Genomic DNA, 66,147 nt, shown 5'->3' on the forward strand with positions numbered 1-66,147 from the left:
TTAGGCCCTTAATAGTTTTTTAAGTGATTAATTCTACTATTTGCCTGTTTGCCTGACTACATTCTATCATGTTTGCAGCTCAGTGCTGCCATTATCTTGAAATAATTTCACTGATTTCTTTTTTAAAATGCAAAAGAGAGAGAGAGAGAGGCAGCATGGAGTGTTATTCCAGCTGTTCAGAACTGGTATACAGAAAAAAAGACATTCCTTGTTCTAAATGTTAGGATCTCACGAAATAATTTTGCTTTCATCTGCAAAAGCCCTATTCTTCAACCTGGAGACCCCTGGGTGTGGGGAACTACAGCCTGCAAACTGTGTTAGTAGAATACAGGTAGTCCTTGACTTATGACCACAATTGAGCCCCAAATTTCTGTTGCTAAGTGAGACATTTGTTAAGTGAGTTATGACCCACTTTATGACCTTTTGTGCCACTGTTGTTAAGTGAATCACTGCAATTCTTAAGTTAGTGACCCGGTTGTTAAGTGAATCTGGCTTCCCCATTGACTTTGCTTGTCAGAGGTTACAAAAACCTCTGACCATTGGACACTGTAACCATCATAAATATGAGTCAGTTGCCAAGCATCTAAATTTTGATCCCATGACCAAGGCGATATTGCAATGACCATAAGCATAAACAACGGTCATAAGTCACTTTTTTCAATGCCATTGTAACTTTGCTCACTAAATTGCTTAACGCACTGAGTCTCCGGAGAAGGGCGGCATATAAATTAAAGCAAAAAAAAAAAAACTGTTGTAAGTCAAGGACTATCTATATTAGAAGTTGTTCTTCCTAATATGCATGCAGGCCCACTCATCAGAGTATTATTTAACCATTTTCAGATAAACACTCATGGAGGTAATAATGCAATATATGAACTGAAGCATCTGCAGCAATCTATATGATTATGGCAACATATTTTTCACCCTCTCAGTATGGCATCAAAAATCACATATAAGGCATGAAACAGAATCCAGGCAGGTGTGGGAAATGAGAAGAAAATGAATTGCAGCAGTTTTGGATTTTTTTACCTTATACCAGGAGATAGTTCCAGTTGTGAGCTGTAGATCCTGGAAAACCTTACAAGGGAGAAAAGCATCTTCATTACAGGTTGCCTCCACTTCTTGTGGGACACCAACTACTGCACGAAGCCCACACCAGACTGAAAAACAAAAGATACCAGGAAAAAAAAGACATTAAAAATGAACAGCTGTAGAATGGTTTTTCAAATGAAGGATGGTTTTTTTTTTCAAATCAAGAAAGACCCTGAAGGTGTGGAGAAAATGAAGAGGCAGAGAGTAATAAAACATTGAAAAGAAAACTATTTACTTTGACTTAGGAAGACAAGCTGATAGCAACGCATTGAGGCCATGAATGCTCAGCAGAAGGGGCGATCTTGATTCTTTTCAGGAGAAGGCAAGAAGTGAAAGAGACGCTGTCTAGCAGCCTGTAAAGATCACAGGAAACACATTATTGGGGATTCCCCCTCCTCCCCAACCCCAAATTAAGGAAGTCTTAAAGGCCACAGGCTGGAGGCAGAAAGTCCCACAGGGTAGCCTTCATCTTCTTTTTAATAATTTAAAAATAACTATAATAAGAGATGTCGTATTATAATAGTCTTATCATAAGGCCCATAAGCCTACTTCGGAAATTATTCCACATTTTTCCCAAATGACCCCTCAAAAACTCAGTAACTCACCCAATCCTTCACTTGGGACGTTTTACAATATTTTTATATGAGGTTATTCTAGAGAAGGGATTTTTTTCCACCCTTCATGGTTTTTTCCCCACACTTCATGCAATATCACTTTCATGGTTGAAATATCATTAGGCAGCAAAAAAAAAAAAAAAAGGAAAAGAAAAGAAAAGAGTATCTCACTCTATTATGGTAATTCCCCTTTCCTGTGAAATTGCAGAGTTGTAGATTCAAAAGGGAGAAAGTACAGGCGGGGGTATGGCAGACACTTATATTGCTCCTATCAGCAGCTAATGAAATTAGCGGTATTTTTTTTCTCCAGAATCATGCAGCTACTCTCCAAATATTTAAATTTATCAATAAAACACTGTAAGGAAAAAGCCTCCATTCAAAAGTAGGAAACAAGAGACTATGCAAAATGAACGATCTGGGGAATGAAATTTATCCATTCTTTTGTAAGCTCCTGTCAGGCACAAGCAAAGAGATTCATATGTGAAAGGTTCAAGTCGACTACTTTATTCTTCCTAGCTATAGTACAAGGATCTCCCCAGATTACTCGCCCATCCTTGGGAACAAACAAATAATGTTCCATGGAATTTAGGGGATGTCAGTCCTAGATCTCTTGCAACTGCACAATGACTGAAGGCTAATTCCCTGCTTGATCACTCCTCCTTGCCCGACTGATAGTTTTCCAACATTTCCTTTACATATTCAATATTTCTATTCCAAAAGACATGGTAAAATTGATGATACTCTATCAACTGCCATGCTATTCAGTTTTATGTTATTTATTTTCTTTTCCTTCTTTTGTGTAGAGCAGTGGCTCTCAACCTGTGGTCCACAGATCCCTCGGGGGGGGGGGGTCTGCGATGTCCATGAAAGCTTGAAGAAATATTGTGATTTAAATCTTGAGTTAAGTCTTGGTGGTTTGGGGCCATGGTCAGGGGCCACAAAAGGTATTTTAATGGGGGTCCATGCTGAAGAAAAGATTAAGAACCACTGTTGTAGAGGATATGGGAGGGGGGGTTGTTTTGTTTTGATTTGATTTGATTTGCTACTTTGGTACATGCAACAGCTGAGGACGGAGCAGTGATTTTTGCTCCTTGTTCCCAAGATTTCAAGTCAGCAAAAGAAATGGCAATCAGGGCTTTCAGAATATAGGTTGCAGAGTAAAACAGATTGTTGAAAGCCTAGTTAAAAGGTAAGAAATGCATGCAAAAGAAAATGGGTTCATGGAATTATAGAATCATAAGGTTGGAAGGAACCTTGAAGGTCTTCTAGATCTCATTCCATCATGGACAAATGGTCATCCAATCTTTTCTTGAAAACCTCCAACAATGAGCACTCACAACTCTGGAAGGTAACCTGTCCCACCACTTAATAGGTCTCAGGGTCAGGAACATTTCTTCTTATTTCCAGGTTAGATCTCCCTCTGAGGAGCTTCCACTCATTGCTTCTTATCCTACTCTCAAGTGCTATAATAATCATCACCTTCTTTACTATGGTAGCCCTTCAACTATAGGAAGATAGCTATCATGTCTCCCCTCGGTCTTCTTTAAGTTAAACATACCTAGTTCCTTTAACTATTCTTCACAGGATTTAGCCTCCAGACCATTCATCGTCTTGGTTGTTCTTCTCTACACTCTTTTTAGGACCTCAGCATCTTTTTTTGTATTGTGGTTGATTAGAACTGGATGGAATATTCCCAAATGTGGACTCACCAGTGTGGGATAAAGCGGTACTATCATCTCCCTTGATCTTGATGCTATCCCTGTCTTGATACAGCTCAAGATTGCCTTGGCTTTAGTTTGGCAGCTACAGCACAGTTCTAATTTATACTTAAGCTATGACCCATCTGTACATCTAGATCCCTATCACAGTCATTACTGTTTTTAACTAGGTACTGCCCATCCTGTACCTATGCATCTGGCATTTTCTGCCTAAGTACAAGACCTCATTTTCCTTGCCACTGAACTGCATCTTATTAGTAATTTGTTCCCCATGTGGGAAAAATTCACATTATAAGTTTCCAGCCAGTGACATAATGTAGGGGAGTCATTAATTTAAGGTGATTGAGGTGACAAATTGTGAAAGAAGAAGCAGAAACTCTGTGGTTTTAAAAAAAGTAGAGTGCAGTGGGAAATTGACATTTGTTTTTTTTAAAAGAGGAAATGAAAACTATAAATTTTATTTAGTTACCAAAATTGGACTTTAGGTATTTTCAAAATTGGACATAATGAACTAGCAATTTTTATGTAAACTAGGAGAGCAGGTTTCTTTGAAATTCTAATGGCACTTCTCATACATTTCACAAAATCTATTGACAACAAGGTTGAGAGCGAGGGAGAGACGCAAAACTCTCTCTGTTTCAGTTAACGTTTAAAATTAGCCAGGAACTTTTAAAATGTGCTGAACACAAACATTATTTAAATTAAAATGTTCTTTCTATTTCCTTAAACCAGCCCTAGGTGGCAACAATACATCATATATGATTGCCCTAATTCAATCTAAGTGTCTTTGAAAAGTTAGAATTGTAAGGAACATTTCATGTAAACATATTTGTGATTTGGGGCCCTGGGACAAGCCACAATTCCAGAAGCTTCTATTAGTTTCAGTAGAGTCGCTTGATAAGCAGTGAAAAGAGATTCATATTTCACATCCCTGTACAATTCCTGTACATTTATCATACAACAAGGTTAAGTCACTGCTCTAAGAGTCTGCATTTCTCAGAGAGCGGGGTGAGTACCTGAGAATTATACCTATGCTCATAAGCTTCGAGGGCTACCCAGTCTAGTGGCCTGGGTTCTTGGTGGGTTTTTATTTATTTATTTTACACTTTTTGTATGTCATCCCAATCATTATAAGCAAAGACAGAAAACATAACAGAAAGAACAGAAAGAATATTTTTATTACATTGATTGATTGATTGACTGATAGACTGATAGATTATTTGATTGTTGGTTGATTGATTGATTGCTTATGTGCCATCAGCATCCACAGAAATAGATTTTTTCCATGACAACCTGTTCCCGACCTAGCCCTTCTGGTCTTCCAAAACTGTAGAGTTAGCCCTTGACTTATACTAGTTCATTTAGTAACCGTTCAAAGTTACAATGGCACTGAAAAAAGTGACTTATGGCCATTTTTCATACTTACGGCTCTGGCAGCATCCCTTTGGTCACATAATCAAAATTCGGGCACTTGGCCACTGACTCATATTTATGACGGTTGCAGTGTCCCAGGGTCATGTGATCACCTTTTGCGACCTTCTGACAAGCAAAGTCAATGGGGAAGCCAGATTCACTTAACAACCGGGTCACTAACTTAACAACTGCAGTGATTCGCTTAACAATTGTGGCAAGAAAGTTTGTAAAATGGGACAAAACTCACTTAACAAACGATTCATTTATCAACAGAAAATTTAGGCTCAATTCTGGTCGTAAATCAAGGACTACCTGTATTCAGTGCTACTGTAACTGACTCTATTCCCCTTGATGGTGGTTGACCTCTTCTTCCCTTTTGGTCTGGTTTTGCTATCATTAAAGCCTCCTCCAGAGAGCTAGGCCTTTGCATAATATGCCCAGAATAATTTGAGCTTGGCAATTTTTACCTTGATTGAAAACTCTGGGTTGATTATTCAAAAATCTCTTCATTTGTTTTTTTGGCTGTTCATGGTATTCTTAACTCTTTTTCCAACACTAAATTTCAAAAGCATTAATACACTTTCTGTCCTGCTTTTTCAAAGTCTAATTTTTGCTTTCATGGAGTATCACAGAGAATAATACCACTGTTAGTATTCTGAATTTTGAAGTACAGACACATCAGAGCATATGAAAATCTTTTTCAAGGCCTTCTTGGGTACACTATCAAATACTAGTCTACAGTGCATTTCCTGACTGCTTGTTCATTTACTATAAATAGTTGATCCTAAAAAAGCAGAAGTTAGCTACCACGTGCATATCTTCATTGTCATTTCTAAGGCAGGTTGTTGTACCCATTGCCATTAGTTTGGTTTTCATTGTATTTAATTGTTATGTCAATCAGTGCAGCACAGTGTTTCTTCCTCCAGTTTTAAAAATACACTCTTCTTCCAGTCTAGTTCCCTTAATATTGTACATATTCAGTATATAGTTGGAATAAATAAAGAGAGAATATACATGTATGACCCCTTTTTTGCCAAGCAAAAGCAAGTCATTTTCTATCCAAATTGCAAAATCTATACACCATATAGTTTTTTTTCATGAAGACAATGAGATTTTCTGCTTTTCACATTTTTCTAAATATATGCCGCAAGTTGATGTGATCAACACAACTGCGGGTATTTCTGTAATCAATCATACACATACTGACTTTTTTTCCTTAGTCTTTGTCTTTGTCTTTGTCAATTATCCAGCATGCAAATTGCAAAACCTATACACCATTTAGGTTTTGCAAGAAGACAATGAGATTTTCTGGCATTCACATTTTTTCTAAATATATGCCACAGCTTGATGTGATCAACACAATTGAAGGACTTTCTGTAATCAATATACACATGCTGACTTCCCTCCCCCACCCAATTATTCTTTGTCTTTGTTTTTCTCAATTATCCAGCATGCAACATCAAAAATCAAAAATAACAATGATGATGATGATGATGGAAAAAATCATGAAATATCGTGACCTGGCCATCAAAATTACGCAATTATGGATGAAACATGTAACAGTGATACCCATTTTCATTGGGGCACTTGGTACAATGTCCAGGAATTTAAATATATATATCAAGAAATTGCATCTTCCTGCAATAACACCAGCGGAACTGCAAAAAACTGTGCTCCTCAGAACATCGTACATTTTAAGAAGATACTTGATTGATATCTGGGATACTGGCAGCAACCTGTATCAACCATCAGCACCACTCAATGATATTTGTGATACATCTTTAAATGTTCAGTTGACTGAGTTTCATGTTTAATGAATAAAAGTTTATAATAATAATGTTTTGTGTTCTGATGTCTTTTCTAATGCCATCTTGAATATCTGGCATCTCTTTTTCCATACAGAGCTCTAATCTGAATTGGATGAATCTTAAGCATTATTTTGCTAGTATGTGAATTTAAGGATATTGTACAATAATTTGCACACTCTGTTAGATCTCCTTTTTGATATTGGAATGAAGAGTGATCTATTCCAGTCTGTTGGCCACAATGTTATTCTCCAAATTAACGGGTTAATTTGCATTAGCTGGTTAGATCTGATTCTGATTTTTCTTCTGTTGCTTGTCATGATTCTGCGGGATTTATACTTCTGTAAATTATGTTTCTTTCATCACTAAAGAGGATCAAATCCATGACCATTTTTGAAAAATATTTTCCCCCTCGAGAACTTCTGAGAAATTATCTGCACAGAAAATTATCTGTCCATAAATCTAGTGGAAATTTGAAAAGTCATTTATGCTCAACTCCGGCTACAAAAACAGCAGACAGAAAGATTCCTTTGTTTGTGAATTCAAAAGATCTATATACACATTTGAGTGAGCATACAATTTTGAATTAGGGTGATAGCTTAACTTTCATTTGACTACATTTTAATACATTTAGGAAATAATTGTATTTTAAGTTATGGTTATTCATTCTTTCTACATACTATGCTGAATGAACTAATCATACATTTACCCAAAGGGCACAATTTAACTAAAGTTAAGCACTTGTCTCATTGATTTCACTGGTAGAGAGTTAATAATATATTTAATTTTCCAACAGAAATCAATGGGACTTAAATATGTTAAACACTCCCTGCTTTATGTCAACATGTCTAGACAGATCAATTTAAATACAATGGATTTTTTTAGCAGCTGTTTCTGTCATAAATCTACTTGTTGCTTAACATATTGCATCACTTTTAAATAAAACATTTGCTGCTTTGGGATTTTAAAACGAGCTTGATAAATTTTTTAAAAATGCCAGAGTGAGAATAGACTTGGTGAAACAGAAGATGTAGCAGTAAGAGATGAGTTAAAGTGTGTAAATTGTATGGAAGTGATTTCAATGCAAATATGTGAGGAATCTAGTGATTTTATGTTTACGTGGATTCTTTATTTTAGTCTAAATTAGTCTTGAGGGGTAATGAAAAAAGGGCTAAAAATCCAGATCTGATTCGATGCTTGCAATGAATTCTGGAAGTTGAAGTCCAGACACGTTGCCTAAATTGAGAAAGATTGCAGTAGACCAATAAATAAACACAGATGTACAGAAACACTCTGGTCACATATTGATTTCCTCCCTCCCATTTAGACTGTTTCCCTTTCTGTTGTTTTACATCTTTTTTCTAAACCAGCTTGTTTCTTTTGTTTGGAGGGCATATGGAACATTCCTTCCTATAATGGCCACATGCTCCAAAGAATGCGTAATCTGCAGTCCACGAGCAGCTTCTGGCAATCGGTCTTCGGTGACTTGAAAAGCTCCTATTTGATAGTCTCGGCCAGTAACTGAGCATAGTGACAGCAGCTAAAATTTATAATGCAGCCTGAGAGTTGTGTTCGAGCTGTTTGTCTGCTTCCCATCCTGATCTGTACAAAACTAAGAGATTATTATTATCAACTTCCTTTCAAGAATAAAGAAGCATGGAAGACGAAAATCAAGCAAACTAGCTCGTGATATATTGCTGAGAGCATTAAATTAAATAACAGAGCAAGGAGACAAGGGAAGAAGACTTAGAAAACTTGTTTCTACTACATACAAAGAGGGCTGGGGGCAGGGTAAAACAAGATTTGTTTAAAAAGAATAAATGAACAGATTGTTTACATTTAGTTTTAGCATTTTAAGATGCACCGAGTTATTAAAAGGGCCCAATGTTCTATAGAATCAGAATGAGGCCTGAATAATTTGATCTAAACCTTATATATCTGTTCTGTGCTAGTAATACTCTGCTGCCTCTAGGTAGATCTTTTGAAATATACATGATTCAGTGATTATATAATGATAGCCACCCACCTGTAGCAACCCTTAGCTGTCAATCAGCAGTCCCTTATCAGCTCCTGGATAGACTGTTAGAATTTCCAAGGCTTCAGATCATAGATGACATCAGTCTCCATTCTCTGGAACAGGAATCCCATATAACGTGACTTCATGCCTCCAATATACATGGGTGGGCACATATCAACCTGGTCTATTCCAGAATTTGAGGAGCTGCCACCAAGAGGAGGGGGTCAACTTATTTTCTAATGTATCAGAGAGCAGAACAAGAAACAATGGAAATTAACCAAGGAAAGAAGCAACCTGGAATTAAGGAGAAACTTCCTAACAGTGAGAACAATTAATCAGTGGAACAGCTTGCCTTCAGAAGTTGTGGGTGCTTCATCACTGGAGGTTTTGAAGAAGAGATTGAACAGCCATTTGTCTGAAGTAATATAGGGTCTCCTGCTTGAGCAGGGGGTTTGACTAGAAGACCACCAAGGTCTCTTCCAGCTTTATTCTCCATTGTCTTTATTTTGGAGAAGATGAGACATGATATGAAAATGGAAGACATTGCCATCAGTCACTTTCATAGTCAGATCATTCATAATGTATATCACAGATCCCTGGATTTCTCTGCATGGGTAACAACTCTTTAGATGGGTCTATCCTAGGCAATTAATTGAGCCAGAAAGATTCCAGAGGGCACTGAGGATTTCTCTGACAATTTGGCAGACTGTTTCATCTCATGCCTGGCAGATCTTTGAAACTCTGTGAAGGCTAGAACTCTGGGTGAGTTTGCTCCTGCAAAGCCTTTTCCAAGTTTCCCCCCCAAAGCAGCTTTTTCGATTTCCTGGGAAGCTGAGGGACATGAAGCACCTACAGGCACTTATAGTAATGGGGGAAAATACCAGAAATAAATGCAACTGCACATTGGTAAGAACCGATGTTTGGTAATTGTGGCAAAGTATCAGCTTTTCTCTCTACTGACTATGCCTACAGATTTCTGCCTGGTAACCTTATATAAAATGTTCTACACCCTTTTAAGAAAGGATAGATGCAACAAAGTTCCTGAAAGCTTCCCAGATGAATTTGCAATTTTCTTAAAAGATAAAGTTGCTTATATCCACCCTAGTTGGATACAACTGTGGCAAGCAAGGAGTCCAGGTTTCAAAAGCGGTAGAACCTCAGGAAATAATTATAGTTCTCTGCAGTGTGAATTTTGTCACCTGCAGATTAGACAATGTACCACCTAGTTCCTTCAGATAGAATATGAATGGCTTTCTTGAGAGGAAACCTAATGCTACTAGGTTCTCTCTTGAAAAGGTCTTACTTGAATCTCCAGTCTTTGACAACTTCTGCTTGTTCTCCAACCTTCTTTTTTCAAGAAGTTTATTCAGAAGGTGATAAAATTCAGCCATAAGGACTATTTGAGTTGAAGGTACCATAGAAAGCCTATGGAGGTAGTCAGGGACTAGATGTGGCAAAATCCATTTGATGGGATTTAATCTAGCTGAGATTAAATCCCATCAAATGGAATTGTTGTTGATTATGAGACTTAAGTCATCCCTGAGAGGTTTAAAAACTCTTATCTGAAGGTAGCCCATGCTTTGATCACAGTTTATTTGTACCACTATATTAATATGTTGTACATGTTTGCCTTTAGAAATGACTTGGAAGCTCCAGGTGGTACAGAACATAGTACTTAGGCTGTTGGCAGGTCAACCTTTCCACTGTAGGATATTACCAACTTTAAAGTCACTGCATTAGGTATCAGTAGGCTTTGGTTCAAATCAAGAACGCTGGTGAATATCTATAAAGCCCCATATAGCATAGCACCAGAATACATCAGGCATCATCTTATCAGAATTAATTGGCACATCTGATTGGATAGTTAGAAAGGGGCTACAAAGAGTCCCTTCTGCATTAGATAAACATGGGATGCGGATCTGATGGCAGGAATTCTCTATAGTACATGGACATTCTAGAAAATATCCCTCCTAGACATATGCTTAGTCCTTTTGCTTCTGCATTTCTCAAAATGGCACAGCCTGTTTTACTCCATTGTATTTTAAGCCTTAATTGGCTGTGGGCACCCATCTTCAGTTGTATGTCTCATTTTTTTAAAAAAAACTGGTTGTTTTTATATCTGCCTTGCTGTTTACTGCCCTAAGTCTCAAGGAATGGTAGCATTCTACAAATATTGCAAAAAATTAATTATGTTGCTAGGCCACCTCTCCTTCCTTCTATCTTTGGATAAAAATATATTGTGTATTACTTGCTCTCAATAACTTCGTTACATCTTTTCCCTATTCAATTTTTCAAATTGTTTAAATAGAAGTGGGCATTAATATTGACTTTTGCCTGACAAGGCTGCATCCGGTTAATTGGCACATAAGAGTCCAGAAACTTCTGGTAAGTAACTTCTGGTAAGAAATTTACTGTAGAAAAGCTAGGAATCTATTAAATAGGAAGTCACTCTGGAAACTGCACAACAGTACACCATAACGAGCCCTATTTATTGTGAAATGAAAATTCATAGTTTGGCGTTTTTTTCTCCTGCCAAAGTATTGTTTGCAGTGAGCTAAACAGCCTTCCATGTTCAGTAAGAGCCCAATTTTTCTGTTTCTTACTCTAACAATAGACAGGCTTTGTTCCTCCTTAGTTTGGATAAGAACTAACTCTATTAGATAAATAGAAGTAGTGCAAAATCAGAAGATATGGAGAGGCCTGGCCCATAGAATCTCCAAGAGTCGGATATGACTGAATGGGTAACATCACTCAGTTATCTATCGTTAGATAAATGCACACCTATAAACAGGCTATGCTTGATTTTTAATAGTTCAGAAAGGGTTTCTGATTTCCAATTTTTTATAATAATAGCAACAGAATTATTGTTCTCTAGCCTAAATTGTAGTGGCAAAAGTGTTTGGAATATACAGATAGAAGCATAGACTATCTTGAATACATCTCAAACTTCAATCTTGATATTACTTTTATAGAACAGTTCACTTGCACTTTGCTCTCACTGATGGATTTCATGACTTGTTTTTTTTTTTTTAAGGTGGAAATCTAGTCACATTAATTCTGGTAAGATGAGATCTGATATATTAGAATTCCCTACTAAGGAATTCTAATTGTAATAATTGTAATAATTGTTGTAATTATTGTCAAAAATTACTAAAAAATTCTGTAGAAATACTTCAGCAAGTATAATAGAATTCTTTATTGGCCAAGTGTGATTGGACACACAAGGAATTTGTCTTCCGTGCATAAGCTCTCAGTGTACATAAAAGCTATAAGGGATAAATCATGATCATAGTCATCATAAAAATACATTCATCATAAATCATAAGATACGATCCACTCTATGAATTTGTTTTAAAATAGATATATTGCTGTTGCATTTTTATATGGCATTGAATGAACACTTTGATTCCACAAATAATAATGGATTTATATGAGTATTAAGTATGTCTGTATTAAAAACAAAAACAAGAGGCTATGGGGATAGTTTATCTCCTTAAGTAAACAAAAATCTCTGCTTATCTAAAGCTGTATCTAGAAATTATGTTATTGGGAACAGTATGAGACTAACACCTAAGTTTGGGAGAACTCAAGTTTTATTAAAGATATGATGTATTGCAAATACTGACTCACACAGCAGAGGAGGTTCTCTGTAAGAATATGCTGGATTACCTCAGGAGTCAGAGTAGCCACAAAAGATTTTCCTGGTGTTGCTCATTTTAGCAGTTCTTGGGATTTATCCAGCTGCCCTATGTAGCACAATTGCTTTGTAACTTTTAGCACAATCTTTAAATACAAACAAGACATTCTCCACTTATCTACATAGCCGCCTGGAGTTTTCCTATCAGTTCTTTTTTCAATTTTCCAGTTGACCCCATTTCTGCATTCCTTTGCTTGCAACTTCATGACCTCAATCTTGCCGAATCTTTAGTAAATGCTCTCATTCCTTCTTCATTCATGCTTCAGGGGGCTTAATACATTTAGAATTTATGGTAATAAGGATCAATAAATTCCTGTAGAATAAACCAGACAGCAACCCAAACACTATTCCCCACTGTAGGGATGAATCAGAAGGCCAGTTTACATCCCCAGAGATGTAGAATATTTTTTCCTTAAATCAATGACTCTTTACTCTTTATTTAATAAATAAATGAAGAGAAGCGTTAGGCTGCAAGTAGGTTGTTTAAACTAAATATTTTAACCGCTGATTGGTGTTATGCCCTTATATGGGCATCCTGGCCGGATTGGCTAGTCCACCGGCGAGAGATTTGAAGATCTGTCATTGGCCGGCTTGCCTGCCGGCTCCCTTTATAAGGCGAGCCCGGCAGCATAGCCGGCTGTTCTGTTTCCCTCTAATAAAGTGCTGAACGGACCACTCGCTGCTCATGTATTCTTCCCCTGCGCCAATCTAACACTGGCGACGAAGGATTTCAAGAACCACAGCGAAGAACCTCGTGGCACGATCGCCACCCAGCCCGACTCAACAGAGCAAGTCACTGAGCTGGAGTCACTTAGAGCTGATAGCACTAGAACCATGGCAGTGCCACAAATCTCGCTGGCACCATTCAACCCCGATCAGGAGAAGTGGAAAGCCTATATGATTAGGTTCCGCCAATTCCTGACCGGCAACGGCTATGAAGACCTGGAGGACAACCGCAAACGAGCCTTGTTCCTGGCACATTGCGGATCGGCAGTCCTGGAGATGGCCATCGACCTCGTGGCACCCCAGGACATCGAGGCCATGGCATGGAGCGACCTCCAAGATGTTCTCCAGGAACACTATGCCCCAACTGGCACACCAATGGCGAACAGATTCACCTTCAGCCAACAGATTCAGCAGGAGGGCGAATCCATAAGGACTTCGTGGCAGCACTACGGAAGTTGGCTGCCAACTGCGAGTTCAACCACGTGGACAACGCCATCCAAGATCGCATCGTCTTTGGGATGCGGGACATCTCCCTGCAGAGAAAGTTGCTGAGCAGGAGAAAGGTCTCGCTAAAAGACGTAATTGAAGAGGCCACAGCCGCAGAACATCAGAGGTGGCAGCGGCAGCGATGCGGAAAGCCAAGGCAGTCCACAGAATTAAGAAAGCTCCCCGGACCTCATCCGAGGAATCCGCCACGGGATCCAAATTGGACGAGGAAATAGCGGTCCATAAGGTCTCCAGACCACCCAGATGCGAGACCACACAAAATGGCGGCCGAGGGGAGAGATGTGCCAGCTGCAACGGCGACCACGTGAGAGCCAGATGCCGGTGGAGAGATGCAACCTGCTGCCATTTCCAGCGAAAAGGCCACATCGCAGAGGCCTGCAGAGCTCCAGAACCATTCCGGGAGAAAGCCAAGCCAGAAAACCGCGATCACCAGAGGACATCCAGACGGTCCTACCAACCAAGGCGCGAGGGAGACGGGTACCCACGAAGCAGAGCGGTCCACCAAACCACCATTGCCCACACCGATGACCACAATGTCACAAAGTTCACCATGACGGTGCATGCGGAAGGGACTCCATGTGCCATGGAAGTAGATTCAGGCTCAATCTCCTCCATTATGGACTGGCAGCAGCTCAAAAAGTTGAAACCGCGAATTTCAAAGAGCCAACTGCAGCCGCTACACGCAAGGCTCTTTGATTTCGGTGAAAACCCCATCGGGGTCCTGGGGAGAGCTTCACTGAGTGTCAGCTACCACGGATTCAAGGGCGACCTACCCATCACCATCATCAAGGACAGCCGCCCAACCCTGCTGGGAGTGGAGTGGTTCGAGCCTCTAGGGCTCTCAATCAGAGGAATTCATCAGATTCGGCAGGATGAACTCGACAAGCTCCTCGGAGAGTTCAAGGATGTCTTCGATGGCAGCTTAGGTAAATTTCTGGGGAAACCCATCTCTTTCAATTTAGACACCTCAATCACTCCAATTCGGCTTAAGCCTCACAGGGTTCCATTTGCACTTCGGCCTAAGGTAGATGCTCAGTTGGATAAGCTGATTGCCCAAGGCATATTGGAACCGATCAATCATGCTGCATGGGAGACCCCCATTGTGACCCCACTGAAGCATGATGGGTCTGTGTGCATCTGCGCCAACTATAAATGCACCATTAACCGGGCATTACAGCAGAGCGCATACCCAGTTCCAGTGGTGCAACATCTGTTGCATTCACTCGGGAGTGGGACCATATTCATGAAACTGGACCTGGCCCAGGCTTACCAGCAACTGCCAGTCGACCAAAAAACTGCGGAGGCTCAGACTATTGTCACCCACTGGGGCACATTTAAATGCAACTGCCTCCAATTTGGAGTCAGCGCAGCCCTTGGCATTTTCCAATCAATGATGGAGCGCCTTCTCCAAGGCATTCCAGGGGTGGTGCCGTACTTTGATGATGTACTAATCTCCGGCACCTCCAGAGCTCAACTCTTGGAACGGCTTAGGCTCACCCTGAAGCGGTTTCAAGAGAAGGGCCTGCGTGTGAGGAGAGACAAGTGCATCATTGGGGTCCAGGAGGTCGAGTTCCTGGGCTATTTAATAGATAGCACTGGCATACACCCCACCAAATCTAAAGTCAAGGCAATTCATGAAGCTCCGGCCCCCAAAAACAAGCCAGAGCTTCAGGCTTTCTTAGGATTGCTAAATTTCTATAGTGTTTTCCTTAAACAGAAAGCCACGATTGCTGAGCCACTCGATCAACTTCTGGGAAAAACGGCCCCTTGGAAGTGGGGCAGAACCGAGGAAACTGCATTCAAGAACATCAAGGGGCTCCTATCCTCGGACAGTGTGCTGATACAATATCATGAAACGCTTCTGCTGGTATTGACCTGTGATGCGTCTCCATATGGGGTCGGGGCTGTCCTCAGCCACCGACTGCCGAACAACACGGAAGACCCCATCACCTTTTTCTCTAAGACTCTGGCGGCAGCTGAGCGCAACTACAGCCAGCTGGATAAGGAAGCCTTGGCCATCATGGCTGGCATCAAGCACTTCCACGAATACCTCTATGGGAGGGCATTTGAAATCGTCATGGACCATAAGCCCCTCCTCGGACTCTTCACAGGCGACAAACAAACACCGACATACATGTCGCCCAGGATAACGCGCTGGGCCATCTTCCTTGCCGGGTATTCATACACCCTCACGGACACACCCGGCAAAGCCATCAGCAATGCGGATGCCCTCAGTAGGTGCCCAACGCAGGAGCCAGTGGAAGACCCCGCACCCACCCTTGGCCTTTTCCACATAGACGGAGACCTGCTGGGCCCAGTATCTTCCAGGTATATAGCAGCCCACACGAAGAAGGAAAAGACCCTCAGGCAAGTCATATCCTGGGTCCTGAGGGGTTGGCCAACAGAAAAGGTGGGTGAGGACTTCAGCCCCTTCTTAAGGAAGCAACAAGAACTTTCAACCATGAAGGGCTGCCTACTCTGGGGCGACAGAGTAGTGATACCACGACCGCTGCAGAAGAGGACCCTGGAGAGTCTTTATATTGGGCACCCGGGCATCGTAAAGATGAAGGCACTGGCCAGAAGCTACATCTGGTGGCCCTCCCTGGACAAGGACATCGAACAATGGGTTTCCAGATGCGCCCCGTGCCAGGAGGTCAGACCAGCACCAGCACAAGCCCAGCCCACAGAATGGGAGACGCCTAGTGCCCCCTGGTCCCGCATCCACATCAACTTTGCGGGGCCTATGGCAGGCAAATACCTCCTCATCATGGTGGATGCCTTCTCCAAGTGGCTGGAGGTCATCCAAATGCCCACCATCACCACCAAGGCAACCATCCGGGCCCTGCGCAGACTCTTCGCCACCCATGGCATTCCAGACGTCCTGGTGTCAGACAATGGACCACAGCTCACCGCCAAGCCGATGGAATCGTTCCTGGCCAAGTTGGGCATCCGCCATGCCCTCATTGCCCCATACAGACCGGCTGGAAATGGACAAGCTGAGAGGATGGTGAGGCTCACCAAGGAAGCTCTCACCAAGATTGTCACTTCGTTGTTTTATTTACCAGCTAAGCTCTCATTTCTGGACTATCAGACTTTCCGTAGCTTGCTAAGAATCCTTATCAGTAAGCTAAACTGCGCATGTCATCCACCCACATTCTTTCACACACTTTCCTTTGTTCTCTTGCCAAGAAAGGTCCAACTGCTGAGAAGCAGCCGGCACAAACTTTATCAAAATGTAACTAATTAGATCAGTAAGATGTTTTATTTTCTTTATAACAAATAAATGAGTTTCCTTAGAAGATATATCTTTGGGTTTTGTTTTCTTAAAGTATGCTTGCAAGGAAAAGTCTCGATCCACTCCTCTTAATCAAGGTGCGATTATCCCAAAGGCAGAATGGGATTAATCAGCGCCCTGACACCTGGTAGCAGAGGATGGTTGATTTATAGCTTTTTCCTTGCTTGCTACTTTGATAAGGCCTCTAGGCTAATTAGACAGATATTTTTTTTGCGACCAAGGAACACTAATTAATTGTCTGCTAAGATGCCGAAACAGAAGAAAAAGGGCAAAATGAAACTCAGAGCCGTGGGAGCCGTGGGAGGAGAAGAAACAGATGAAATGCTCTTACAAAGGGTTCAGAAGGAAGATAAAGGCGAAACACTACGACTGAGGTCAGTAACGCCCCCTTCCAATTATGCAGTTGCCCCAGAGCCTTCTGATTTTGTAACGCTTGGTGCAGAGCCAGATTCTCCACAAACGGCAAAGCCTTTTTACTCCTACGCAGAGAGAGAAACATTTTATTATCCCTCTCAAACCTTCAGGGTCACTCCTAAAGAGCAAGCTATAAGAAACTATCGTGACCAGATAGAAATTTTTGAACAGAAGCTATCCCAGGCAAAAATGGATTTATTTATGCTTGAGCAAGATAAGGGAGAATCTCGTGTCTTCAAAATCTCTAAAAGCGCCATTTTAGCTTCTTCTTCGGAGCCAAAGACAATCCCCCTGGTGGATTTTGTGTCAGGCCAATCAGAACAGAGAACTGTGCACACGTCACATGAAATTCTCACCGATCAGATTACAAATGCCACATCAGCAGAGAGATTATCTGAGCTGCCCGAAACTAAAGGTGCAGCACCATCTGCTGGTGAAAGTAATTTACTAGAGAAAGCTGAAAGGCATCGCAGCCTACATGAACATTTTGAACTATTACAGCAGACTTTAGCAAACATGTCTCTAACTCACTCAGAGATTCAGGCTGCAATGCCACAAGTGTCTCCACAGGCTCAATCTCCAGGACCCCCTGGTGGTGCTGGTGTCCTTTTAGATGGAACACAACCACGCTTAATGCAGCAAAGGCAAATGACTGCGTCTCCAGCAGGTCATGCTAATATTGCAGCTCAAGCACAAATGGCAGCTGGAACACAGCAGATTCCAGTGCAACAGCCTCAACCACAAATGCATGCACATGTGCCTCCAGCTGTACAACCAGGGCCACCTCCTGGTCCACCTCCAGCGCAACAAGTGCCTTTACTTCCACAGCCAGCACCTCAAATGCACATTCCTCAACAGGCACCTTCTGTTGCTCCACTAGCTGGTGAGTCAAAATTAAAGATGTCAGGACAGAATTATAAGGCCTGGGTCAGTGAGATTGGATTGCTACTTCGCAGAGAAGGCACTCACTGTATGATTTTTAATCCCCCTGCTCAGCCATGGTCCCCTGCAATAAGAGATTTAGAAACTAAAGCTTGCACAACATTATTGATGTCCATGGATACTGAACTGCAGGTTACATTTTCGCCTGATGCAACAGCCCAACAAATTTGGGCCCAATTGGAAAATTGCTACAGGCCTGTTTCAATTGAATCTTCATGTTTGCTCATGTCTGAATTCCATGGTTCGAGATTGAAACCTGGTGAACAAATTGGAGGACATTTGACCAAACTGAAAGGACTGAGAAAAGAATTGAGAGAAAGAGGCTATAATATTGATGATATTCAAATGATCAGCATTATTATTAATTCTTTGAACTATGAATGGAAAGATGCCATTACAAAGATTAACCAAGTCCCTATTGCTCAACGCACAGTGGACAATGTATGCAGACTTTTAATTGAAGAAGAAGCACTCATGTTAGCCATGCCACACTTGAGAGGACCACCCGCATCAAGAGCTCCAGCTAGGTGCCCCTTCCGAGGAAGGACCCATGCTCCAAGGATGCCAAGATGCTACATCTGTAATCGTGTGGGACATGCCACCCGGGATTGTCCCCAATGAGTTCCAGCTCCTGTCACATACCAGCCCAAAGGAACAGATTCCAGAGGCAGAGGCAGAGGCGGAAGACAAGGTCGTCATGGTCCCAGACATGATCCACAAGCTCCACTCACCACATTGGCTTTAACCAATGATCCACAACCTCAAGCAGAGTATGACAGACAACTCCTGTGGACTTTGGACAGTGGTGCAGCATTGCATGTTACCTACAGAAAGGAACTTTACACAGAGATGCACGAGCATGAACCTGAACTACGTGAACTTTATTCTTTTTCAAATCATCCTTGTCAGGTCAAAGGAAAAGGAACTGTTTATGTTGAAGAGCTCGATGCATTCATTCCTGATGTTTATTACATACCAACAGCAACTAGTAATTTGCTTAGTCAGAGTCACTTGTCTAGAATGTTAAAGTTTCAGGTTCACCACCTTGAAAATGTAAGTTACATAGTTAAAGATGGAGATATTGTTGCTGAAACCATATTAATTGGTGGTGTTTATTACTTAAAGCCAAAGCCTAAAACGCAAACACAGGCAACTGAGGGAAATGAAGCGCCGGAAAAGACGCCTGGAGAGCGGTTGGAGGGCCAGTCTCGCTGAATCTGATCGAACACTGGTAAGGTCGCATATTAAGACCTACCTAGTGGCGATAAAGACGGCAAAGTTTAATTACTTTTCCGCCTCTATTGCGTCATCAGGGAATCGTCCGGCCACCCTGTTTAGGGTGACCAGCTCCCTGCTCTATCCGGGAGTGCGGGAGGATCCCCTGGAAGGCAGGGCGGAGGGTTTCGGACAATACCTGTATGACAGAATCGCTCAGATCTGGGGGGATTTGGACTCTGACTGGGTAGATCAGGGCAGGGTGACGAGGAATAGTCTTGAGAATGTTATCTGGGAGGAGTTTGATGCTGTGACTCCCGATGATGTGGACAGGATTTTGGGGAGACTTAGTACGGCCACATGTTTACTGGACCCGTGTCCCTCCTGGTTGATACTGGCTTCCCGGGAGGTTACACAAGGCTGGCTCCAGGGTGTTATCAACGCTTCGTTGAGTGAGGGTTACTTCCCCGCTGCCTTGAAAGAGGCGGTGGTGAGGCCTCTCCTCAAGAAGCCGTCCCTGGATCCAGCAATATTGGCCAACTATCGTCCTGTCTCCAACCTTCGCTTCATGGCGAAGGTTGTTGAGAGTGTGGTCGCGCGACAGTTTCCACAATTCCTGGAGGAAACATCTTATCTAGATCCGTTCCAGTCGGGTTTCAGGTCTGGGCACAGCACGGAAACGGCATTGGTCGCGTTGGTTGATGATCTCTGGAGGGCTCGGGACAGGGGTTGCTCCTCTGTTCTGGTCCTGTTAGACCTCTCAGCGGCTTTTGATACTATCGACCATGGTATCATGCTGCACCGGCTGGAAGAGTTGGGGGTGGGAGGCACCGTATTGCGGTGGTTCTCCTCCTTTCTCTCCGACTGGTCGCAGTTTGTGTTGGCAGGGGGGCAGAGGTCAACCTCGAGGCCTCTCGTTTGTGGAGTGCCGCAGGGATCGGTCCTCTCGCCCCTTCTGTTCAACATTTATGTGAAGCCGCTGGGTGAGATCATCCGTGGCTTCGGGGTGAGATACCATCAGTACGCTGATGACACCCAGCTGTACATCTCCACCCCAGGCCACCCCAACGATGCCCTTGAAGTGATGTCTCAGTGCCTGGAGGCTGTGCGGATCTGGATGGGAAGGAACAGGCTCAAGCTCAACCCTTCCAAGACTGAGTGGCTGTGGCTCCCGGCATCCCGATAGTCAGTTGACTCCATCACTGACTATTGGGGGCGAGTCCTTGGCCCCCACAGAAAGGGCTTGCAATCTGGGAGTCCTCCTGGATATGCAGCTGTCCTTGGAGGAACATCTGACGGCTGTAACCAGGGGGACCTTTTATCAGGTTCGCGTGATTCGCCAGTTGCGGCCCTTTCTTGATCGGGATTCCCTGTGCACAGTCACTCACGCCCTCGTCACCTCTCGCCTTGACTACTGCAATGCTCTCTACATGGGGGTCCCCTTGAAGAGCACCCGGAGGCTCCAGCTGGTCCAGAACGCAGCAGCGCGGGTAGTGATGGGAGCAGCATGGCGCTCCCATGTAACACCGCTCCTGCGCGAGCTGCACTGGCTCCCGGTGGTCTTCCGGGTGCGCTTCAAGGTGTTGGTTATCACCTTTAAAGCGCTCCATGGCATAGGGCCTAGCTATCTTTGAGACCGCCTGCTGCTACAGACGACCTCCCAGCGACCCGTGCGCTCCCACAGAGAGGGCCTCCTCAGGGTGCCATCAGCCAAACAATGTAGGCTGGTGACCCCCAGGGGGAGAGCCTTCTCTGTGGGGGCACCTACCCTCTGGAATCAGCTGCCCCCAGAGATAAGAAGAATCCAAGACCTCAGTGCCTTCCGCCGTGCCCTTAAAACCCACTTTTTCCAGCAAGCCGGGCTGGTTTAGGAAGAAATTTTTTAAAATTTTTAAATGTTTAATTGGTTTGTGGTTTTTTAAATTTTGGGCCAAATTTATATAGATTTTAATTGTTTTTAATATTTGTATTTCATGTTTTTAATTCTGGCTGTGCACCGCCCTGAGTCCTCAGGGAGAAGGGCGGTATATAAATTGAAAAATAAAATAAAAATAAATAAAAGTATACAAACTCCAAAACGGGAGAGCACAGGCCCAGAGAGAGATGCTCTAGAGAGAGATCCTGTTGCTGCTCCAAAGGCTCCTAAAGCCAACAAAAAGAAAATTGGGAAACAGGTTGCTCAGAGCAAGCCTGAGGTTCCTCATAAAACTGTTAATGTTGAGAATTCACTAACTGGTAAACTTTTGCATTCTAGGTGTATCCATAAATGGCATAGAAGATTGGGGCATGCCAGTTTCCGTGTTCTTGGGAAGATGCCGGAGTTCGCAAAAGGTTTGGATCTAAAGGAGTGTTAGGTGTTTTTGGATTGTGCTGTCTGCAAAAAGGCCAAATCCAAAGCAGCAGCCATTCCCAAACGCTCTACACGTCTGTCAATACGCATTTTTGATTTGGTTCACACTGACATAGTTGGTCCTTTTCTGCCATCATTTGGTGGTAGAAAATATTTTCTAACAATTGTTGATAATTACTCTAGATATGGATATATATATCCTATGAAAGAAAAATCTGAGACTTTTCAGATCTTTAAAGACTTTGCAGCCCTTGTTTCTACCCAACACCAAGTTCGCATCGCCAGAATCCAGACCGATCGTGGTGCCGAATTCATGTCTCAGCGTTTCCAGGACTGGATGCGTAAGAATGGAATTCTTCATCAGACTTCGACTCCTTACACACCGGCTCACAACGGAGTCGCAGAACAACCACAAGGGGTACTGCAAACCATGATGCGTTGTCTCCTAGAAGACGCCAACTTTGGTATGATATACTGGGGTGAAGCTATAAAATATGCAAATTACATTGTCAACCGTACTTGGAGCAGTGTAATAAATCAGACTCCTTTCTTCATGTTGTATGGCTACAAGCCCGATCTTAAAAACATCCATATTTTTGGTTCATATGCTATGGTGAACATTCCCTTAGCTCAAAGAAGAAAAGGAGGTCCAGCAGCAAAGAGACTGAGATTTGTGGGTATTGATGATAATTCAAAATGGAGCAAATTTATTGATCCTAAACATGTAATTGTGATTTCCCAATCTGCTAATTTTGAGGAAGATGTTGACTGGTCCAGGATTCATTCCAATGATCCTGGAATTTATTTTCCTAGAGATGATACTGCTGATGCCATGCAGATTGATGATCAAGATTCCACCAGTTCTTCTCAACCCGATGTTCCATCTTCAGAAGCTGCGGATGCTGACGCTAGCGACGAATGTGAGGACGAGGACGAAGCAGAAGAAGATTGGACAGTTGTTCCGAGACGTTCCAAGAGGGCCACAAAAGGGATCCCTCCACAACGATATTCTTGGCAACTGACAAAAGCACCCTTGCCTTTGATTTGCAATGTTACACTTCCACCTGATAATTTCACACAAATCAAGCAGCTTCCTGATTCAGAGCAAGACAAATGGTATGAAGCAATGCAGGTTGAAATGGATAGTCTAAAGAAACTCAAAGTGTTTACACCTGCAAAACCTCCAGCAAACAAAAAGGTCATTGGCACTCGATAGGTTTACAGAATCAAAAAGAAGCCAAATGGTGAGTCATTGTACAAGGCCAGACTTGTAGCTCAGGGTTTCGCTCAACGTTATCCTGAGGACTACACAAATACCTACTCACCGACAGTTCGAACAGAGAGTGTAAAAATTGCTTTAGCAACTGCAATTATCCTTGGTTTAGAAGTTTTCCAGTTCGATGTTGACAGCTTATCTACACGCAGACCTAGATGAAGAGATCTACGTGAAAAGTCCTCCAGGATTCCGATAGCAAGAAGGGGATACCTGGTTTCTAAACAAAAGTCTTTATGGTCTGAAACAATCTGGTTTAATGTGGTATTTATATCTTACTGACAAACTAAATTCAATGGGCTTTATTAAGTCCGAAACTGATGAGTGCGTGTTCACAAAAAAATCTAACAATGCATATGAGATAGTTCTTGTTTATGTTGATGATATTGTTTATATTGGTCCAAATAAGCAAATGAGTGAAATTTTTGCCAAAGCTTTGCAGAGATACTTCACATTGAAATCATTGGGTCATATTAGCACTTATTTAGGTGTTCAGATTGAAAAAACACAGAAGGGGTTTAGTCTTTCACAAGAAGATAAAATTGAACAAATTTTGCATCATTGCAACATGAAAGATGCTAACACAACAAAGACACCCATGCAAACAGATTTTCATAACTTGACACAAGAAGCAAGTCCTGAGTTCGAGGATCAAACACTTTATCATTCAGTTATTGGGTCACTGTTGTACATTAGTAGTTGGACCAGACCCGACATTGCACTTAGTGTTAATCTCTTATCTCGACACGTAGGTAAGGCAAAACAGTTTCATTGGACATGCATTAAGAAATTATTGAGATACCTAAAATACACTAAACACATGAAATTATTGTTAAAACCAACACATACTGATTATGCAGAATTATGTTGTTATGCAGATTGGGCAAGTGATAAGAAATCATGTAAAAGTACTTCAAGTTATATGATGTTCTTAAATGGATGTCCTGTTTATTGGCAAGTGCATAAACAGAATTTTGTTTCTTGTTCATCTACTGAAGCTGAATATGCTTGTGTTTCAGATGCATGTAATTCTCTAACTTGGTTTGATGCTTTAGTCACAGATATCTGGACACACCCGATCCGACCGATCACAGTGATGGAAGACAATGAATCGGTGGTTTATATTTCTGAATCACATTTCACAGGTTCTAGGTCCAGACACATTGACATCCGTTATCAAAACATAAAACATTTAGTGAAAAAAGGTTTTGTTAAAATGCAGTATGTATCTACACATGATCAGATTGCAGACATGCTCAACAAACCACTTCCAGCAGCTCAACACGAGTATCTGCGTAAGAAGATGTGCCTTATTTGATGATGTACCTGATATTCGCTCAACTGGCAAAAGAAGGGGATTGTCACTGCGTTCTTTTATTTACCAGCTGAGCTCTCATTTCTGGACTATCAGAGTTTCCGTAGCTTGCCAAGAATCCTTATCAGTAAGCTAAACTGCGCATGTCATCCACCCACATTCTTTCACACACTTTCCTTTGTTCTCTTGCCAAGAAAGGTCCAACTGCTGAGAAGCAGCCGGCACGAACTTTATCAAAATGTAACTAATTAGATCAGTAAGATGTTTTATTTTCTTTATAACAAATAAATGAGTTTCCTTAGAAGATATATCTTCGGGTTTTGTTTTCTTAAATTATGCTTGCAAGGAAAAGTCTCGATCCACTCCTCTTAATCAAGGTGCGATTATCCCAAAGGCAGAATGGGATTAATCAGCGCCCTGACAAAGATGGGCACTGGGGATTGGCAGGAGAGAATCGATAAATTCCTCTTCACACAGCATATCACCCCGCACGCCACCACGCGCAGAAGTCCAGCCGAGCTACTCATGGGGACAAAGCTGAGGACACCATTGGACCGGCTACACCCCCAGTACAACCCCCAAGAACCAGCGAGTTCAACTCAGCCGCCGCGCACCTTCACCGAGGGAGACCCGGTCTACGCTCTCAACTTCCGTGAGCCTCCGAAGTGGCTGAAGGGAGTAATCAGCTGAACAACGGACCCGAGGTCGTACCAAGTGGAGCTGGGAGACAGGCAGATTGTCAAACACCATGTCGACCAGCTCCGGAAAAGGTGGAGGGAAAGCGGCGGAAGCGGCGAAAACCAACCTGTCAAGGTAGACCTACACCACCCAGACGAGGTAGGCCTGTGCCACCCCGAGGTAGGCTTGTGCCACCCCGACGAGGTGGGCCTACAACACCCAGTCCAGGAAGACCTACCATACCCTGATGAGGTAGGCCTACAACACCCAGACGAGGGAGGCCTCCGACACCCCGGCAAGGTCAGACCACTCCACACCGGCAGAGCAGGCCAACTACCACCACCGGAATGCGGGGACCCCCAACAACAACCACAACAGCCACAGCGACAACCGAAACCAAGGACCTGGATGACGGCGGACGCCTTTAGCACCGGAAACCAGCCACCGGCCGAGAGGAAAAGAACCATCAACTTACCGGGTTCCAGGCGTCCAGTCCTGATCAGCGGCAAGTTGCAGCGGCCGAGGCATTGTTCCCCGGGGCCGCCAGGGAGTTCCGAAAACTCAGCCGGAGGTGCTGGGCCAGAGCCCGCACACTCAACGGCCACGTTCCAGATGGTTCCAAGGCGGGAACCGGGAGAGACAAGAGCCTCGTCTGCATGGGTCGACAGCGAGGCAAGAAGTGATCTGCGCAGGTCAGATAGGACGGGGAGGCATCCCACCTACCTGCGCGACTACATCATGTTCGTGGCAACTGGAGAGACGGACTAAGAACTAGTAGGGGAGGGGTGTTATGTCCTTATATGGGCATCCCCGCCGGATTGGCTAGTCCACCGGCGGGAGATTTGAAGATCTGTCATTGGCTGGCTTGCCTGCTGGCTCCCTTTATAAGGCGAGCTGGGCAGCACAGGCTGTTCTGTTTCCCTCTAATAAAGTGCTGCTATTCTTCCCCTGAGCCAATCTAACAATTGAATTTTTCAACGATGATGATTGTAAAGTGTGAAATTTTCCAGGCTTTTGTTCTTCAACGTGGCTTCTAAATACTTCAGTAAAATAGATTGAATTCATAACAATCTGGCTTCTCACATGAGAATTTGTATTGATATAAAAACAGGGGAACAGAAGGGCAACAACCAAAGGGTTGTTTCATCTGGACTCGAATCAAAGAAATGGGTAGCTGGTTTTCACGATGTCCCCTTGGCACTCTTCTAAAAGGTCTCCCACCCTCATCTTTTTCACAGAGGCTGCTTATTCCCGTAGAAGTCAAGCTCGAAATAGATCATCCCTCCGTGCGTTTGACCATCTCCTGGCTGGATCCCTTAAAATAATAACGGCGTGTGTTTGTGTGTGTGTGTGTGTGAGAGAGAGATCAAGAGAGAGAGAGAGAGGAGGCTGCAACGAGAGGGGCAAGCAACCTTTTCTCCCTCCATCCGCCTGACAGGCTCGCCTCAGGTGGAGAGGGGGGGGGAAGCAGAAGCCCGAATACTCGTCAATGAACGGCTGAAAGCGCTCTCCCTCCCCACCCCACCCCACCTCCGCCCCGACGTCGCTGGCGGCGGGAACAGCCAGTTTCTATAGCGACGGCACTGATCCGGGCTGCTCTCCTCCCGGTAGTAACAAAACCAGGGAGCCCCGCCGCTCTGCCCGACATTCCCCGTGGCTGCTGCGGCAGAACTGGGTGAGCGAGCCAGAAGAAAACGCGCCGTCTCCGGCGCAAACCCCCGCCAAGCAAGCAAGCAAGCAAGTAAGGTAGGGCGCGAGGCGCGCCGGGCTGCGCCTTCGCCCGCGTCCCGCTCGCCGGGTTGCAGGGAGAGAAACGGCGCTCTCCGGGCTCCAGCAGCCTCCGAGCTTCTCTCTCCTCTGGCCGCTGACGGTGGTTATGGAGAGGAGGGAGGGAGGAAGGAAGGGCGCGACAGGCGGGTCGATTCGATGGAGCGAAGTGGCGTGAAGTGAGGCGAAAGCAGATAAAGAAAGCCACAGCCTCAGAAGTGAGGAAAGTTTGGCTGCTCCGGTTGCGGCTCAGCAGCAGCCAAAAGTGCGCAGGTCTGCAGGGCTTCGGGAGATTGGGGGTGGTGGGGGGGGAGAGCATTTGGTCGACCCACTGAGGAGATTCCCCTCGTGCTTTGTATTGATGGAAGCGGGTCGAAATCATAGCGGTCGTTTTGATCGATTGTCCAGGTCTGAAATCAGATTCATTAATAAAGGGGAATATTTGTAGGTCAGGGCTGAAGTGAGGGGGGAGGGGTCCCCAGTGTTCTCTGAGCTTGCTTGTTTTCTTGCAGACGTTTCATTACCCAACTAGGTAACAGCATCAGTGCTCGTAAAGAGGGCTGTTTGCTGTAAGCACTCCTTACTAGCACTGATGATGTTATCTAGTTTGGGGTAATAAAACGTCTGCAAGAGCTCAGAGAGGACCCCCTCATCCGATTCATTGACATCTGCCAGATTGTAACTGAATGTATACATTCAGAGCTGAAGCCTTTCTTGATTTCTGGGGAATCCATTTTTACCCTAAGTCTTCTCCCACCCATTGCAATGAAACTGCTGTTTGTGGAGATGTTGCCTCCAGGAATTGTTGAAAAAGATGGAAATGCCCTGTCTTCCACAGTGCACTTGTAGTACTTTACTGTTTGCTGGATGAGGGTCATTTTCTAGCTTGATCGGGGGAACAAGCTCATTTAGTATAAAGAGTATAAAGATAACTTTACAAGGAACTGATGCTTGTATACTTCCATTTGCTCTCTCCATTACATGTAAGAGGCGCAGCATTTATTGGTTCTCTTGAATACATGCTTAATGTAGTTTTGCAGTAAAGGAATAGGTAGGTCCTTTTTAGAATATCTGCCTAATGTTTTGATCATATCAATGGTATATTGTGTTTAATAATGGATTATAATTGGAAAACTGTTCAAACAACATTGGGTATTATTTTTCTGATGGGTCCTCAAGTTAACTTTGAATTTTTAATGTGAAATGTTCTGTTATATTTACATTTAGTTATTATTCTAAGAGCACACTTTTCTTTAATACTGTTTAATAGGCTGACAAACTAAGATGGAAGCACTTTGCTACTTCAAAGTAAAATAGTTTAATTCAGTGACAAAGAGAATAACAAAGGAGTAATTTATAAGCTTGTACATGCTTGCAATACAAATAGTTTGAATTGTATTTAACAAAACTGTTAATGTCAACTGTTAGCTTTGCTACAGTTTATTCCTACGAACAAGTAGCGTTTGGTGGAAACCCAAGAAAATAATGTAACAATTATTCCTTCAGAATAATTGTTCTGATCAGGTATTTTTAATTTATGAGGTACTTCATTAGTTACAATCTTTACAAAAGGAAAAGAATGTTCTGACTTCAAATAATTGCATAAAAATTTTCAAGAATAGCAGATATAAATAAGAAGAGAGGGTAATGAATCAAAAGGATTACAAATTACAAAGATCAATAATTTTTAAAATAAGCAGTTTACTCAGATTTAAGTATGCAAACAGTTTTCTGGCAGAATTTATATCTAACAATAGTTATAGGTAATTTTTTAAAGTATTCAACTATTTCTAGTATAGTACAAAGGTGCTGTTACAGATAAACATTTAATCTGCCACGTTTCTGTTTATTAGAACTCCTAAACCCATTATTCTTTAGCAAGGTAGCATGGCCATGAAAAAATAGATGATAGACAGATAGTCAGGCAACCAAACAGATGATATAGGGGAGAGAGACAGAGAGAGATCAGAGGTAAGGGTGCTGTTGTCAGTAGAATTGCTTCATTTGGGGGCTTGGATTGCAGCCTAAGACATTATGGGCACTTTCAGACATCGCATTTGCATCACTCCAAGATCAATGGTACCCTTGTGATCACATGCCACAGTCTCAGTTAGATGGAAGAACTGATTAACTTCCAGCTTTGCTTGATACAAAAGGAATACAAATAAGTCCTCAACCTACCAAGTTCACTTAGTGACCATTCAAAGTTCCAATGGCAGTTCCTGTCTTTCCTTTTCTCTGTGGCTAAACCATCTAATATCACACACTATTTTTGCACAAGATTAAAGAAACGCAAGTGGGAAATGTCATGGCATCTTACTTTTCATGTCAATCTTTTTTTATTATAATTGTTGAGGGGGAAAAAAGCATAAAGTGAATGAGTGAAGGTGCAGTGATAGGTTCCCCCCCCCACAAGTTTTTTAATTACCTTGTCAGCTGGAGGTAACACTGGTTGGATCACCCAGAATTCTGTGCATTTCTAAGAAGGCAGTGATGATTATGACATTAATGCTTTCATAAATTGATTTTAAGAGTTTGAAAATAGTGGTTCTGTGGGAACGGCCTTTTGCTTCAATGACTGTTGAATTTAAATAGGTGTATGTGACTAGATTATTTCTATGGTAAAGAATTTATATCAGAGATACAAAAATAAATTTAATATTTCAATATCTTTCCATGAAAATAGTAAAAATGAATGCTGAAATATTGAGAACAACAGTGAATTCCCAAATGTTTAGAATAAATGTTGAAATAGTGAAAAAAAAGCAGAATAAAACACTCTTGACAGTACTGGATTTATGCAATGGCATATACACTGTGTCAAATAATATTTTTCATTCACTGCTTCTTTTTGTATTTACTTCTACTGTATTTCCTTCTGTTGGTGTATATTCTTATATAATAATGTGATACCTTTTTATCTGTGAAACTGACAGAAACCTATGTTAGTAGCCTAATACAAAAGTATGATTAGGATTTTTTTCCTTACTGAAAATTACAAATATATTATCTGGCAGCAAGAGGTGACGTATCAGTGTAAAAAAGCCATGGATCTCACAGTGTGTATGGCCCAGATAAGGAAAGCATGGAAAGTTAAAACATATTTAACTTTAAAATCCAAAAGAAAATTCACGCCTTTCCTAAAACATTAATAATCAAGTTTTATTAAAACCCAGATGTGCATTGATAAATTATGTTATTCTCTGCATTTTAATTTAATGTCACACACATAGTAAAACTATGTAATAAAAGTGAACAATCTATGAGTATATACATACTCATATACCAGTGCATAATTGCTATCCTTGCCATATGAAACCTCTGTTGCTTAAAATGTGCTTTTCTTTCTGGGAGGATGGGACATAAAATGTACACTCTAATCTCTTTGAAGGCATAAGCAAAAGAGTCAGTATATTTAGTATCCTCCGAAAGGCCATTCTATATCCTCTTGATCGAACTATACCGACCATTAGGATGAAGTGAGGGAAGCCCAGAAGCCAGGAAGGAAAATACAGTATGAGATTGTGGGCAGAAATAAAATTTAATATTTTACGTGCATACTCTTGAAGATTTGGGTCCCTGCCAAAAAACAACTTCAAGCACATGTAGGCACTTGCCAATGACCCCTAGAGCCTGTGGTTTTACTGTTGCTATGGAACTCTGTTGGGACCTAGTTGTAAGCTTTGCAGGGAAATCTCCTGTGGCCCTCACACACATTCTGAAGTGTATCTACTTCTGCCTATTTATTTAGTTAATCACACAGCGTTAACAAGCTATTGACATACACCTGCATCCTAAGGTGTGCTTTCCCCAATTAGTCCTCAAGTGTTGCTATCTTAAAACATTCAGCTGTTTGGATTTCATCGCTAATCACTTGTTCCTTGCTAAAACACCAGTGGCATGTCCTATTTTGATGATGAGCTCATATTTCAGAACATCACAGAGAAAAGTGGGGGTTTTGCATAGAATTATACCTTCTCGTTCTTTAAATAATGTCATCAGAATATTCTATTTATAGGTAATACATATGAACGTGGAGTAAAGTGGACTCCTCTATGTGCATTCCCTTGTGTAAAGTGGTATATGTGCATAAATATACTTATAGTCAGAAGAAAATACGTAAATATATGATCATAAAATAAAGAGCTAAAGTAGAAAAACTGTTTAATAGTATTTTCACCACCTTGTTTTCCTCCTACATTAGTCACCTCAGTGCTGGATTAATAAGTGTGTTTTATTTCTACTCTGGCAGTGAGAGTTACAAGAGGGACAAGTGCTGGTAGTCTTCTACTTACAACAATTCATTTAGTGACAGTTCAAAATTACAACAGCACTGAAAAAAAGTGACTTACAACTGTTTTTCACAGTTACGACCTTTGCAACATCTCCATTGTCATGTGATCAAAATTCAGAGACTTGGCAACTGGTTCATACTTATGACCATTGCTGTGTCCCAAGGTCACATGATCCCCTTTTGCAATCTTCTGACAAGCAAAGTCAATGGGGAAGCCAGATTCACTTAACAACAACATCAACTGCGGTGATTCACTTAACAATTGTGACAAGAAAGGTCATAAAACGGGACAAAACTCACTTAAATGTCTCAATGAACAACAGAAATTTTGGGCTCAATTGGGGTTGTAAGTCAAGGACTACCTGTATAATGCCAGAATTGGGATTGGCAGGAGAAACCGAGAATCAGTGCACTGGTATCTCTCAGCAACCCGTCCTTTTGTTATATAAAAGAAAATAGAGCAACAAGCAAGAATGAGAATGAGAAAAAATAATAATTTTAATTTAATTTAATTAATTAAATTTATATGCTGCCCCTCTCCCAAGACTCAGGGCGGCTCACAATACATTTAAACAATTATTACAAAAGAGAAGAGCAAGGAAAAGAGAAAGGTATAGGAAGAGAGAATGTGAAAGATGGAAAAGATGGATCATCTATAGAGTAGGTGAGGACTTCCCAATAACATAGATGTCTCAATTGCCATATGATTCAGGTCTGAAAGGTGAGTGAGAGTCTTCCTGGAAAAGCAGAAAAAGGTGAAAAATTCTCCTATCCACTTTGCGGAGGATATTGACTAAACCATAATTTATCAATCCTCATCTTTTCCATTCTCATTCCAAACCCATGGTTAGAAAGAACATCTCTGCTTGATCTTTTATTTATAACCAGCAGAAAATTCACCCATTTTTTTTCTTAACTTGTCTCACATGAATATTATAACGGATCTAGATCCGTTCCAGTCGGGCTTCAGGCCTGGGTACAGCACGGAAACGGCATTGGTCGCATTGGTTGATGATCTCTGGAGGGCTCAGGAAGGGGTTGCTCCTCGGTCCTGGTCCTGTTAAACCTCTCAGCGGCTTTTGATACCATCAACCATGGTATCATGCTGCACCGGTTGGAAGGGTTGGGGGTGGGAGGCACTGTGTTGTGGTGGTTCTCCTTTCTCTCCGACCGGTCGCAGTCTGTGTTGACAGGGGGGCAGAGGTCGACCCCGAGGCCCCTTGTATGTGGGGTGCCACAAGGATCGGTCCTCTCGCCCCTTCTGTTCAACATTTATGTGAAGCCGCTGGGCAAGATCATCCGTGGTTTCAGGGTGAAGTACCACCAGTACGCTGATGACACTCAGCTGTACATCTCCACCCCGGATCACCCCAATGATGCCGTTGAAGTGATGTCCCAGTGCCTGGAGGCCGTGCGGATCTGGATGGGGAGAAACAGACTCAGACTCAACCCATCCAAGACCGAGTGGCTGTGGTTTCTGACGTCCTGATATAGTCGGTGCCATCACTGAGTATTGGGGCGAGTCGTTGGCCCCCACGGATAGGGCTTGCAACTTGGGTGTCCTCCTGGATTCACGGCTGTCTTTAGAAGAGCATTTGACAGCTATGGCCGGGAGGACTTTTTATCAGGTCCGCCTGATTCGCCAGTTGTGCCCCTTTCTGGATCAGGACTCATTACATACGGTCACTCATGCCCTTGTCACCTCACGCCTGGACTACTGTAATACTCTCTACATGGGGCTCCCCTTGTGGAGGACCCGGAGGCTCCAGCTGGTCCAGAATGCAGCCGCGCGGGTGGTTATGGGAGCGATGTGGCGCTCCCATGTGACTCCCCTCCTGTGCGAGCTGCACTGGCTCCCAGTGGTCTTCCGGGTGCGCTTCAAGGTTTTGGTCACCACCTTTAGAGCATTCCATGGCTTAGGACCAGGATATTTACGAGACCACCTTCTGCCACCAGTAGCCTCTCACTGACCAGTACGCTCCCATAGAGAGGGGTTCCTCAGGGTGCTGTCGGCCAAACAGTGTCGACTGGCAGCCCCCAGGGGGAGAGCCTTCTCTGTGGGGGCACCTGCCATCTGGAATGAGCTCCCCCCGGAGATACGGAGGATCCCAGATTTGCGCACTTTCCGCCGCACCCTCAAAACATTTTTATTCCAGCAGGCTGGACTGGCTTGATTCTCCCTTTTAAATTGCTTTTAAGTTTTATACAAATTGGGTGTTTTTAAATTCGTTTTTTTGGGCCAAAATTATTTAATGTACTTTTAATTGGTTTTTAACTTTTGTATGATGTATTTTTATCTTGTGGCTGTTCACCGTCCTGAGTCCTTCGGGAGTAGGGCGGTATATAAATTGAATAAAATAAAATAAAATAAAATAAAATAAGGGCAGCCCCACTTGTTGGTCTTTTTCTAAGAGAGATTAGAGCATGGCTGTCAGGATAGAACAAATGATGAAAGCAGGCTAGCAGGTGTTTGAGCCCTAAGACTACGTATTTAATTGCTCTCCTACAAGTACAAAGAGTGATGAAGATTTTTCCATACATGGTATTTAACTGAGAAAACATTGGTACTACACTGCTGTTTTTTTAGAGCTTTTGCAGATCAGGGCAGCAAAAATCCAGATGACTGGGTGATGAAAGAGAGATAATATAAAAAAACTCTTAACTGTTTAATTCCATCCAGCAACAACTTGGATTTTTGGAGACTAAATAAGGTATCTTTATTGTTTTCCCATAATGTCCTCCTACTTGAGCAGCCAAACCAAATTTCTTTTGGTTTGGCTTTGGTAGGATTCAGTACAAAACTTGTATTTTGCAATTTCTTGCCAAATCTCAACAATTTAAGGTTGACAGGAATGAAGATAATCATACAGCCAGCTTCAAACTACTTTACAGGGGACTGGGGAATGAAAACAGCACCATATAAATGCCCGGAGAATGAAGTTTAGATCCTGTGAAGATGGATAAAAGCTCTGTGGAAAAATCCATTTCAAGTTGCAAAGATTTCTTTGGATGGAATGACTAAATCACTACTGTATGTGAAATGTCCTTGCAATGCTTGGGAGTTGCAGCAATATCTGCAAAAGGGATACATTTATGATAGGCATTCCATATTGGAGCTGCAAAATTGTAAGCAAAAAGTTTAGATAACAAAAAGTTATGGAAACTCTAGCTCTTTACTCCCACCTAGTGGTTGTGATGATTTTTGCTACCTTTTGTCATTTCAAACCCTTGCCATAAGGTAGTCTTTGACTTACCATGCCCAGTTACCAGTGGTGGGTTCCGCCCGGTTCCGCCAAGCCGGTAGCGGTGATATGACTTCACCGAACCAGTTCTGCCCCCCCGCCCCCTACCCCCGCGTTATTCTTACCTTTTATTTGGCCCCACCCCCAATCTATTGCTGCCTCCTGAGTCCCAACTAATGGGCTATAAGGAAAAAAACTTTAAACTCTTGCTGTGGGGCTTCAAAGGGCCGCCCTACAGCTGATCAGTGGTAAAAGGCACTTTGGTGGTAGACCGGTGCCTCCAAAAACAAATGAGTAGACCGGTGCCTGCAAAAATAAATGGGTAGAGCAGTGTTTGCAAAAATAAATGAGCAGACCAGTACAGCTCTGCAAGCAGTTAAAAGCCTGATAGACCAGTACCTCTGCTAAATCCTAAAGAATTGTCACATGACCATCAAGCCACGCCCACAAAATAAGCCACGCCCATAGAACTGGTAGTTTAGAACCCACCCTTGCCAGTTACGGTCATAGGTCAATTGTAAAGTAGACCATCACGTGGCCCACCCAATTTTACAGCCTTTTTTGCAGCGGCTGTTAAGAGAAGCACCATGGTCATTAAGTGAACCCATTGTTTGCTACGCTTCTTTGCCAGAAACTAGAAATAAATGCTGGTTTTCAGCAAAAACATTGTAAATCACAATCATGTGTTTGTGGGACTCTGCAAACAGCCATTAATATGGGCCAGTTGCCAAGTGCCTGGAATGATCATGGGAGGGGTCCAGCCATCAAAACTTTGAAACTGGTTCATAAATACTTTTTTTGAGGGGGGGGAGTCCATTATAACTTTGAATGGTTGCTGAGTGACTGATTGTAAGTCAAGGATGCCCTGTTTTCTGTCCTTTTGCTTGACGCCTCAAGTATGGGACAGATATTTGTGTATGCTTAGGTAATTAGTTGTTAATTAAGAAAGCTGATATTTGTCACAAAATTGTTTGATAGCCCAATCTTTTACTGTATCATTCAGAGCAACAGATTGACAAGTAGAAGTCCAAGCAGCACATTATACTTAGTGCAAGCAAAAAGCTATTTTGCAAGATTCTGTGGAAAACATTTTACAGTACAATAATCCAACTGATCGTGTCTGCAGGTGTTTTGTTTACATGAATATGCAGTGTTATTCTTTTGTAGGCATAGGCTGATCCCTGAAGAGGTTATATATGTTAATACTGTTTCCCTGAAAATAAGCCCTAGCATGTTTTAATGTGTGTGCCTAATATAAGCCCTATCCCCAAAATAAGTCCTTCTTAAGAGTCTGCACAGCCACCTGGCTACACATTCTGTCTGGTTGTTCACCGTGCCGCAGCCACAAGGAAGGCAGGAGGGTGTGGCTGCTCCATGCGTGTTGTGGCCCATCAGCGGCCTGTGCAGCTAGTAGCTGATTCTGACAGCAAGGAGGCTGGTGTGGTGCTGCGCCAGCAGCTTGCACAGCTGACACTCGAATCAGACAATGAGGAGGCTGGAGAAGATGTGGTGCCAGAGGCGGGGATTCAGCCAGGGCCTTCAGAACCTCCAGAAGCTCCTATAAGCGAAGAGGAAGAAGAGGAGAAGCTACTTCTTGATGCACAAGCATGTAGAACTGCCAAAAGGCAGGAGTGGCTCCTCAGGACGGGGTCTCCTCGAGAGTAAGGCTTGGGGCTAATTGGCCACTCCCTTAGCCTATTTAAGGAAGGACGACGACTGAGGCAATTTGCAGGGAACAACTTCGTTCACTCTCCTTCGTCTTGATCTTAGTTCTCTTATCAGCTTCCTGCAAATTGCTTCTGGGCTTTCTGCCAACCATAGTGAGATTACGATTATTTATTCTTTGGATTCTTGTAGGCTATTAAGAAAGTTAATTAACAGTCTTTGTTTGAAAAAGACTGATTTAATCTAGTAAACTAAGGTTTGTACAGACTTTGTGTGTGCTGTGTTCTTTGGGGTCCATAGCTGGGGCTGAACAATGCACATCGCACTGGTTTACCTTAGGGCTCCTGGCGTCTAGGCTATCCACATCCTGACACCTGTCTTGCGGCAGCAGCACCAGCAACCATGTGCAGCAGGAGCCCATGTGGCAGCCAGCCCACTTCTTCTGCTTGCTTGCAGCCGCAATGGAGAAGGAGGCCAAGTGGTGTGCTGGTGTTGGTGCCATGACCGCAAGGTGAGGCAGGTGTCGGGACAAGGATGGCCTGGCTGTGGGGGCCCTGATGTAAGATGGTTCAGGATGAAGGAGGCAGCTCCAACCCCCCATCTTGCCTTGCAGCCGTGGCACCAACACATCACTTGGCTTCATGCTCCGTTGTGGCCGCAAGCAAGCAGAAGAAGTGGGCCAGTGGCCACACAGGGTCCTGCTGGATGTGGCTGCCAGAGCCGCCACTGCAAGGCAGGTGTCGGGGCGTGGGTGACCTGGCTGTGGGGGCCCTGAGGTAAGCCAGTGTGGACAAGCAGAAGAAATTGGCCTCCCATATATAGAAAAAAAACAAAGACAGCCCCCCCCCCAAAAAATAAGTCCTAATGCTTATTTTGGAACCCAAAAGAAAATACAACATGGTCTTATTTTCGGGGAAACACAGGTACTGTAAATCTGCCTTTGAGAGCACCACCATCATTTTTCAATACCTATTTATTAATAGTATAAAAAAACTTATATGTAATTGGCAAATTATTTTTCCCAGCATTGTAATTTCATGTCAAGAAAATCTAGGTTTAAAAAAGTGTCTAACACAGGACCCTTGCCAAAACTAAAGATTTATAAGGTATTCTTGAGGACTTACTGTAATATGCTATGTTTTGTCAGAATATGCATGATTGTTTTGTAAAGCAAGCCTAAATTTAGAAGCAAATTGCCTATATATAGTCTAAATACTATTTGTATACGCAGATAGCATTTAGACTATATATAGGCAATTTGCCTCTAAATTTAGGCTTGCTTTACAAAACAATCACTTATTAAAACAGTTATTGTGCCTGGATGAATGTGAATCACTAAAATACTATTATTAAAAAGCTACTAGAAAAGGATTGCAGATTTCCTAGATATTTCACCTAGTATTTAAAATTATGTTATTCATGCATTTTTTCAGAAAATAAATGATTACGGGTAGTAGACTTTTATATATCCATCATTATAAAAAGGATTTAGAGAGAAGAAATGGGATAAAAGGAGGAAGGGTGTAGAATTTCACAGATAAATCAGTTTAATACAAAATATATGCATTTGGAAGAAATGCAGTTTCAGACTAAAATTTTCACTGGTATCTATCAGTGTATTTAATATTTTGTTATTTTTACTTTTATAATATTTCAATGTGGTATGCTGATATATCAGCATATGTGATATGCTGATATATCATGGTATATGTGCATAAATATACATATAGTCAGAAGAAAATACATAAATATATGATCATAAAATAATGATCTAAAGTAGAAAAACTGCTTAATAGTATTTTCACCACCTTGTTTTCCTCCCTACATTATTCACCTCAGTGCTGGATTAATTAGCAGGAAGAGAATTAATATTTGAATGTATATTCATGGGAGAGAAAGGGATTACAAGAGAGTAAGCAGTACGTATTGGATGCATAACAGATACAGTGCCCTTGCTGACCTTAATAGTTGTTGTGTTGATGACAGGGTGGATAAAAATCAATGATTTTTTTAAAAAAAATCAAAAAAATCAGATTTTTTTTATTTTTATCGAATTTATTTTTTAAAAAAACTTTTGGGGTAAAAATCTATCGTAAGATAGTTTTCTATTTAAGATACATAAATAATTTAGTTTATTCAGCATGAAATGGAGCTTAGTTATGTAGCATGAGGCTGTATATTCTGCAACACTGGGACTATCGGTGAGTCAACAGTGGGTCAAAGGAGTGGCAGAGATGACAGTTGCTCTTTAAAAATTATGATTTAAATCGAGTTGATTTAAATCACGCCTTCTTACTAGTGATTTAAATCATGATTTAAATTGTGATTTAAATCAACTCGATTTAAATCAAATCCACCCTGGTTGATGATAACTCAAATAAGCAGGGGATTGTGGTCCAAGTTGAAGAACTTGCTTTGGATAGGGAAAAGTGTGAATCAGGTATTACACATCAGTCATGCAAGAAGAGCAAGGTATCCAAAAAGAGATTGAATTGTAGGTTGGTGATTCAATTGTAAGGGATGTAAATTTAGGAAATGATACGGAAGTTTTGAAAGAGGTCAGGTGTCTGCCAGGTGCTACTGCCAGCAAAGACAAGAGGCGTATCTTTAAGATAGTCAAGAATGCCAGTAAGAACTGTGATGTTGATGGTATTATAGATCTTGGCGCAAATGATCTGTCCCAAAAAGATGTACTTTCTGTGCAGAATGATTTCCAGAGCTTGGGGTACGAACTTAGTAGTATAGGCTGTAGGCTTACCTTTTCAAAGGTTTTACCAGTATATAAGGAAAAGGCCAGCATATAGCATAGTTTAATGTGTGGCTGAAGGAATGGTGTAAAAGGGAAGACTTTGATTATATTAGTCATGATATCTACACCTGGTCCAATGAAAAACTGTACAAAACAGATGGTTTGCATCCATCAAAGAAAGGGACTGAGTTACTTGGCATTAAATTCACAGATTTTCTAGATAAACATTTAAACTGAACAGCAGGGACAGAGAATTAATTAATACAGAACATTTCTGTCCCCAGCAATCTAAAATTAATAGTGCTGTCAGTGCATGTAGCGAGTGCCATACCATGTGCACTAATCAAACAGGTGGTAAGGCAGTAAGGAACAACACAGGTTATATAGAAAATAAACACAAGGTCAGTCAAAATGGACTCAAATGTCTATATACCAATGCACAGAGTATGAAGAATAAACAGGGTGAATTAGAAATTCAAGTAAATGAGGGCAGATATGATATTGTTGCCATTACGAAAACTTGGTGGGATGAAACCCACAAATGGAACGTACAGCTAGAGGGATTTAAATTATTTAAAAGAAATAGACCAAATAAAAGAGGAGGTAGAGTTGTACTATATATAAGAAATAACTACATCTGTACAGAAATAGAGCACAACTATGATGAAAACTGCCTGGAATGCATTTGGGTCAATGTAAAAGGGAGGGAAATTGACATTGCCATAGGTGTATACTATAGGCCACCCAACCAAACAAAGGAAATAGTTGAACTTTTTGCTAGTCAGTTAACTAAGGTATGTAGGAAGCACACCACAATAGTAATGGGGGATTTTAACTACCCTGACATCAACAACTGCACCAAGTGGAAGATCAAACAGGTTCCTAATAAACATAGCAGACAGCTTTGTTTCCCAAAAAGTAGAGAAGGGAACAAGGAAATCAGCCATATTGGACTTAATTCTCACTAACAGATGAAATGATAGAAGGTGTTGAAGCTACAGGAACCTTGTGGGGGAGTGATCATGCAATTTTGGAATTCAACATTATGCAAGCACAAGCAATAGAACAAAGTCTAACTAGAGTCTTGGACTTTTAGAGAGCTAATTTCAATAAACTTTGAGAGAGCTTGGGAAGGATTCCATGGATGAGAATCCTCAAGGAGAAAAACAACTCAAGAAGCTTGGGAAATTTTGAAAAGTGAGATTATAAAAGGCCAGTCTAGCACAATACCAGTGAAGAAGAAAAATAACAGTTCTCAAAAGAAACCAGCATGGTTGCATAAAGAACTGTCTGACAAATTGAATGACAAAAAGGACAAGTTAAAAAGTGGAAAGGGGGGCACATAACTAAGGCAGAATATCAGCAAATAGCCTGAGCCTGCAAAGATGAAGTGAGGAAAGCTAAGGCTCACAAAAAACAAAGGCTTAAGACAAAAGTAAAAAATAACAAAAAAAGCTTCTTCTGAAATTTTAAAAACAAGAAAAGTCAAGAAAAACAATTGGTCCATTGCTGGGAGAAAGTGACAAGAACGTGGCAAGCAACAGGGAGAAAGCAGAACTACTTAACTCTTTTTTTGCATCTGTCTTTACACAAAAGGAAAAAACAGTCCAACCTATCAAAAACAGCATCACAAAAAACAAGTTAAAATAGGGAAGAAAATGGTAAGTGAGCACCTATCTAACCTTGATGAGTTCAAATCACCAGGACCAGATGGATTATACCCCAAAATTCTGAAGGAACTGGCAGATGTGATTTTAGGACCACTGAACTATATCTTTCAAAAATTCTGGAGCACCGGGGAACTGCCAGAGGACTGGAAAAGAGCTGATGTAGTTCCCATATTCAAAAAAGGAAAAAAAATAGATCCAGGAACTACAGACCCATCAGCCTGATCTCAATACCAGGGAAGATTCTGGAAAAGATAATCAAGTAACGAATCAGCAAACACCTAGAAGCATAATAACCAAATAATAACCAAAAGCCAACATGGGTTTGTCAAAAACAGATCATGCCAGACTAATCTTATTGCATTCTTCGACAAAGTGACAAAACTAGTGGACCAGAGGAATGCTGTTGATATAATTTACTTGAACTTCAGTAAGGCATTTAACAAAGTAGACCATAACCTACTACTTGATAAAATGGAAAAATATGGATTAGGCAGCATCTCCACCAGATGGATTCGTAACCGAGCGACCAACCACACTCAACGTGTAGCCCTCAATGGAACTGCATCTACATGGAGGAAGGCATGCTGTGGGGTAGCCAGGGCTCTATTTTAGGCCCAGTACTCTTCAACATATTCATCAATGATTTGGACGAGGGGATAGATGGGGAACTCATCAAATTTGCAGATGACACCAAGCTAGTAGGAATAGCCAACACTCCAGAAGATAGGCTTAAGATGCAGAAAGATCTTGACAGACTTGAATATTGGGCGCTATCTAACAAAATGAAATTCAATGGTGAAAAAAGCAAGGCTTTACATTTAGGCAAGAAAAACAAAATGCACAGGTACAGTATATGTGGTACCTTGCTCAATAGTGGTGACTGTGAGAGAGATCTTGGAGTCCTAGTGGACAATCACTTAAATATGAGCCAGCAGTATGCTGCAGCCAACACAGTTCTAGGCTGCATAAACGGAGGGATAGAATAAAGGTCACGTGAAGTGTTAATATCACTTTATAATGCCTTGGTAAGGCCACACTTGGAATACTGCATCCAATTTTGGTCGCCACGATGTAAAAAAAGATGTTGAGACTCTAGAAAGAGTGTAAAGAAGAGCAACAAAGATGATTAGGGGACTCGAGGATAAAACATATAAAGAACTGGATGGAACTGGATATGTCGTCTTATGAAAAGAAGGACTAGGGGTGACATGATAGCAGTGTTCCGATATCTCGGGGGTTGCCACAAAGAAGAGGGAGTCAAACTATTCTCCAAAGGGTAGAACAAGAAGCAATGGGTGGAAACTAATCAAGTAGAGAAGCAACTTAGAACTAAGGAGAAATTTCCTGACAGTTGGAACAATTAATCAGTGGAACAGCTTGCCTTCAGAAGTTGTGAATGCTCCAACACTGGAAGTTTTAAAGAAGAGATTAGATAACCATTTGTCTGAAGTGGTATAGGGTTTCCTGCCTAAGCAGGGGGTTGAACTAGAAGTCCTCCATGGTCCCTTCCAACTGCTATTCTATTCTATTCCATTCGAAAGAGGGCAAATTTATTCTTTTTTTCAAAAACAGGAAAAAAGAAGACCAACTAAACTATGGTCTAGTTAGTTTTCATCCAGACTGTCTATAGCAGGCAGAACTTCACAATATATTGTTAAGTGGTTAGCTTGGGAATAACTAGAAAAAAACTTTTGCTTGGCAAAAGCTAGCATGAATTTATCAAGAATAAATCACAATAAACCAACTTGATGAACAGGAACGGAGTGGATGTACTGTACCTTGATTTTCAGCAAAGCATTTGACAAAGTCTCCCCCAAGATCCTAGTAGAGAAAATGACAGAAAGTAGTTCATGAAATGGATACAGAACTGGTAGAACAATTATACTCGACAAGGATCCATCAGTGGCTCCATTGAAGGGAACAGTCAAGTGGCATCCTTCAGGACTCCATTCTAACATGTTCAACATTTTTTTAAAAAAATGGTTACAAGAATTACAGATGAAATAAATAGGGGGAGGGGAATAAGGATCATTATTTTTGAAGATAGGTCAAGATTCAGGAGGACCTATGGATATTGGATAGAAGCCAGCAAGATGAATTTCAAAAGGGACAAATGCAAAGTTTTAGATTTGTATAGGAAAATTCAATGGCATGAATGTAGAACGAAGGATCATACCAAACAGCAATACATGTAAAAAGGAACTGAGTGTTTTTATGAACATGAATCAATGCTTTACTGCAGCTGCGGAGAAAGCAATGAAATTGCATTGAGAAGAACAGGTTCCTCTCTATTCTGTATTGGTCAGACTGCACCTAGAATATTGCATCTATGTGGGAAGATCATTGTCAGATTGTAGCATGTCCAGAAGAAAGTAATGAAGATAGCAGGAGGACTGGAAGGAAAAAATACCCATGAAGGGACAATTGGAGGCATTGATTGTGTTTAGCTTTCAGAAAAGTAAATGACAGGAAGACCTACCATATTATTCGAGCCATTTTTGAGGCTTTTTACAGCCTGTTTTGGGGGCTTTTTTGGCCCGTTTTCGAGGCTTTTTGAGGCTATTTGCAGCCCATTTTTGGGGCTTTTTGCCTGTTTTTGAAGCTTTTTTCAGCCCTTTTTGGGGCCGTTTTCAAGGCTTTTTTTGGCCCTTACTTGAGGCTTTTTTGAGGCCATTTTTTCCGAACATCAGGAAAAAAATTACTGAGCCCATGAACAGTGTACAGAGCCCATGTACCAGAAACCAGTAGATTCTCCTGTGGAGAATATATTCCAGTGTTGAGCAAGTGGCTAGATTAGATGGTTTACAAGATCTTTTCCAATTCTTATTTTCTAATTACATCATTGTTTTTTGACTTTGAGTCAGAATGATATATTCTGTTCTACACTCTGGATTAGAACAGAATAGATCATCATCATGCTGCTTTAAAAAGCATAGTATATATTAATTAAATCAGCACATTTTTTAGTAGCAAAATCTTTCCTTAACCTTTGACAAGGACCTCAATGGAGAAAGTGATGATACAGACTGGGAACATGAAATGTTTGTAGATGGGGTCTTATGGTCTTATTTTTTTCTCTAAGCTTTTTGCATGCAAAAATAAATACAAATTATAAGGTAGAAGCAAATTGGCCATGTGTTTTGATTATGACATATTTTAAAGTCTAATTCTTAGTTCGTTATTTGAGGTTTTTACTATTTTATGCCTGTTGATGATTAATGTAGTTTTAGGTTTTGAATTGTCTATATATTATAACAAAAAAAAACCTTCATAGTTTTAGCATTTTAATAGTTTAGAAACCCAATATTTTAGAAATCTATTTTTTTTTCCTTTTTGAGCCTTCGGGTCATTGTTGACTTGTAGCAACTGCCTAGATTAGTCCCTGCAATTTTTTTGGCAAAGATTTTAGAAATGGTTTGTCATTGCCATTCCTAGGACTGAGAGAGAATGATTGGCCAAAGATTCCCCCAGCTGGCTTTGTTCTTAAGGCATAACTAAAATTCATGGTTTCCAGCTTCTAGCCTTATGGCTAACTACTAAACCAAATTGGCTCTCATTCAACATAGTTAGCAGTGTGATAATTAGATAAGTTAGCCTTTAAGTATTTCAGACTCTCTTCAATTTTTTACCACCTTTAAGAATATTCTATATAAGCTTTTCTCTATATTTATATATTATGTATAATTTGTGGAGAAACTTTTCATCTTCTTAGAAATTCTGTGCTTGTTCATGGAACTATGTGATTTAATACAATTCTTTGAAAACATAAATATTAACCAAATTTGTTGTACACATGATATACAGTGATAATAAAAGCTATTATTATTATAACTTACAAAAAAATATGCTGCTGTGGCACCTTCAACATTTTTTTAAAATTAGATTTATATCTCAACCTTTCTTTAGGACATCAAGCCAAACTTAGATCTTCATTATTATTATTATTATTATTATTATTATTATTATTATTATTATTAATTAATTAATTAATTAAATTTGTATACCGGCCTACTCCCGAAGGACTCAGGGCGGTGAACAGCCAAAAAATAAAATACATATAATACAAATGTTAAAAAACTATTAAAATATAATTAAATAATTTGGCCCAGAAAACAATATTTAAAACACCCCAAATTTATAAGACAAATTTAAAATTTAAAAAATTTAAAAAACAGTTTAAAAAAGAGGTTAGGCTAGGCCGGCCTGCTGGAATAGGAATGTTTTGAGGGCACGGCGGAAAGCGTGCAGGTCTGTAATCCTCCGTATCTCCAGGGGGAGCTCGTTCCAGATGGCAGGTGCTCCCACAGAGAATGCTCTTCCCCTGGGGGCCGCCAGTCAACACTGTTTGACCGATGGCACCCTAAGAAGCCCCTCTCTATGGGAGCGTACTGGTTGGTGAAAGGCTACTGGTGGCAGAAGGCGGTCTCGTAGATACCCCGGTCCTAGGCCATGTTATGTTATGTTATTCCTGCAACAACAAGGAGAAAGTAAGTGACTGATCCATGGTCACAGTCAGCGTATTACATGTATCCATTTAAATATTGATTTATTTTATTAGAGTGAGTGTCTTCAGAAACTTAAGACAACATATGTAGCGCTACTGTATCTCATCTACTTTTTCTCAGAGCAATAATCTATGAAATAGGTTGTTCTTTGGTTCCAGTCCAAAAATATAACCACTTATATCATGCTGGCTCAATTTGTATAATTTTCTTAGCTAAAGTTATGACTGTGTGCATGACAATTGAGCACAGAAAGATAGAAGGATTACATTATTTTTTCAGAAAATCTGCAAACTGGAAAAACGGTTCTTACACAAAATTATTTTAGATTATTGAAATAAAAATTGAAAGGACATTAAAGAAAGATCATTGGTGCTGGAACATTTCATTTAGTTCTGCCAAGAAACTTTGTGCATTTTATTTAGAAATGCTTTTATTTAAAAAATATTATAATCTACATTTTTAATGCATTTAATTCTTAATCATTTGGATATTTTGGTGTCTCCTAAGGAAGCACTGTTACTGAAAATGCCTTCCAATTCTGTTGTTGACTATGTTTAGCAAGCTTTAAATTGCTCTTTTATCATTCTACACAGTTTAAAGTTGCTTCAGCAAGTGAGTCAGCCAATAAATTGGCTAAAAAGTAAAATAGTTACATTTATTTGCTAATTTCTCAATCAGCTATTTTCCAACCCTTCAAATCAGAATTTGAATCAAACCTTGTGTTTTATGTACAGATGTATACTGAGTCATTTATTAATGTACTCTTAGCTTTGTTATGTTATGAGGCTGTAAAACCTTCGACAGGAACATTTTGCAAAATGTATTAACATAAGCAAAATAATTCTTTTTTGAAGCATTAAAGCAACTACATCATTTCAAGTTTTTCTAGATGCACATGGATATACAGTACATCAGTGGTGAAATTCAAATTTTTTTACTACTGGTTCTGTGAGCGTGGTTTGGTGGGCATGGTGTGGCTTGGTGGGCGTGGTTTGGTGGGCGTGGTAGGGGAAAGATACTGCAAAATCTCCATTCCCACCCCACTCCAGGGGAAGGATACTGCAAAATCCTCATTCCCTTCCCACTCCTGGAGAAAGGATATTGCAAATCCATTCCCACCCCACTCTGGGGCCAGCCAGAGGTGGTATTTGGTAGTTCTCCGAACTACTCAAAATTTCCGCTACTGATTCTCCAGAACCTGTCAGAACCTGCTGAATTAAATGTCCTTTCAATTGGTTTGTTCATCTATAATATTTTAGTTTTTTTTTAATTAAATTATAACACTTGGCCAAGAATATAAATTTTTATTGTAAACCAAAACAGTATTTTTTTCATGATACAGCTGTTTCATATCACACTACTGTAGTTTTATAAAATAAGATAATAATCTTGTCTTGTTCACAATACCAATTGCTTCTGTTTCATTGGGAAATAAAAACCTTCACAAGAACAGTGAAGCCTGTGCATGTAGTATAGTATAAAAACTGCACATTTTATAATGTCTTCATATTTGTACATGAATAAATAGTCTATTTGTACTGTGCAGAGTTTCAGTTCTGATTTAGGAAATGTGCAGCCGTTTTAAGATGTTGCAGACATGTTTGTACTTCCAATCCAAAATACTTCGTAACTCTCTACTGTTTCGTTAAAATCTGTGATTTGAGACACTATCTTTAATTCACATAAATTATTTTGTTACAGATAGTAGTTTTGTTATCTAGACTGGATAGTAGTTTGTTTGTTTTTTATTAAGAGAGGGTATCTAATTAATTCAAAATAAATGGCTGCAATTCTAGCATAAGATTTTCTAATATTATAAAGAAAAAAAGGGAACCAAGCTTGCAGTATGGGTCTTCTCTACCTATTTTAACAATAAGTACCTTAATCATGATGCAAAGTTTCATGTATACATTGTCCTTAATATAGATAAATGGAAAGAGATTTTTTAAAAAAGTTTCGAATGTAATTTCTCAGTAAGAGCAGATCAATATAAAATTGTTCTGCGTCTGACCAAAGGGCTACTTAATCCTGCCTTTTCCATAAGGACAATCAGAATTGGGTAAGAGGGCAATAAGCTTATGCAGTTCTACTGGATTCTGTTTACAGAGATACTCAAAAAGGGGAATGTGATTTTGGTGAATCTCTTTCATGGCTCAATGGCTTTTGATAGTAGCATTGATTATGGTATCATTCTGGACCAATACTGTAGGTTTGGGAATTGATAGTAGAGTTGCACAATAGTTCCACTCTACAACGTAGACAGATGGGTATATCTTTGGCTGACAATGCCTCAGCCCGACAGCATTGGATTATAGTGTTCCACAAGATTTCATTCTTTTTTTTTAATCAAGTTTTTATTTATTTTTTTAATATATACATATCATTGTGTGAATGGTGCGATGTTTGAATATCATACATTTCAATACATATAAACATATTCCTAATTATTATAAGCCATTTTCCTTATTCCATATTATTTACTCCTACCTTTTACACAAAATTTTAATTGTCATATAAATATTAACTAGTATGCAATAACATCTTTTAAACCGATGCACAAGATTTCATTCTGTTCCCCGTGCTATCTGTGAGTCAGGAATTATTTGTACCGGGAGCTAGGAGACCTTGTCCCTAAAAGGGACAAATATTGATTATATCTATGTCCCATCTTGCCTTTAGGGGTTCAAGTTGATGTGTATAGTATCCTTCCATTTTTCCCCACAACAATAAACCAGTGAGATTAGTTGGGCTGAGAAAAAATGTTTGGGTTAAGATCATCCAGGATGGACTTGAATTAGCAATAGCAATAGCGCTTAGACTTATATACCGTTTTACAGTGTTTTACAGCCCTCTCTAAGCAGTTTACAGAGTCAGCATATTGCCCCCAACAATCTGGGTCCTCATTTTACTCACCTCGGAAGGATGGAAGACTGAATCAACCTTGAGCCAATGAGGATTGAACCCTTGGCAGTCAGCAGAATTAGCCTGCAATACTGGCGTTTTAATTAGAACATAGAATAATGGAAGGCACCTTGAGGTCATCTAGTCCAACTCCCTGCATGAGCAGGAGAATCTATACCATTTCAGACAGGTGGTTGTCCAGTCTCTTCTTGAAAACCTCCAGTGATGGGACACCCATCACTTCCCTCCCTCCTTGGTGCCAGTCCAACAGCTTGGATTCCCTGGTGCCAGTCCAACACCTTAAGCACAACACTACCTGGGCATTAATACAGTTAACAATAGGAAAAATAACAACAACAACAACAATAGGGAAATTCAGTAGTCCACCATCAGTGTTCCATTTATGTCAGATGCTAGATTAAATGAACCCAAAATGAAATAAGGAAGGAAAAGCCCTTATCTTCAGGCTGAGGAGGAATTTTTGCCACGGGCATCTTGTTTGAGTATGCTGGGGGAGACGCCTGCTTTGGCAGTCTTCCCTCATCCAGTGTGCCATGACCAACCTGTTATATGTTGAAAGGAGCCTTCTTTATTGCTCATTCAGTGCGGCATCTTAGTGCTCCTAAGTAGGCTTCCCCCACCCTGTGAACACTGAGCCTTTTATGCTGTTTATCCACAGCTGCAGCATGCCATTCATTTGTTCATCAGCACTGCAGCAGTTTGAGAATCCAGTGTTTCCCCACCTATTCACTTCCTTTCTCTATGCTCATCCTACAACGAGTGTGGTTAAGGGAACAGATCACCTGCGTCCCTCCCTCCCTGATACAATCACCTATATATGAAACTGTTGGGACAACTGTGGAAAGCATGTGTCATTAATATGTTGGTGACATGTTTCTGTGCGTTATCTAAATCAGGAGAAAGAAGAGGTAATGAAATAGGTTGCTGATATATTTCTGGGTATTTAAATCGGGAGAAGTCAGTAAGGCGAATCTGAATCCCAGATTCAGATTTAGTCACTGTGCATTGGGGGTTAATTGGGAATTAGAAGGACTAACTGCTATTGCTGGATTTGCATATTCCCCCGAAGGAGCATGCGCTTGTAAGCCATCATTTGGAACAGTGGTGAAAAGTAAAATTTGTTATTACTGGTTCTGTGGGCGTGGCTTAGTGGGGGGGGATGTGACTGGGTGGGCGTGGCCAACTTTTTTTTTTTACTTTTAAAAGCATTCTTTTTACAACCTCTTTGTCTGCAGAGGTTGTTAAAAAAATGCTTTTAAAAGGCCCCGACGATCCCAGCTTAGTTGCCTGACTGTCAGAACCTTTTTTTTCTTTTAAAAGCAAAAAAAAAAAATGCTTTTAAAAGAAAACAAAAGCCTCTGACGATCAGGCAACTCAACTGGGATCGTTAGAGCCTTTTAAAAGCATTTTTTTTACAAACCAAGAGATTGTAAAAAAATGCTTTTAAAAGGCCCTGACGATCCCAGCTGAGCTGCACGATCAAAGAGGTTTTAGAAAAAATGCTTTTAAAAGTAAAAAAAAAAGCCTCTGATGATCACGCGGCTCAGTTGGGCATGGGGGGGCCAGGGATTTTTGCTACCGGTTCTCCGAACCACCCACCACCATCGCTACCGGATCGGATGATCCAGTCCGGACCGGGAGCATTTCACTCCTGATTTGGAAGCAAAACGGCTTCTATTACAAGGGGCGCATGAATTCAACTCTACCAACAACTGTTCCTGGAGAGGGATAACCTGGCCAAATTAGGGATTTTCCTTAAGAAACCTGCAGTTCCTCTGGTTGAGAAATTGCAGTATTGCCAAATGCAGGTAGTCCTCAAATTACAACCACAATAGAGCCCAACATTTCTGTTGTTAAGCGAGACAGTTGTTAAATGAGTTTTACTCCATTTTATGACCTTTCTTGCCACAGTTGTTAAGTGAATCATTGCTATTGTTAAGTTAATAACATGGTTGTTTAAGTGAATCTGGCTTCCCCATTGTCAGAAGTTTGCAAAAGGGGATCACATGACCCCAGGGATACTGCAACATCACAAATATGAACCAGTTGCCAAGCATCTGAATTTTGACCACGTGACTATGGAGACACTTCAACGGTTGTGTGAAAAATGGTCATGAGTCAGTCCCATTGTAACTTCAAACTGTCACTAGATGAATGATTGTAAGCTGGGGACTATCTGTACCACAAATAGGTAGATGAATGGAACAACCTAATTCATATTATACCTATTGTCATATTACATTATAATATGAATTATGTTGTAGTGTTGAAGGCACACTTCTGGCTGCCAGTTAGTTATGGAGTTAAATTCAAAATAAGTATAATATATCATATGCATTGTAGCTTAGAATAGGGATCCCTGCGGGACCGGTCCACAGCATTCCAGCAACCAGGTCACACAATCAAACGAAGCCCCATTCGCGGGATGCAAGCAGCATGCAAAATCATGCCCCCTCCGGTCCGCGGAAAAACTTCTCACCACAGAACCGGTCCCCGGTGCCCAAAAGGTTGGAGGCCGCTGCCTTGGAACATCTCCTTTCTGAAGAGGTTCACCAATTGGATGCCAAAGTATGCTCATGCTCAATGCAAAGCATGCAAAGAGGCTTGTATGAAAGCGCACTGCTCCTCTTCTTTTCAACGCACTGCATTTACCTTTCAACCCTTTCATGGTTGATTGGAGGAGTAATAATGTCTGGAGGGCATGAGGCTTTTATGCAAACTGCTGACCAACCGACCTGACGCTCAATCAGCAGAGAGAATCACAATGAAATGGAAGGAGGAAAGGGCGAGGGCAGCGTTTGTGATCTCAATCTGATTACCCTTGGAGAGAGAATGCCATAAGCGATTTACAGGCTGCTGGTGTTTTGCAAACAGCAGCAATTTAAGAGCAGATTAAGAGAAACACCTTTTCTTTTGTTTTTTTCTGGACTCTGGTGAATAAGAGAGATTGCCTTTGAAGTGGAATCCAGATTTCTATAATTATGCAAAAAGTAGCATGGCCATCCTTCCCATTGCAAATGTATTTATTTCCAATGACATCGTTTTATTTCATAAAGTTGTATGGACATTTACTTATTAAAAGTTCCATTTTTTCCATTAACCCAATAAAATCATTATATGGATGGATACAAAATACATTAACTCACTTTAGGGAATGATGTATATCATCACACAGTTATGAACTCTTACTTTGATATCTGACAAAACAACTTCTCCCTTAGTTGTTTGCCTGTAACCAGCATTCTCTTGGCCATGGTCTCATTAAGATTCCTCATTTGCCAAGAAACAGCTGCATAGTGACTTAAGACAGGACATTTGCAATACGAATGCATCAATTCAAGAATTTCTTCCTGTCCTCAGTTCCTAATCTTTAGAGCTTTCTGCAACAGCTTCCTTCTTTCCAGACTGAAGAACAAATGCTATTGCTTTAAGAAGCTCCTTGTGAATTGAACTCTTGAAGAAGTAGTACTGTTTGTTTTCCAGACTCATGTATAAAATCAGGCAACTGTAATTGAACAGCAAAGAAATATGACACTTGTGCAAGGACCAAGTGAGGGAGTTTTTGTACTTACCGCACTTCACAATTCTGGAGTCACTGGCTTTTCTGCAATCAATTGTATTTGATGTTGCTCTCTAAATAAGGTTTTATTGTCATTCCTCCTGCTTTAGTTTATCACTAATATTTTGATTTCTACACATTTTAATCTTATATTTTATATTTTAAATTTTATGTCAGATAGCAGGGGTGTCAAACTGGCGGCCCACGGGCCAGATGCATCACACACAGGCCGCGCCCACCCCAGCTCCGCAAAGGGGAAAAAAGTCATGAAATGTCATGTAACAAAGCGAGTTTGACACTCGTGTCATATAGTATGCCTTATTTTAATTGTGATGCTTCTATCACAAATGAGCTACTGTCTGGATCTGAGAAAGCTCTGGAAACAGAAAGCTTTCACTTGAACTGTTAAGACTGTTCTGTCTAATAATAAAGTTTTTTGATTGAATCAAAAGAAAATCAAAACATTTCTGTACTAAAGAAAATGCAAGGGTTAAGCATTCAATACAAATCTTTCGGAAACACCATCCCTCAACATTAATTGGATCATAGCTAGAATCCAGCAATCCTAGGATTTGTGATGCAACAGTTTTCTTGTTTCTTGTTTTCATTAGCCTTTGTGTTCATTTATAATAGGTTTCTTCAGGCAAAAAACTCCCCCAAAAAATAATAATCATATAACATATTCATCTGATGCAATTTTTAAAAGATTGGTCGTTTTGTAGGATCTGCTGGACACAATACGGTATTTGAGATAAGGATAAGTAAAAGCTGCACAAGCAAGTATCAGTTTCCCATTGGGTTCTCTTTTTTGTTTCAAATGGAGTATTATGACTTTATCATATTTCCACACATGTTTATAACCCTCTTATGGCTTATTACAATTATTATTAGTTGTCATTCCATCTCCAAATCATGTCACAAACATAAGTAAGATATATTTCTACTGTTTTCTGAATACTGTAACAAAATCAATGGAAGCCTTGTCATCAGCTTCCAAAAAATGAAAGCTGTAGCATTCATTGATCTTTGCTGTGGTTTCTGAGAAAGACCCATTTTAAAAATGAGATTCCTCAACAGATAAGTGATACATCTGTAGAAAACAGCAAATGATCTGGTATTAATTGAACTCTAAATTAATCCAGATCTGCATATAAAGTCACTGGGCAGAGTAATTTCAATTGCAATTGTAAACCTGACACATTTCTAAGAATATAAAGAAGGGATGATCCAAAGTTTGTTTCTCAAAAACAGGCTAAAATAAAATATTTTATTATTTCTATTGAAATATGTTTTATATACAACATTATTCTGCTTCTATATTATAATACTCCATGTTTCTTTACTTCATCCAAGCTCTCAAACCAGCTGAAATTTATTTAATCTGACACACATAATCGGGTCCCAGAATTCTGTATGCAGAATTTCAATTGTCTTACCGTTATTGGTCACAGAATATCTGGTGGAAACTTGTGTTTTCTGTGAGGCAGGTTTGAAATATATGAAGTTAGTGCCGTTCTACCATTAGATATCACATTGCCTCTAGTACTTCTCAGAATTCTTCAAATGCATATTGCTTGTATGTATGTAAGTATTGCTAGTATTGCTAGTTTCTATAGCAACCTAATTGCTAATCTAATCAAAGAAGTTAATTTAATAATCTCTGCAAGTTCTATAATCTTCACCAACCACTCTTCCTTTGTAGGTATAGCTAATTCTCAACTTACAACCAGTCACCTAACAACTATTCAAAGCTACACTGGCCTGGGAAAGGGTGCTTCTTGGCATTGTAAAACATTATGCTGGTTGCCAGTTCCTGATGTCACATGATTGCATTTCAGATAATTGCCAACTGACTTTCATTTACAACTGGTAGCCAAATACCCCACAATTTCATGATCACCGTTTGCAATCTCCTCTGCTGGCTTCCCTAGAAAGCCAATGGGAAGACAGCAGGGAAATTTGCAAGTGGAGGGAAGGAAGGGGGTCTGAAATCCTTGTGGGGCTGCAGGAACAGTGCTGAAATCTTCAGAATTTCATCACTATTCCTGCAGCCTGTGAAAGGATTTTTCTCCCCCTCCAAGCAGAAAGAGGAAGAGAAATCCTTTGTGGGGCTGCAGCTGAAATCTTCAGGATTTTAGCTCCACAAAGGGTTTCCCTTCTGTGCATGGAAAGAAGCTAAAATTCTTTTGTAGCTGGGAACATTTGAGAGCAAATGGGCTGCCTCCTGGTTGCTTTTTTACTCCATCTGCTTAACCTGGGAGATCACCTAACTACCACAACCAAGAGTGCCAGAATTGTGGTCATTGAGTGAAGTAGTCACATAGGCATCTCACTTAATGATCACTTCATACATTCATTTTATCATACTTTCTTTCACTTCTTCTTCTGTCTTTCAACAAAGTTTATTCATTTTAGCAATAACATGTTCATTATTATTTCTCTTTCAAACTCCATCTTACATTGTTCAAAACTATAAAATCCTTTATCCGCTTCAATCCTGTCTGATAATTGTATACAAAAAACCATTGACAAATATATCCTTAGTTTGTCAAATCTTCTCTGATTTTATTTTACAATCCTCTTGAGAAAATTCTAGTACATCGTGGTAAGTTAACCATTTGTGTTTACTTATCATTTCTTTACTATAAAATGCTTCTTGCACTGAAAGTCACAAAAGTGTTTTCAGGCACAACCTATGTTTATATTTATTCCATACTCTAAAAATGGCCCATCTGGCATAATGAATTTTGAAATCTACATTAACCTTAGGTTTGTCACATCACAGGTATCCCTGTCATACGTTCTCAAAAGATTTTCCAGATTCTCTTTTCCAATAATACATTAAATGGTAAACCCCAATATTCAAGTTGCCTTGTTCGCTGATGCTTTGATTCTTACAATCTTTACATCACTATCTCATTGTTTTTTCTTTACAAATTATAGTTGTGTCAGTAAAAACAATGTTAAATTAATGGACTTAAGGTTATAATGCTAATGAAAGCTAGGGAGTTTTGTTACTTAAGCTTAAATGCTACTTCAAGAAAACCCAAGAAGCCAACTGCAGAGACATCAAGGAAAATAAATGTGACAATAAATGAGGATAAAGAGATTGCAGAAGAGCTAAAGGAATAGTGTGTTTTTGTTTTTAGTTTGTTCTTACCATTATTATTTGTCTCTATTTGCATTTTAATTTGTTAATAAATGGGTGTTAGGAGCGATGGTGGACAAGTACATTGGTGATGTCAAATTATTTTGTATAGTTTGCTCAAAGGGGTACATATTGATTGCAAAAACAGATATTTCACTGTAAATAATGACAGTAAACAGTTGCAAAATCAGAACTGATGGTGACTGCCATGAAGGCTTTGTGGGCTCGTAGGTCTTTGTGGGCCCACTTCACATCACACCTTCTTGTGAATTTTTCTCTGCCCTTGTATTAGCAAAGCAAAGCAAGTTCTTAGTTTTGGGTTTATGCATATAAAGCATTTCAGACAGCTATTTCATTACTGCATGATTGATCACTTTCCCCGGCTTTCGTGCATCTCTCCATTTCTGATAAACCATAGCAAAATGCTGGCAAGGCTATAAAACAACAGCTTGATTTGTATGCCTCTGGCCATGCATATTAAAGTTAACCGTCTCTGGGTGGACATGTGTGCAGACCACATGTCCACTCAATATGCACAATGCTATTTCTGTATTCCGACTTCCTACTTAAGAGTTAAGGAGTTAATTTTGCTGGCTGGCAGGCTCCTATAGCATTCTGACTTTCTTCTGCTTCCACAGATACCATCTAACATTGGGAAGATCTGTCTGTCATTGCCTTTTCTTTCTTCAATAGTTTTTGGAACTTTATCCAAAATCCAAATGTTTTCCCCAGGTTTTGGAACCAATAAGATCTGAACAGCCAACACTACCTAAAATCTGTTTTGGTTTGGCTTTTCACTCCCCACCGCCATCCTTCCAAAAGTTTGTCCTTAAATTTCCAGCTGTCTCCTCCCCGTTGCCAGTAACAGTTTTCCTATGGGAAGACGACTAACTGTGAAAATATAGGTTATCTCTCCTTCTCTCAGCTTCTATCCACTAAAAAATAAATGCATGTATCTATAGGTGACTATGTGATATTGATGTTGTGACACAGTGGCAGAATAGAGAAGGAACATTGGGATTACAATTTGATATTTGAATTACAAATATCTAATAGTCAACTAATTCTATTTTGGGGTCTATTTGGAAATAAATTGAAAACATCACTGCCAATATTATAATAATTTTATGTGAGGATGCATAAAGCAACAAGAGGCTCACATTGGTTGGGCATAGAGTACCATTATCAGATAAACTAGTGTAGCAGATGATAGACCAAGGGACAATTTGCTGGGGGGGGCCCTGAATCCTACAGGTTTGCTCCCTTTGATAAATGTGAAGTCCTTCATATTTCAATAAATGTGAAATCATGTAAAATCTGTTCCGGTGTAAAACCTGGTATTCTCACATGCCTTTCAAAAGAACATATTTCTGTAAATAAGATCTTGGTGGTTTCCTTTTCATGAAAACTGATGACTCTCTCTACATCTTGCAGAAAATGTCTGAAGTATTTTAAATAGTCTAGAAATAAAATTAAAAACCAAAACAAATAGATGGCATGTTGCTAAAACATGAAGCATACAGGTCTTCGGACTGGAATCAAGTAGTCTATAAATCTAATAAATAAAATAAATGTTCTGTGGCGTAGATAATCGTGTTGAATAAACAGGATAGAAGATTGTTAAACTAATTTTTGTGTGGGAAATGTTCCTTTGGAATGGAGCAAAAGAAAAGAAAATAACTGCTCCAGATTTTGCTGAGACATGAGCTGGATCTGATCTCTTTTCTCCCTGAAATGGTTCCCTTCTAGTTGTCCATCATAACTTTATAATATTAAGAAGTTATATCTGTAGCCCATATGCAAGATAAGCCATAGTACATTCCTTTGTATTATGTTTTTTTCAGAATAAGATTTGTTTTTTCTGCATACAGCAGCTTTTCCCAACTCTTCCCTATCTTATGCGTTGAGACTGTAATTCTCAAAAACCATCAATGTTGAATTATAAGATTGCAAAATAAAGTATTTCAGTGACAGTTTGCAAGATTTTGAATAAAGATGTAAGGATTTCACATTAATTATGCTTCTTCTTTTTTTATCTCTGCAGAAATTTCATCTTATATTTAGAACACGGATATAAAAAAAGGCATTGAAGAAAAAAGCAGATAAATATGAACGAATACCATCGCTGCTTCGCTTTATCTGGGTGGATATAAGTGATGTGATAATCATATTCTTTCGGATATTTTTTTTTTTTAAAGAAGATAAAGGCTTGGCTGACATCCTTCTCCAGAAGTCTACAGCATATTAAAAAGAAATGACAAGCTTATTGGCAGAAGATAACGTGGAGTCCCAGGGCTCAGATGAGCTTGAATGCAAAATCTGTTACAACCGCTATAACCTGAGACAGAGAAAACCTAAAGTCCTGGAGTGTTGCCATAGAGTATGTGCCAAATGCCTTTGCAAGATCATAGACTTTGGGGAATCTCCTCAGGGAGTCATCGTTTGTCCATTCTGTAGGTTTGAAACATGCCTGCCTGATGATGAGGTGAATAGCCTTCCAGATGATAACAACATCCTGGTCAATTTGGCTTATGGAGGAAAGGTAAAGAAGTGCCTACCGGACAATCCTACAGAACTTTTGTTGACTCCCAAAAGGTTGGCATCCCTTGTCAGTCCTTCCCACACCTCCTCCAACTGTCTGGTTATTACCATCATGGAAGTACAAAGAGAGAACCCCCCAACACTGAACTCCACCCCGGTGGTGGAATTCTACAGGCCTACAAGTTTTGATTCTGTGGCATCGGTACCCCACCATTGGACAGTGTGGAACTGTACTTCCTTGCTCTTCCAGACTTCCATTCGAGTCCTAGTTTGGTTGCTAGGCTTGCTGTATTTTAGTTCTTTGCCTTTAGGGATCTACTTACTGGTATCAAAGAAAGTCACTCTGGGGGTAGTATTTGTCAGCCTTGTTCCCTCGAGTCTTGTTATTCTCATGGTTTATGGCTTTTGCCAATGTATATGTCACGAGTTTTTGGAATGTATGGCTTCTTCTTAACAACAATCGCAATGAAATAAGCAATGAAACATATGAAATGGCCATAGATGTAGCGTAGGTAACTTACTGTATACTTCTCTTTCATATTCTTGTTACGTTTATCCATTGAATAAGAATACTGACCAGTTTTGTGGTCCTTTTATTACTTTTAAGAGTAAATGAATTGTTTTATTCTGCTCTATCCTGTTTATCAATGAATAATAACTTTTAATAGACTAAGCAATAGAAAGAAGATGAGTCCAGAATAACTTCTTAACTAGGTGCCTGATGCTACATTACAATAGTGCTTTCATTTAAAAGAATTTCTTCATTTAGGAATACGGCTGGCCTTTCTGGACCCATTTCAGATGAAATATCTATTGCATTAAACTGTGTGTTATTTCTACTGGTGTTTGAGTAATATTCTTTGGGATGTTATGAACTGGAGCCCTCCGCTGCATTAGCTCCCTTGAAATCATAAAAGAGGTTTATTAGAGCGCTTGGACATCTCATTAGAATTCCATAGATATCTATGGAGATTCTCAGTCATCCAGGCCACGGTTGTCCCAAAGGTGCTTTTTCAAGAGGCAACTGGACTTTCTGGTTTTTCTTTGAAGACATTTTGCTTCCCATCCAAGAAGTTTCTTCAGCTCTGACTGGATAGTGGGCAGTGGAAGGATTCAAATAATTTATTTATTTAAATAAATCCTTCCATTCCACACCATCCAGTCAGAGCCGAAGAAGCTTCTTGGATGGGAAGCGAAACGTCTTCAAAGAAAAACCAGAAAGTCCAGTTGCCTCTTGAAAAAGCACCTTTGGGATAGAATTCCATAGGTTTCCCTGTGGAAGAATAGGTTTCCGAGCATTGGGTTCAGTTTCTACAGTCCACAAAGAGAACTAGTGATATCTCTACACCAGATGACTTCAGAGAAGTCAGAAAAAAAACTGTAAGAGAAAGATGGATGCTTAGATATTAAAGCAACCTATACAGGCAGGAGGCTGAAAAATCCACCATCTTTGGCCATACACTATAATAACATAATCCTCTGCTTATATTTCTCCTCAATTATTTTCTGTTTGCAGGAAAACAGAATTGATTTCACAATTGATTTCACAGATGGCAATTTATTGCCATTTTTCATTATTATATACATAGCTTATGTATTTTTCTTTCCAGTTGCTACCAAATAGATTAAAGCCTTTGGCCTTTCCCTACTTGCATTCAACTGTGACACAAATGTGGCACATTTTTTTCTACCATGACCACATGACATGAATCAGAGGATCTTTGAAATGGTGTAAAAATAGCAATATTTGCCCTCATTCCAACACTTTGCATCGCAGTACTCTGCCTCTTTTTCAAACATTGCAATTGATTTCCTCCAAGACAGTGAGGTGAAAAAACCTAATAGGTTTTATAAAGATGGAGATTGTCCTTGGACAGTGTTGGAATGACAATAACTCAGCAGATTTTGTGTTAATATAGGTTTTTGCTGACTCAAGGATGGTGGATAGCACTTCAACCCAGCAGTGGAGAAAGGCTCTTTATACAAAAAGTATAAGGTTGAGGTATAAAAACGAGAAGAAAGCGCAGATGGAGGCAAGGAAGGAGGAACACATTTAGAAGATTTCAGCCAGAAGATTTCAACATAGGGAGGATTTCCGTATTGACTATCTACAGCACGGGTGTCAAACTCATGGCGTCACGTTGCCCACATGTGACGTATTGCGACGTTCTCCCCATTTGTGGAGCTGGGGTGGGCGTGGCCTGCGTGTGACACATCCAGCCCGTGGGCCACCAGTTTGACACCCCTGGTCTACAGAATGCATGGTTTGCTCGGCACATATCAAACCGAATAATGCACTAAGTGTCATAAGCAAAAAATATGGTTTCAGTTTGCAGGTAGAAATCCAATTTTAAGATTTATGATGGAGAATGTAATTGGACTGTAATAATGTGAGTTTAACTGTATAATGATAATTTGCTGTTTTGTTCTACTTTAAGTAAAGTAACTTACTAATATTTAGATGATTTTAAGGGACTTTAAAATACAAGGGGAGCATTAGGGGTCATACGCAGTATGTCGTAGAATGAGAAAAAGCAAACAATGCAAAGAAGATTTTGGATAATATCGTAACAGGAAAGAAGACCAATTCCATTTTTCTACCAGAAACCCTTAACTGTAATATAAAACATTGGTAATGTTGAAATAGCATTACATTAGTGTGGGAAAATGTCGGATATAGCTTGCTCTTACTGTTCTGTTGAAATCACTGATTGTTAAAGTGCTTTTATCTCAACTGATACAAAGCAACATCCCCCAAAGCCTAAAGAAATGTTAATTTTGCCAATTGCTAACAGCATTAAAAACAATGTCTTAGAATGATATATTAATACTATTAATGTGTTTGTAGCAATGCATGTGTAGTCAGACGAAATGCCCAGGCCAGCACCAGTAAACCACAAAGTATCATCCATGACTCCAATATGAAACAAAGAAAACCATTCAAGAGAAAATGTTTTATACTGTCTGTGACATTTGTATAACTTGTTTATCTGTATATGTGTCATGAGGATTTATATATTTGTAGGGAATCCATACTCGGATTGTTCATACTGTACTATTTCATAATAAATTGATTCTTCATGCAAGATGAAATTAAAGATAAGCATGCACCATTTCTGTAAATGTTTATAAGTTGTGGTTGGCAGTGATACTAATGCTAGGTTTTTGGCCTACGCCTTAAGAATTTATGTTGACACAGTATCATATTCTGTATGTTTCAAAATAGTGCCTTAAAAACCAATTCTTTATTTCCTTTAAAAATGAAATAATAATATGTTAAATTAATGCAGGTAGTCCTTAACTTACAATTGGTTTAGTGACCATTGGAAGTTCCAACAGCATTGAAAAAAGTGACTTATAGCCATTTTTCACACTTATGTCCATTGCAGCATCCCCATGGCCAAATGATTTACATTTGGATGCTTGACAACTGGTTCATCTTTATGACGGTTACAGTGTCCTGGGGTCATATGAATATCTTTTGCAGCCTTCTGACAAGCAAAGGCAATGGGGGAAATCAGATTTACTTAACAACTGCTATTAATTTAACAACTTCAGTGATTCACTTAACAAATGTGCAAGAAAAGTTGTAAAATGAGGCAAAACTTATTTAACACATTTCTCACAACACAACACAAATTTTGGGCTCAATTGTGGTCATAAATTGAGGACTACTTGTAATGAAATAATCATATTGTACTTCATTTCAAGTCATCAAAGTACTTTACAAAATTTTACAACTCTTTAAATCTAATATTACTGAACTGCGTCATAAGTTCTTCTCTTATCCCCTGAACAGTTCCTAAAATGTTTCTTTTTTTAAATATTCTGCTAGCATTATTTTCTATAAGATTTAAATATATTATTTGACACTTTAAAATCTTTATGATGTGCATATTGTCACTTCTGAACTCACATCAGTGAGTAAATAGTTTTAAAATTGAAGTTGAATTTAGAGGTTTAAATCAGGATATAGAGAAGCAGCTGGTGTCTCTCTGCTGTCAGAAATTATCATAATAATAATTATGTTCATAATAATGAATAATAATATGAGTGTTTTATCTGGCATTGTAATGCACGGATAGACCTCAATTTATGACCATAATTGAGCCCAAATTTTTTTGTTGCTAAGTGAGACATTTCTTCTGTGAATTTTGCCCCATTTCACAACCTTTCTTGCCGCAGATGTTAAGTGAATCACTGAAGTTGTTAAGTGAGGAACACAGTTATCAAGTGAACCTGGCTTCCCCATTGAATTTGCTTGTGAGAAGGTCGCAAAAGGTGGTCACATGATCTCAGGACATTGCAAACCATCATAAATATGAGTCAGTTGCCAAGCATCTGAATTTTGATCACATGACCATGGGGAATGCTGCAACGGTTGTAAGTCTGGAAAACGGTCAAAAGTAATTTTTTTCAGTACCGCTATAACTTCGAACAGTCATTAAATGAACTGTTACAAGTCAAGGACTACCTGTACAATATTCCTGAGGTTTTCCTTAAAATCTCTTCCTCTTTTGACTGCTTTTGCATACTCGTTTTTTGCAATAACATCTTTCATATGCTGCTGACTGCCAGATATGCAAGAGTTGTGATCTTAACAGTTACTAGTGGAATTCTGCTTGAAGAAGAAAAAGTAGGGCGTAGCTAGGGAAAATAAAAACAGGACAGTTTTCTTATACTTCTGTGAAACTGACTAAGATGCAAAGGCCCTATTTTCTAAGTCATTTTCTTTTTTTTTAGAAACCAGGGAAACAAAACCCTACCTTGTGAGTAAATGAATGCATACAGGGCCTATGAAAAGTAAAAGAAAGAAAAACAAAAGGAAAGGTATAGGGCTGCTTGTATAAGATAAAGCAACCTCATCACAGAATTGGCCCCTCCCTTTCTGCAGGCTTCATTTAATTAGCTTTCCCTTTCAACTTTAACAAATGGGGATCATTAAAGCACAGCATACAGTTGAGAAGCAGCTCTATTGGAAATGAACTAAATCACATTTTTTATAGGATTGTAAATTGGGCAAAGGAGAAATAATAAGCTAAGAGACAATGGGAGGGAAGAGATGCTTTTGATCTCTCCTAGCCCCAAAGGCCTGGTGGGTGGTAGGGAAAATTTATTCTTAAATTGTGTATATCAAATGCCTGGGAATGGAAGTGTGCGTGAACCTGTGCGTTTTATAGAGAGAAAACTAAACTTTGTCTAAAAGCAACTATTATAGCAATTTAAGCATGCAGCAATAGCGAATGTATGTTGTGTGTTTATCCCTATTGCCTTATTTATTGTTGTTTGTGCTCCTTGTTCATTTTCTAAACACGGTAAACACTGTGTTATTCGGTTAGTCATGTGCTTATTCAGTTGTATTTTGAAAAATTACCCCACACCTTCAAGTGACACAACTCTGGTGATATGTACTCTTGTTTATGTTATTTTCTTGAAAACAATACACGAGTGGTTAGCCTTTGTCTTCTACTAAACTGTTCTCTCAACTTCCCTGTCAAACTTGCAGCTCTGGAATTGCCTATGAATTTCATTAAAGTATTAACCAGATCTGGGATCTGCTTAAATGTTTTAAGCTCAGTTTAACAACTAGGTGTTGCAGTCATTGTTGCAAAGGCTAGCCAATCAGATGTCTTCACTGCTGGCAGAATAAGACAAGGAAAGAAGGCAGATAATTGTACCATAGATCACATGTTCTACATTCTATCTAAACATATTCTGAAAACAGGAAAAAAATTAATGACTTCTCCCAAGATGGATTTCTTTAGAAAGGGGTACAGTTAATTTTTATCCGCAATCCGCAAAGTGACTAAATTAGTAGACCAACAAAATACTGTGAACATGATATATTTAGACTTCAGCAAAGCATTTGACAAAATAGACCGTAACCTACTTCTTGATAAGTTAGAAAAATGTGGGATAGACCAGCTGTCACCAACTGGTGGTCTGTGGACCACTGGTGGTTCACGAGAAAATTTTGGTGGTCCGCAGAAAAAATATTTGCATTTTTTAATATTGCACTAAATCAGGGGTCATCAAACTACGGCCCCTGGGACAGATACGTGCAATGACCATTTGTGTTGCTGCAGAGAGTCTCCCCCTTCGGGGTCTTTTTGTGTAGGTTGGAGGGGGGCAGAAATTTTGACTTGGGGTCTGCTTCAGCCTCCTGAGGCTTTGGGGGAAGGCTGGAGGGAAGTGCTGCTGGTGGCAAAGAGACGGAGGGCCTTGTTGCAGTAGGACTGCATCATGGTCTGGAACTGGCTGACCATCTCAGCCCACTGAGCCTCCAGGCGCCTGTACCTGGCCTTGCACTCCCGGAGGTCGTCCCTCTGCTTGGAAAGCCTATGCTCGTAGTCCTCAGTGAGGTGCTTCTACTGAGCCTCCTTCTCGGTCAGATCCAATTTGAATGGAGTTGTGTTTCCCATAGTAGCTGCTTAGCTCCAACAACTGCTTCCTGTTGGGGCCCTAAGGAGCCTGGGCGGGGAGGAGGAGTGGCTGGGAGGGGAGAGGCAAATAGAGACCGGCAAGGTGCACCTCGACGTGTGTGACATTGAGTTGGCCATGCCCACTCAGTCACATGACCACCTAACCATTCCCACCCAGCCGGTCATTAGGCAGATCATATTAATTTAAAATTATGGGATTTAAAATTATGGATTTAGTGGTCCCTGAGGTCCGAAAGGTTGGTGACCCCTGGGATAGACAGCATCACCACCAGATGGATTTGTAACTGGCTGACAGCCCGTACTCAACGAGTAGTCCTTAATGGTACTAAATCTACAAATAAGTCAAACTCTTGTTAAGTGAATCTGGCTTCCCCGTCGACTTTGCTTGTCAGAAGTTCCCAAAAGGTGATCACATGACCCCGGGACACTGCAACCATCATAAATGTGAGACAGTTGCCAAGCCTTTGAATTTTGATCACGGGCCCATCGGGATGCTGCAATGGTCGTAAATCTGGAAAATGGTCAAAAGTCACTTTTTTCAGTGCCGTTGTAACTTTGAACGGTCGTTAAATGAACTGTTGTAAGTCGAGGGCTACCTGTAACTGACTTGTTTTAAAATGTTGATTTTAAATGTGAGTGCAGCAGAGCTGTTCTCCTTATCAAGTCCATTTCTTTCACGTGTACTGCCTCATTGCCAGTCTTGTAATGTTCAATCTCCAGTCCAAGTACCTTATGAAAAAAATAATCTTATTGTCATAGTCCTGGAGTTAACTGCATCACCATCATATCACCACTACCTTCTGAATATTTAGATCACTGAGGTGCCCAGAAGGCCTAATTTCTTTACATCTCAGATGATGAATACATTCTGAAACTTCAAAACCTGATAGCCAGAGGAGCCTGAAGGCTTGTAAAAAAACATGGGTGCTATCTCAAAATAAGGAGTCAAGAGTTCTGGAAAATGAGCAGTCACACTTTCTGAATTCTACTATACTGTACTATGAAGTACAGTTGGCCCTCAATTGTATGACCGCAACTGAAGCCCGAATTTCTGTTGCTAAGCAAGACAGCTGTTAAGTCAGTTTTGCCCCATTTTACGACCATTCTTGCAGTTGTTAAATGAATCACTGCGGTTGTTGTTAATAATAGCAATAGCACTTAGACTTATATACCACTTCACAGTGCTTTACAGCCCTCTCCAAGCGGTTTACAGAGTCAGCCTATTGCCCCCAATAATCTAGGTACTCATTTTACCAACCTCAGAAGGATGAAAGGCTGAGTCAACCTTGAGCCAGTGAGACTTGAACTGCCAAATTGCAGGCAGCCAGCAGTCAGCAGAAGTAGCCTGCAGTACTGCACTCTAACCGCTGCACCATCACGGCTCATGACACAGTTGTTAACTGAACCTGACTTCCCCATTGACTTTACTTGTCAGACGGTCGCAAAAGTTGATCACATGACTCCGGGACATAGCAACCGTCATAAATATGAGTCAGTTGCCAAGGGTCTGAATTTTGATCATGTGACCATGGAGATGCTGCAATGCCTAAATGAACGGTAGCTTAAACATTTCAACACTTCTTAGCGGGTTACTCATTACTCCTCCATAGCCACTTGAAAGATCATATAGGAAATGAAGATTAATATAATGTAAGTGTGAAAAATGGTCATAAGTCACTTTTTTCAGTGCTGTTGTAACTTTGAATGGTCACTAAACGAACTGCTGTAAGTCAAGGACAACATGTACGGTCAATATGAAGACTATAGCTGTGCGGTATCCCATTACAATGGCACACTTTTTCAGCAAATAAAAGTCTAAAGAGTTACTTTGCTTCATTTATTCACTCCGTTGTACTATAGAGATGTCACTGATGCAGGTAAGTGAAGGATAATGGGTAATGCCCTATTTCTTCTGTAAATAGGCAGAATTACCTTGAGCTTCTCAATGTAACAGTGGCTTTTATAGTCATAAAAAAGCCATTTGTTTCATTCTGTGTCTCTTGGTGAAAGCAAGGGTAGTGTTTTTGATGCTTTACATTTTTATATTTCACTATTATGTATTTTAACTTCAAGTTTGATCTTAAGACCATTTTGAATTACTGCAAATTTAATTAACTACCTCATTAAACGAAATAGCTCCTGGTATGCATGGTATCATTTATTTATATAGTATAATTTATATTGAACTGAATGACTGTGAGAGAAATAGAAGTGGATAAGTCCTTCTAGCCAACTGGAGCAGGGGCGAAATCCAGCAGGTTCTGACAGGTTCTGGAGAACCGGTAGCGGAAATTTTGAGTAGTTTGGAGAACCAGCAAATACCACCTCTGGCTGGTCCCAGAGTGGGGTGGGAATGGAGATTTTGCAATATCCTTCCCCTGGAGTGGGATGGGAATGGAGATTTTGCAGTATCCTTCCCCTGCCATGCCCACCAAGCCACGCCCACAGAACCGGTAGTAAAAAAAATTGGATTTCACCACTGAACTGGAGTCCATTTGTTCTTCCTTCTTTGCTTTGTTTCTTCCGCTGCAGAGTGGCCTCATATTGTTCTTTAAATAACATAATTTTTAG

The 66,147-nt window shown here is 40.4% G+C and overlaps 2 protein-coding genes across 4 annotated transcripts in view; one reads left to right on the forward strand and one right to left on the reverse strand.

Annotated features, from left to right (window-relative positions):
- CD83 (CD83 molecule) overlaps positions 1 to 1,498 on the reverse strand; it is a 13,344-nt gene extending 11,846 nt beyond the window's left edge. Inside the window, exons 1-2 of the mRNA XM_087890344.1 lie at positions 1,328 to 1,498; positions 1,030 to 1,160 (exon numbers count right to left, since the gene is read on the reverse strand). Coding sequence (XP_087746470.1) covers positions 1,030 to 1,160; positions 1,328 to 1,370 — 174 coding nt within the window. The 5' untranslated portion in view covers positions 1,371 to 1,498. The remainder of the gene's footprint in view (positions 1 to 1,029; positions 1,161 to 1,327) is intronic.
- Positions 1,499 to 26,423: 24,925 nt separating this feature from the next.
- Positions 26,424 to 60,226, forward strand: RNF182 (ring finger protein 182). 3 transcript variants are annotated; one of them, XR_015733282.1, is made up of 2 exons: positions 26,424 to 26,817; positions 56,637 to 60,226. XR_015733282.1 is itself a non-coding variant. In XM_034429220.2 (2 exons), exon 2 carries the CDS (start codon positions 56,847 to 56,849, stop codon positions 57,585 to 57,587), a length of 741 nt encoding a protein of 246 aa, XP_034285111.1. In that variant the 5' UTR covers positions 26,850 to 27,111; positions 56,637 to 56,846; the 3' UTR covers positions 57,588 to 57,758. The 3 variants fall into 3 exon arrangements, 1 of the variants encoding a protein (XP_034285111.1); XR_015733283.1 differs by having other exon boundaries at positions 26,636 to 26,812; positions 56,637 to 57,969; XM_034429220.2 differs by lacking the exon at positions 26,424 to 26,817 and adding an exon at positions 26,850 to 27,111 and having other exon boundaries at positions 56,637 to 57,758.
- Positions 60,227 to 66,147: the final 5,921 nt, after the last annotated feature.

Source organism: Pantherophis guttatus, chromosome 3 (assembly GCF_059756535.1).
Source record: "Pantherophis guttatus breed Tessera chromosome 3, ASM5975653v1, whole genome shotgun sequence".
In the NCBI taxonomy this organism is placed as follows: Eukaryota; Metazoa; Chordata; class Lepidosauria; order Squamata; family Colubridae; genus Pantherophis; species Pantherophis guttatus.

Bases quoted from the DNA above. Each gene is read 5' to 3' on its own strand.
- RNF182 (XM_034429220.2), top strand. From the start codon at position 56,847: ATGACAAGCTTATTGGCAGAAGATAACGTGGAGTCCCAGGGCTCAGAT.